We start from the raw sequence: 69936 nt of genomic DNA on the forward strand, positions 1-69936 counted from the left end.
CAGAAAAAATTTGAGAACGCCAGGTTCCAAACTTAAAATAGAGTTTGGCGTGGCGCCTCCCTTCAGGGTCACGCATCTGCTTCTCTGGCTCTTCCACATAAGCTTCGCTAAGCAACTACGGGGCATCGGGCACTAAAGTGGGTACACAGGCGGAGGAATGGCCTGGTCCTGGCGCATCCCTGACGTCACAGTCTAGCTAAGGACTTGGACATCCGTAAGATCTCACAGGCACACACTGCAATTATAAACAGATCAGAACTTATTAGGGACGGTGGCATGGAGTGCTAGAATCGGTCCCAGTAACATCCACCCTCCCTTCCCAGTCCTCCTTTCCTGGAAATGAGGAGCCTGCAGAACGGAGAATGTGGTGGCATAGATCGGCCACAGATGGGCAGTGCTGGGCAGCACTTCCGGTGCACAGTGCACAGTGCGCCGGTTCTGAGCGGCGTGGCTAATGGTTCCCGGCTTCCGCTCCCCGATACTGTCTGTCTGTTGTGCATTTCACAAGGCTAGTATCTCCCAGGCCCCGGGGTCGAGTGCTTACTGCTCTTTCTAAAAGATCTAAGTTCTTTCAATGATGTTTTCTTCTGCTGTGATGCAGCCCACGGCATAAGGCTTGGGGATCGTAGGGGAACTCACCCAAACTCGTAGTTCATGCCGCTTGCTGTTCCTGGGTGATAAACAGCACTTTATCGTTGTTCTAATTACCTTTAAATGTCAACTTGTCACAGCCTACCAATATGTGAGAAGAGAGTCTCACTGAGGGATTCCACAGTTCAGATTGGCCTGTTGGTGTGACTGTACGGGATATCTCCATTGTTCGGGATATCTCCATTGTTCGTTGATACAGGCGGGCCTGGCCCTCTGCGAGCAGCTGCGATTCTGGGAAGGAGGTTCCGGGCTGGAGTGAAAGAAGCAGCAAGCTAGGCCAGTCAGCCAACAGCCAACATTCATCTGTCATTTCCATTTTGCTCCAAGTTCCTGCTGGAATTCCTTTCCTGACTTCCCTCAATGATGGAAACTGAAATAAATCCCTAAATTGCTTTTTGTCGTGGTGTTTGTCGTAGCAACAATAAGGAAACTGGAACAATTTCAGGCATAGAGTCCAAGAGACTGTGGCTGCTGGGCATATCATAGACTCCCCAGCCTTTCATGGGTTTTTGTACACGGCATATGCAAAGGCCCTGTGGTAGGGGAGAGGTAAGCACAATGCTCTGAAAGAAGATGCTGGTAAGAATATACCAACTAGAACATGGTGTGAGATGAGACAGGTGGTGGTAAGCCATGGGACCCCTAGCGAGTAAGAGCTACCGAGGTGGCCCTCCCAGTGAGAGGGACTGTGACAATGTTACCTTCATATAGAGTTTGTGGAATTAATAAACTGAGCTTAAGAACTCATAGGACCAGAAGGCTTATGCCAGTCCAAACCCATGAGAGACCTAACAAAGGAAAAGATGCAGGTGGTTTTTCCTTCATGTTCTGTGCCCTGTTGAGGTACTTCTGGTTGGCCTACTCCATATTGTCTTCATCAGAAATGGGAGGAAGTCTTCCTCATCTCAATGGCTACCATTGCTGTCAATCATCTTTGGTTCAAAAAAGCCTGTCACAGTAAAGAAACCTGCAGTGAGCGTTGCCATCCAGAGGTTAATTCAGGACTGGGCCATTCTTGCCTGGTTATCTTATGGCACAGACTGAGATTTGGGGGGTGGGGGGCCGTTGAGAGGGCTCCCCAGAGAAGGTTGAGAGTCTCTCCTGGATAACACCTGACTAAGACAGATGGAGGTGTCTACCTCTCCCTGGGGCACTGGGCAAATGTTAAGTACTGTTAAAGCACCTTTAATAACCTTAAAATCACTTATTGTGTTAGTGATTAATCCTTATTGTAAGTACTCCTACCGTTGTTAATTCTCTTGTAAATAAGCAAAGATATTAAGGGAGAGGGCATTATGACTCCCTAATTAGCAGCTGTTGGGTTTCCCTTGATGCAAAAAAGACCAGCAGTCTACAAAGCAGTCAGTCTGGAGGAGAGAGGTAATGCTGTCTTTAGCCCCAGCTCTCAGGAAGCAAAGGCAGGAGAGTCTCTGTGAGTTTGAGGCCAGCCTGATCCACATAGTAAGTTCCAGGACAGTCAGGGCCACACAGTGAAAGTCTATGCAAACAAACAAATGAATAAACAAACAAGAGAGCTAGTCAACCCTTATGCTTTTCTGGATCCTTTCCGGGCACCTTGATAAAAGTGCAGTGATCACAGATGATTGTTTGGACTCCTGAGGGCCAGCGTCAGTCAGAGCTGTTTCAAACATTGTTAACCTTGGCAAACTTGAGAAGACCTGTCAACCATCTTCACCCCATCCAGAAGGGAGACCATCCCCTCCTGGCCTAGCTGGAGGACTAATGTTTTTAGTGAAACCACAAATCCCCATCGCATGTGAGGTGTGCTGCGATTGGCCCAACGCTCCTTCTGTGCCTACGTGTTCAGGCTCTGCGACTTGGCTGAGAGACATCCTGCCCTGCTGGCTCTGGTTGTTGCAACTTTAGGCCGAATAAAAGGCTCCTCTCGGGGTTCTTTTCTATCTGCTTTTAGTAGTGTGGGCTGAGCTGGAGGCACAAGAGAAAAAGCACAGATGGCAGCAGAACAGCGGAAATGGGGCGGCCCAGGGGCAGCGGCAGGGGCAGCAGCAGCCATGACAGCAGGCAGCAGGCAAGCTGAAGAAGAAGGAAATCAGCTACTGCTTAACAGAAGAGGGGGCAGAGCTGAACAGGCGGAACCTCAAAAGCAGCCAGTGGCCGACAGCCTAACAGAAGAAAAGACAGTTCCTGAATACTGTGAGAACAGCCAGTGCGGAAACGGGGGGATGTGAGAAACAGGGGAGACAGGGAGCTGAGGTGGAAGGCTGTCTGGAGCCAGAGAAAACACTGCAGGCCCTGCTCACTGGGAGGGTCCCAAAGAGCTCTTAAGCTTGTAAGAGTCAAGGGTCTCAGATACTGAAGACCAGGACGTGAAACCCTAACCTCTGTTGACAGCTGAGGAATCTTGCGTGATGCTGCCTGCCGCTGTCGAAGGCTGCGGACTCATGGGTTGGCACGAGGACTGTAATACCTGTAGAGCTGAGGGCCCTAGTCCTGGAGTCCTGAGGGGAGCTGTAGTCTGGAAGATTCCACCCGCCGTTTTTCTGCCTGCTGCCCTCACTGCCAGGCTGCTGACCAATGCAGAGACCTCTGGAAGCTTCTGAAGACCCACAGTAGAAGGACCCCTTGCCTACCAAGGATTTTTATTCGGGCAGAGTCAGAGGACCTCAGAGAGCTGACTGGTAGCACCATCACTACCTGGAGGGTTATAAAAACAAGAGACTTGACTAGGAAGCCCCCTCTCGCTAGTGCGCGCTGGCCCCTGAGTTCTCAGCTTTTCATTCACTGTCTACTACTTATGTGTTATATATATGGTCTGCAAAGGATGGAATTGCCCACCCTCCCAAAACACACACACACACACACACGCACACTTACACACACACTTACACATACATACACACTCACACACACACACTTACACACACATGCACACTTACACATACACACCCACATACACACACACACACTTACACACACACGTTCACTTACACACACGCTCACTTACACACACACACACATATACTCACACACACACTTACACACACACGCACACTTACACACACGCACACACTTACACATTCACACACACTCACACACACTTATACACACACATGCACACACTTATACACACACATGCACACACATGCACACTTACACTTACACACACATACACTCACACACACTTATACACACACATACACACACACTTACACATACGCACACACACTTACACATTCACACTCACATACACACTCACACACACTCACATACACACACTCACACACACTTATACACACATGCACACACATGCACACTTACACACATGCACACACACTTACACATTCACACTCACACACACACTCACACACACTCATACACACACTCACATACACACACTCACACACACTTATACACACATGCACACACACTTACACATACATACTCACACATACACACTCACACACACACATACTCACTCACACACACACACAGTGTCAATAAACAGGGACCAGCACACACAGTTTCTAAGTCCAGTGGGTTTGTTTGTTGTTGTAAGCCATTAGGTCTGTGAGAGTTTTTATTTGTTTGTTGTTGCTGTTGTTTAAGTGAACACGGTAGTGCACACCAGTAATCTCAGCACTCAAGATAAGCAGCGGGGGGATGGACGTCTGAGGCCTGCTGGAGCTATGTCATGAGGCTTGTTTTAGAAAAACAATAGAAATGTTAGCTCAGAGGGCAGAAGCCAGGCCCCACAGGGCTGAGCACTCCCCTCACCTGACTCCTTCCACCACTAAGAGCCCTGGAAGACGCTGCTGGGTTTGGAGTGGGGTGACTCATTGGGTTTGGGTTCCCAAAGCATCCCTGAGAGGAGAGGCAATATTGATCCTCCGCACTAGCATGCAAATGAGGTGAGACGAGCCCGGCTCGGAGCCTTCTCTGGAATTTCTCTCTCCTGTCCCAATTTCCCAGAGTCAATAACCAGCTATTGCTAAAAGGAGAGACTTGGGACCCCCTGACCACTCCCCAAGGCTCTCTGGTCCTTACCTAGACTCTGACCAGGTATGGAAACAGCCAAGAGACAGAAAAAACCTGAGGAGGAAGCCAAGCAGTATAATAGTGGCCTTGTTTGGGTGCCACGGCTTATGTAACCCGATTGTGGCTGCTTCAGCCTGGCTGAAGGCCTGGACAGAGAGCTGGAGGCGCAGACAGGAGCTACCAGGAAGGCCAGGAGAGTGCTGGCGAGAAGCAGGATGTAGGAAGAGAAGAGATGGCAGGAAGGGTTTGGAGATGTGACGGTCCCGCCCGGGGAGGCCTCGGTCCTCACCCCCATGACCCTTCAGCTGGCAGGTGCTGCAAGACTTGGCCCAAGGCTTTCAAAACTCCAGGGTTTCCCAATCCTCCTCTTGTGATTCTCTGCTTCCACTGGCCAGCAATTGGGTTTACACACACTCAGTTCCTGTAAAGAGGACTGTTTGGGGGGCGGGGTGGAGTGGGATGGGATGGGTATAAGAAGGAGGTGTGGAGCATAAGGAAGAGGCCCTGAATAGGAAGCCCGGGACTAGGAGAAGCCATCATGCGCACCTCTGCTGAAGCCAGGATGCACACGAGGGTGGTGCTGACAGGTCTCTGGGCTGCAGTTTTCAGGCTAAAGGGCCCAGACTACCCAAAGAGCTGCTGCACAGGGGGTTGGGGGGGGGGCAGCCTCCTACCTGCCAGAGGGACAGGGAGAGGAGGGGGAGGGGAGGAGGGAGAGGAGAGGAGGGAAGGGAGGAGGGAGGGGAGGAAGGAGGGGAGAGCAGAGCCTGAAAGGGAGGAGGGAAAGGAGGAGATACCTGGGGAGGGGACAGGAGGAAAAGCAGTCACCCCTTCTGGCCACCAGGCCTGACCCTGGATTTCCCCACAGGCTTTGTGGTCCTGATGCTGCTCCAGAGCTGTAAGTACCCGCCTCCTCTCCCTGCTGGAGGAAGTCTTAGCAGGAGCGAATACTCTTCCGGTTTCTTCTGCGCCTCGCGCACGCACGGGGCTTGGGAATGTTTGCTCAGCCAAGGTGATGGGTGGATGTATAAGCTTTAGTTTCCACTTCCGTTTATTTGAACGTTTTTCAAAATGACAAACTTTAAAAGGCTCAGATTTAGTCAAGCCTCCCACAAACTGCCCTGGAGAACAAGCGTCAGGAGCCACAGGGATGAGTGAGGCCCGCTGTTTCTGTCCACAACCAACTGACTCCACATAGAGTAGGGGGAACAGAAGTAGAATAGAGGAAGAGCTTCCTGCGGCCCTGTGGTAATGAGCCCCAGCGTGGAGACTGCCGTCATGGGCAAGAGCCATCGGGTAGGGTCACTCCCACCAAGAGACCCACAAAGCCATTCTTTAATCAAAGACCACCCCTCCCCCGTAGGGCAGGACCTACTGGGCATCTTTGGCTATGGATGACACAGCTGGACCTCTGTCCTTTTTGGAAGCCACTGCCTCCAGGAAGTCCTCCGTCCTTGGACTGAGTCACACTTCACCCCCACTCATCAGCTTGTGTCAGGCAGAGGAGGCCTGCCCGCTCTTTTCCTTGAAGATTTTTGATGTTGCTCAACACTCTGTCCCCAGGCCCTGGCCCACACCTCCACACCACACTGGTACTCCGTCCCACCTCAGATTTCTCCTTCAGGCTCTGCATACAAGCTGGTCTGTTACTACACCAGCTGGTCCCAGTACCGGGAAGGCAATGGGAGCTGCATCCCGGATGACATCGACCGTTCCCTGTGCACCCACATCATCTACAGCTTTGCCAACATCAGCAACAACAAGATCAGCACCTGGGAGTGGAATGACGTGTCACTCTATGGCTCACTGAATGCAATGAAGACCAGGTTGGGGCCCAAGCTGACGAGGAGAGGGGAGGAGGGACAGAGAGCTGGCTGGTCCGGAAGAGAGCCCTAGCCTCCTGGGGAGGAGAGCCAGAGGTCCTTGGCTTCAGTGTGTCCTGGATATCCTGGGTGGGGGGTGGGCTGGGTTGGGATGGTGATATGGTGACAGGGAACATCACTGAGGGCCCAGGGAAGGAGCCCCTCTCATCCCCACAGTAGCTCCGTGCGGCCCCTCTACCTCTCCTCCCTTGGCTTCCCCGCCACCATGGAGCCTGTGCCTGTCTAGAGCATCAGTGTCAGGGATAGACACTTCATCCATCCCTCCCTGCAAGCCAGAACTCTTCCATGGTCTGCAGACACGGGGTCCCCAGTGCCGTGGCTGCTTCACTCCACCCCTGCTCTCCCCATTATCCTGTTCCACAGAAACCCCAACCTGAAGACCCTCCTGTCTGTTGGAGGATGGAAATTTGGCGAGGAAAGGTAGGACTCAAGGCTGGGGTAGGATGGAGGAGAGAGGTGGAGGGACGGGGCATGGTGCTGAAGGTTCCTGTTACTCCACAGAGGCCTCAGTGTGGGTTGCCTTACGCATATTGACAAAGCAGGGCCAGAGAGGAAGAGGGACTTACTAAAAATTGCCAAGTGGATATTTGTTTTTTGCAATGCTTTTTACACACACACACACACACACACACACACACACACACACATCTTGATAACTTGCCAGGCTTGCTTTAAATTTACTGCATAATAGTTCAGGCTAGCCTCGAACTCTAGGCGATCCTTGTGCCTTGACCCCCGAGTTCTGGGATCATAGGCATGTACCAGGGTGCCCCTCTCTTGCAAAGCTCTTCTTACTGCAACTCAGGCATGAGAGCAGCTTCCAAGTTACTGCCAGAAAGGCTGGGAGCCTGGGAAGGCAGCACTGGAAGATGGGAAGGGTTGAGACAGCTAAAGGAGCCTTGGAGCAGTCAAAGAAGAATGGAGGCAGGGTGGGGGTGGCAGCGAGCGGGTTGGACTGGCCGTAATAACTGAGTGCTCACGGTGCTGGAGCCCTTTCCCAGGCAGTCGGATGACCACCAGGACCCTCCCCTGTTTTTCTCTTCTCCAGAGTAACAAGACTCACAGTTATCCCATTTTACAGACAGGGAAGTGTGAGTCAGGGAACTGTTCAAAATAGCAGGCCAGCCTGGGACACTAGAAATACCCGGGCCCTGAGCACACACCGCTCTAAGTTCTAGAAAGCTCTCCTAGATCTGTCAGTTCAAGTCCCCTGCTGTCAAGCCCTGGGGATCCTATTGTAGGGTCCCCCGCCCCCCGAGAAGATGGGTGTCAAGCTCACTCTGTGGTGATTTTATTCTAGATTTTCCAGGATCGTCTCCAACACTCAGAGTCGCAAGACTTTCATCCAGTCCGTGGCCCCGTTCCTGCGGACCTATGGCTTTGATGGGCTGGATCTCGCCTGGCTCTACCCTGGCCCAAAAGACAAGCAGGATTTCACCACCCTGATCAAGGTGTTTGGATATTGGGCAGAGGTGGGAGGGGAACTAACACACGGCTAGTGAAAGCACTGTGGGCGTTGGGGGTGGAGCCCTAAGAGACCAGAGCCACTGGCTGAGCAGGGCGCCCACTTAGTGAGATGTCTGTTGTCTGTCTACTGTCCAGCACTCCAACTGATGCCACCAGCTACCCAACATGAGCATGGCTCAATCTGGGGGTCTAAGCACCTCCAATTTTTAGAAGCAGAAAGACGGTATAAACAAACTGTCTACAGTACCATGGTGAATCTCTTTGGCCTTGTAATTTCACGTAAAACAAAAATGCAGACTGAGAGACATGGGTCCTCCAAGATTATCACCCACCGTATGATGGCCTCTTCAGGACAAAGAGTCATTAAGTGCTTGCTAATGGGTGTGCATTGGGTTTAAGGATGATTTGGTCCAAACCATATTGTGCACATGTATGCATGTTTGAGTGTAAGTGGGGCTGAGTATGTAACATATGTGCACAGGGGTGTGCATATATGTCTAAAATATTTGCAAAGGCTAACCTCAGTTGTCATTTCTCGGGAACGGCCCACCTTGTTTTGTTCTTTTGAAATAAGGGTTCTCATTGGCCTAGAACTTACCAAATAGACTAGGCTGGCTGGGTAGGAAGCCCCAGGGACCTGACTGCCTCCACTTCCCCTAGCCTGAGATCACAAGCACACTCCACTATGCCTGGCATTTTATTCTTTTCCTGTGGGTTCTGGGGGCCAAACTCAGGTCCTTGTACTTAATAGACTGAGCTATTTGCCCAGCTCTCAAATGATATTTTAGTACAAGCATGAGGTTGCCTAGGAGGGGACTGTGGCAGGCCACTCACTCTGCCTGGACTCCAGTGATCACAGCAGGTGGGGGAGATCAGCAAGGTACCCAGGACCTTGGTCTCCCCCACATAAACCTCTCTCATGGCTTGGCCCATTTTGCTTACCTGCCTCCCTCTCAACCAGGAACTGAAGGCAGAATTCACAAAGGAGGTCCAGCCAGGCACAGAGAGACTCCTGCTCAGCGCAGCTGTGTCCGCAGGAAAGGTGGCCATTGACAGTGGCTATAACATCGCCCAGATAGCCCAGTGAGTCCCCCGCCCTGGCAGTCCCTCAGAAGCTTTTCAGACAATACCTTCTCCCACCCTGCCCTCTTATCCCATGAAGACTTAGGAGTTCCAAAACATTGATATACAAACGTTGTCAAGTCTCTCCCCTCTCTGTGACTCAGTTTCCCATCTGTTAAGTGGGCTACAATAAGAATTCCTTTTTCACTTGGAAGTGGGTTTGGGAGGGGTAGTAGAAAGAATTATATGGTGCACCCACCACTCCAGAGTGCTCTCTATATGCTAAGCAGAGTGCTAGATCTGGGAGAAGCAACCCACAGTGAGAAAACATCGTGAGTCAGAATGCATGAGTTTGAACTGCCAACAGCTACACAGCATCTCTTCCAAGGGTGCAGGCAAGTCCATGAGCAAACCCAGGAGCAAGGAGCAAGGATGTGAAACCTTGGGGTATAATTAGTCTGGTGCTTTAACTGGTGGGTGGAAAAGAGGTGCTATTTACCCATTTGTTCTGAATCTCCAAAACTCATGTTACTGCCTTACACCTACAGCCCTTCTCCATAGGGCTACTGAGCACTCTCTCCCCATGAGTGATGCAGCCAAGGTGGCCTTTGGAACTTCTTCCATGCTAAACTGTCCATAGCGCCTTTAACTGGCTTTTGCCAAGACAAGCATGCCACAAGTGGAGGCTGAGGTGAAGCAGAGAGTTCCTTCCTCTGTGTGTGTGTGTGTGTGTGTGTGTGTGTGCGCGCGCGCACACATGTATGTTCATGGGTGTGAATGTTTGTGCATGTGTTGGATATGCATGTGTGTGCATGTATGCATGTTCTTGTGTACATGTGTGTGTGCATGCATGTGTGTTTGTGCATCTGTGCATGTGCATGCATGTGTGCATGTATAGGTGCGTGTGTATGTGTACATGTGCAAGTAGTGTGTTTGTGTTTTGAGAGCTTCAGAGATTGATCCATTTTCACTAAAGGAACTACTACAACCCAGAGCTCACACACCTGGGTGTGCTCAAGAGAAGGGAACCAGTGCTTAGGATAGCTGTCTCTGAAGCTCCTGGGTTTTCGGGCAATGCTCCGTTTCTCTGAATCCTGCGTCCCACATGCTGCTGGGCCAGGGCTGTGAAGTCAAGAACATCTCTAATTTCCCATCTCATCTCCAACTCCTTTTTCTCAGACACCTGGATTTTATCAATCTCATGACCTACGATTTCCATGGAGTCTGGCGCCAAGCCACAGGACATCACAGCCCCCTCTTCCGAGGCCAGGAGGACACTAAGTCTGACAGATTCAGCAATGTGGTGGGTTCCTGGAAGGAATGTGGGAGGAAGTCACAGAGCCCTATCACCTGTCAGGGCACACACAGCCTCTCTTCTCTTTCAATGCATGGTTTTGTGATTTTTGTTGTTGTTGTTGTTGTTGTTGTTGTTTTTGCAATATAGGTTGGGAAAGACATTTCACCGATGGGAAAACTGAGGAAAGCCTGCCAGTGTAGACCGAGTACAGAGGTCTCGGAGAATGGAGAGAGGCTGGGGGACTTAGAGGCAGGAGCCTAGCTTTAGCCAGTCATCTACTCGCTGTGCAACCTGAGCCAGCCAGCCAATTTCTGTGTCTGCCACACATTAATAATCCCTTCTTGTGCCTACAAGGAGCTTTTCAAGAACAGACCTTTAAAGCTCATTTTTAACCGGCATTATCGGTTCCCAGAGGGATGGGGATTCCCAGTTGCAGCATGTAACTGTTGCTGCATCTGTCTCAGCAGCAGTATTCATTGTACAACCCTCTGTGCCCAGCACCTGGCCCAGCTAACTGTTCCTGCTGTCTCTGCCCTACCCCAGGACTATGCTGTGGGGTACATGCTGAGGCTGGGAGCCCCTGCAAGCAAGCTAGTGATGGGCATCCCCACCTTTGGGAAGACCTTCACTCTGGCAACTTCTGAGAGTTGGGTGGGAGCTCCAATCTCAGGGCCAGGATTACCAGGCCGGTTCACCAAGGAGGAAGGGACCCTCGCCTACTATGAGGTAATGATATTGCGTCACAGGCTACCCCAAGAAAGACAGGCCTCCCTCACCACACACACTTTCTCCTTTGGGAATAAAAACACACTCATTAGCTCTGGCATCCCCTAGGAAAAGGAAAGGAGAGCTTAAGCCTTTGAAGGCCCCCAGCAGGCACCAAGCTCCTAGAACATTCCTCAGACCTTGGGTCTTCATTCCAGTCCAGGACAAGCAATCTCTCAGGTCAAGAGTCTCGGTGGACATTTTATCTAGCCTCTGCCGTTTCCAGTGGTCTGGGCCAGCCCCGGGTGTCTGCTCCCCTTCTTCAAGTCCCTGTTTAAGACTGAGGAGGCAGATCAGATCTCTAAAGCCCTCTGGGCAATAGCCGCTGAACTCAGAGACATTTGCATCTGTTTTTCATAAATTTGCATGAAGCCAGCATCCTGGAAAGGGAGGCCACAGACTGAAGGATGACTTCTACTGGCCCGACAAGCCTCCCACACTGCCCTGTTCTTTCAGATATGCGACTTCCTCAGAGGAGCTGAAGTACATAGAATCCCTGGCCAGCAGGTTCCCTTTGCTACCAGGGGCAACCAGTGGGTGGGGTATGATGACCTGGAGAGTGTCAAAAACAAGGTAGGTTTCGCGGAAGCCACACCCCGGAAAGGAGAGGTTGTTAAGTTCCAGGCAGCAGGAACTGGTTTCAGGCACAAGGGCGGAGCTTGGATGTGTGGGAACGCCTGGGGAAGGGCCCCAGAGCACAGTTTCCCAAAACCTCACCCCATCTCCTCCACCAGGTTAAGTACCTGAAGAACAAGCCCCTGGCAGGGGCCATGGTGTGGGCACTGGATTTGGATGATTTCCGGGGCTCCTGTTTGCAAAATGGACGCTTCCCGCTCACCAACGCCATCAAGGAGGCCCTGGCTGCGGCTTAGCTCCCTCCTTCTTTGCCACGTGATACCCTCACCCTCTGGCCAGGAGTCTGATCACTTTGCAATGCTAAGTCTCCCAACTGGGACTCAGTTTCCCTCCTGTGGAACTTCTGTAGGGAGCCACAGAAGGCTCAGCTATGGAGACCAGAGAAATAGGATAGGACGGTGGGGTTGTGAGAGTCACGGTGTGAGGTAGATGATACGCGTTGAGGTCAACCCTGTGAAGGAATTCAATTTCTCAGACTCTTACCCTTTCCCCAACTCGCCTGACCAAAGGACGCCATTTTGGCAAGTTATAGCATGAAATAGGCAAACGTCTTACAGGATTCAGGGACCATACTAATTATACCCTCTGCAAAGCCGGACTTGAAACCTTCCCTTAGGAACTTAATCGTCTCTCTGCCCCACTTCCCTTTCCCTAATTCCACAGCTGTTCAATAAAGCGCCAGAGCTTAACAGTGAGCTATACTTGCGGCCGTCTCTATGGGTACACGGGACCGTGGCACTCACCTATCTTTTCTGGATTTCTCTCTCTGAGACTTGCGACTCAGAACTTACAGAAGTGAGGTCTTGATGCGATGTCCTGGGCCCTAAGGAGCCTCAATGAGAGGTGGGATCCTGGGGCTGGGGGCAAGTATAGGCTTCACCTAAGCATGGCCGACAGCAAGACATTGTCCTTCAGACTTCCAAATTAAGGTCCTTATGGAAAGAGACTGTTGCAAGGCCTAGAAAGAAGACTTAAACTAACCCTGACCCTTTAGGACAGCAGTCTTCAGACTGTGGTTCGTGACTCTTTAGGGATAGCATAACAGATACCCTGCATATCATATATCTCCATTATGATTCCTAACAGTAGCAAAATTACAGTTATGGAAAATCAACAAAAGAATTTTCTGGTTGTTGTGGGGGGTCGCCACAACATGAGGTGCTGGACTAAAGGATCGCAGCATTAGGAAGGTTGAGAAGTACTTCCCTAAAGGGTGCTGAGAGATGGCCACAGGACAGGTTAGGAAGTCCAGGAGCCCAGAACATTAGGGCCAGAAAGGAAGGCAGTGCCTTCCCATGCTATCCAGGGTTAGGGTCTCCAGACCCTTGAGAGCTGGCCTCTAGCCTCATGCTCCTAAGTGTCTCCTACCTTATTATCTTAGAGGAAGTCCACCCAACTGTTAGACTGAAAATTGTCTACAGTCCAGTGCTATCCCTGTGCCCAGCTCTGCCCCTGTGCCCACCCACTTCACACTATTCTCTCAGCCCATAAAGATGCCAAGGCTTCCCTGCCCAGGCTAGCCTAGGACAGTAAGGGAGGAAGATGGAATTGTATTGGCCCCAGAAGAGCATCCATTTTCCAGTCTTCCTGTGGAGGAGACTCTCTCACCGGGGTCTTGTGAATTCTCAGGAGCCCGGAAATGACTTTATTAAGGGAGCCTGGATAAGATGTATTCTAAAGCAATTGGGATCTTATCTGTGGTTCCTTGATGTTTAGTTTATCTGACTTGGGATAACCATTAGTTGGCTTGATGTTGATGACTCTGCTTTTGAGGTGGAAAGAAGCCAATGCCAATCTGTTGCCCTGAAATCTGAACCAGCTGGAGCCAGGCACATGCAGCTGATTCCAAGGCTGCCACTCGACTAAAGGCAAGGTGCCTGGCCAGGGTCTTAGGGGTAGAGGTTACCTGGCATTTCGTGCTGGCTAGTGGGCCAAGCAGTCTCTAACTCCTGCCTACTGTCCACCCTACCACAAGGTCTTTAAAACCCCAGGGCTGTGAGCTCACCTAGGAAGTATCCCCTGTCCCTTGAGGCCCCCCCTTCTCCCAGTTTGGGACAGGTTCTCCTGGCTGACTCAGGGCGAGTTAGTCACATTCGCTTATAGCTGCAGAGTCAGAAGCCAGGGTGGAGATCGGTTCTCCCTATCCAGCACAACACTGAGTCACCTCACAGAGGACATGGACACCCAAGCAGAGTTGGACACAGGCTCCTCGGGCCCTCCAATGACACCACACAAAGACAGTGGGGGTTGAGAGGCACCTACACTGCTGTGCCCCTGTCCTCAGGAGAGATGAAAGCCAGAATACTGTTGACAGCCCTAAATAAATTACATGTCCTTATTCCTGAATTGTGAGGTACACCATGCCTCCTTAAGAAGGTGTGAGGGATATTTGTCTAATTTGAAGAGCTTCCGTGTGTTGAAGGGGAAACCTCAGTGAGACTTTGGAACCTCTGTAGTCACTGCCATCCTGTCCCTTCACCTGGCGGCTGTCATTGTGGGCTACCCTTGGCCTCTCCCTCCTTCTATCTGGCTTGCCACCTATGGATGCACATTGAGGATGAGAATTTATGCGGCTCTGGATTTGGATTTCAAGGACAAGATGATCACTGAGTTTCTGTGACTTGACCCTTGCTCTGTGAGATCAGCCGTGGCTCCTCAACACCGTCACCTGCCTTCTACATGAATGCTCCAGTTGTTTATCCACCTGCTGTTCAAAGACGGCCATTTCCCTGAGACTGGCACTGTTACAAGTGATACCTCTGCATAGAGGCTCGTCGTGGGTCCTGGGAGTCCAGCGGTGGATGGATGCTCAGAGTCACCAGTCAGGCACATTGTCGATGCCACCAACTCCCTGCCTCATTTTTTTTTCAAAGTCGTTTCTCTGATCCACAATCCCACCCACAGAGAAAATTTTGACTGCTCCTCCTCCTCCTCCCTGACACATGGTATTTTCTGGATTTCAAATTATTACCAATCGTAACATCTTGAATAAATGAATAAGGGACTAGGAATTTGTCTGAACCTGCCCCACTTCCCATACTCGGAGAATCTGAGCCCAGGCCCCTTTTTGAAGAGGCTGGGAGCTTCAGGTCTGCCTGTTGTGTTCTCAAAGGTGAGGGTTCTTAGTAGGGAAACTGGGGTCTGAGGATTAGCGTAATCAGAGGTTTTCCAGCCTTCCCACAGAAACAGAAACTAGCAGGGCTTTTTTGGTCCCTGCTCTGGCTTGAATGCCCCTTTTAAAACTCCTCTAGTTGTCACTAACTAACGGTATTAAGTTGTGAGGGGGGGCTTTAAAAAGTGTCATTAAGGTTGGTTATCTCCAGAGTGGGAACTGGGTAAAAAGCATGTATTTTGTCAATTTTTCCTGTCTGGCTTGCCCGTTCTCTGTATCTTGTATCACCACAAAGCTCTTCAGGGAATGCAGGGGGCATGATCTTCAACTTCCCAACCTCTAGAGCCTTGAGAAAGATCGATCACCTCTGCTGTTTATAATTCACAGAATCTGTGATGCGATATTACAACAGCTGAAGACTAATCACCACAGTCCCCTTTCCCAGGACTCATGCCTCTGGCCAGCCTCACCTCCAGTATCTCAATTCTCACCTCGGTGGGGTCCTTAGCCTCACATAGTACAAGTGGGAGTCCCCAGAGACTGTGGGGACCAAGAGAGCCTGCGAAGGCAGAAGGGGCAGTGCTCACAGGGAATCTCAATTTCAGGCTCTGCTCTGAGGAGACTCAGGCCCAAGGGGCTCCTGAGAAGACCAGATTCATGGAACTGACTTGATCATCCCTTCCAGATGCCAGGCCTCATTACCCAGCCCCTGCAGCCACAGTAATGTGCCTGATCATCTATCTATACCCTGCCTGATCTGGGCACTGGCACCCTGGCTGTGATGTCTAGCTGGGGTGATGGCAAGGTAGTTTGCTTCTCAAGGGGCCCTTGTGGTTCCTCCCCCAGAGCTATTCCTGGCCTGGGTGCTCCCTGCCCCCCTGTCCCCCTGCCTGACCTGACCCCACAGCTGGGAATGGTTTGCTGGGGGTGGGGCAGCCCCTGCCTTTATAAGTGTGGACCTAGCCTGGAGGCCCAGACCTACTGCTGACCCTTAAACACTCCAGCTTGACCCCACCACACACTTACCAGCTAAAACAATGACAGGAAAAGCCACCTCTGAGGCTTCTGTCTCTACTCCAGAGGAGACAGCACCTGAACCTGCCAAGGTGCCCACTACAGAGCCTTCTGGAGAGGTGGCAGCATCAGAGTCCACGGGGCAAGAGGAGGTTCCAGAGCCGCAGAAGCCTCAGGCACAGGACCCTGCAGCCCCTGCAGCTTCTGCCGTGCCCGCAACCACTAAGCCTGAACCTCCAAGCGAAGGTGATGGTGACGAGAAGTGGGGAAAAGAGGAGAAGGGAGGCAGGTATGCGGGGAGGGGCTCTTCCACTCACCTTGGCGTCCCCCTTCTCCAGATGTCCCCAGTGCCCCACTGCAGCTGACCTTGGAGGATGTGAGCCAGAGCTCCTTGACTGTGAGCTGGGAGCCCCCCGAGAGGCTGGGGAAGCTGGGGCTTCAAGGCTATGTGCTGGAGTTCTGCAGAGAGGGAGGTGAGCACAGGGCTGGTGGGGGTGGGTGGGTGGGCGTGAGGTGGGGCACCAGGGAGGGGCACAGTCCCTGCAATGGGTCAGTTCAGGACACACAAAGGGAGAAGGTCTAAGCAGTGGTCTCAGCTGCCCGGCTACCACCTCCTCCTCCATAAGACCTCTGAAGGCACAGAGATGTCCAGTGACCTCAGGAGACCTCCCATCCTCCAGGTCCAGGGAGCTTCTGAATATTAGAAGGGTGGGGGGCAATGATCTATAAGAAGGGAAGGAGGTACTAAATCTCAGAGGACCTTTTTCAGAAAGCGTTAACCCAGGAGGCAGAAAGTGGGGAAGATTCAGCGAAGGGGGCAGTAAAGTAGGAGACAGTCAAAACAGCCTCCCTCTCTGACAGCCACATTCAGCCTGGCCCCTGTCTCTGCCCCTACCTTGCTGTGTGTGACTTGGTGAATGTTCCCAGCCCTCTCCGACCTTCTGCATCCCTATCTCTGGCCGCGGCCCTAGAGCTCTAGCACCAGCTGTCTTTTGGTGTTACAAAGTCAGAGAAAGAAGTGAGAGAGACTATAGTCCGAGAGCGAGGACTTCTGTACCTCACCCTGGAGAGGAAAGCCCCGGTGAGAACGGCACCCCTGCCACACCACTAACAGCCAGACCTTCTCTGCCCTCCGCCCTCAGCCTCAGAATGGGTGCCTGTGAATCCGCGGCCCGTGATGGTGACCCAGCAGACGGTTCGAAACCTAGCCCTGGGAGACAAGTTGTTCGTGCGTGTGACTGCAGTGAGCTCCGCAGGGGCAGGCCCTCCAGCCGTGCTGGACCAGCCTGTCCACATCCAAGAGATCACTGGTAAAGCTACTCCTCGACCTTTGCTCACAGACTAGATGTAATGGGGAAACTGAGGCCATGGTCAATAGGACCAGACAGCCATCCCCTCCCCGCACCCCTGCATCCTCGAATCTCACGCTAACATGCACAAGCCGAGTGCTAACACGTCTTGCCTTGTGAAAGGTTTAGGTTCCTCATCAGCAAGAAGGAGATTAGAGACGCCACTTCCCTGAATGGTTCGGCCCCGCCCCCTACCAGCAAGGAGCTGCTTCTTCTTGTCCAGAGAGGAAGCCAAGCTCCCAATGCTAGAAGCCATCCATCCTTACTTCTTCCTAATCTTAATCTCTGAAGCTATAAAAGATCATTTTCTATCTCCACTGAGTTCCAGGCCCTCTAGAAGTTCTGGGGCACAGGGAAGACCTGCTTACCCATGTTGTACCCCTACCCTAATGGAGAGAAAAGGAGCCTGTGTAAGGGGCCCATGAAGGCGTCTTCATCCCCAGAGGGCAGGGCCTCTGTGAAGACCCAGAGGCCAGCTGCTGTCCCTGTTGCTAATATTTCTATTTGCAGGGTGCATTAACCTTAGTGCCTCCCTCCTGAAGCCGATCAAGTTTCAGACTGTTAATGACACTGAGTCATTTGGTCTGTCTTAGCTATCTGGGGACAGTGCAGGGCCCCAGAGTGAAGAGAGACATGGGCGAGCAGGTGTCTGAGACCTTCTCCATCTCCCTTCTTGTTCCTTGTTGGATGGCTAGAGGCCGGAGATAGAGCCCTACATTTCTAGTCGAGGCCTCTAGGAGGAGAAGGCGTCTCAGCCATAGAAAGGGTCAAATTTGGATTCGAGGAAATATACTGCTTTAAGATCTAAAGACACAGGAGACCAGAATCATACACTATTATAGCTTATCCAGATAAGCCACCAGACAGATTCCAAGGGGATGGGGCAGAGACTCCCACAGAGTCACCCAGTCTTTCTGTAGTCTCGGATTCTGATGCCCACACAGGACTGTTCTGCAGCCACCTAGCTGCTGGATAGATATCTTCCCTGGTGGTTTTCAAGAGCAGTATCTGGGTGAGATAGCACCCTCCCCTTCCCCCACATAGGCAGCAGGATGTCTGCGCTGACTGCAGCCTGCTTGGCAGAGTCCCAGACCCTCCCCCCAGGGTCCCAAGAAGCTCAGACTCTGCGATATCTCTGAGGCCTGGTGTTGAAGAGCGAGCCGGACTCAGCACCTACTTCTCCATTAAAATTCCCCTGGCAGGAGAGAAGGGGATTTCCTGGAGAGAAAGTGGGGAGGTGGCTATGAACAAGGGGGAACAGCCGGACCTCTCGTGGGGAGAGTGGAGGCCTTGTCCAGGAGCCTGGGCTGCTCAGCTGTCCCCTTCTCGGCCACCTGGAGCTGCCAGGCATTCCTGGCCTCCTGGAGCTGTCCCTGGAGCATTCCAAATGGTGATATTCCAGAGCCAAGTGCCTGCTCAGCTAATCCCTGGAGACACAGTGTTCCTTCTTACTCTGTCCCCCTGCATGCCACTGGCCAACTGCTGCCACCTGTTTGCTGCTTAGGAGGCTCAGGCTCAGACCCCACACCATCCCCCAGGGACAGCAATGGCAGCTGCGACGGCTTCCCTTGGAATGTCCAGTGGCATCTGATTAGGCCATAGTCAGGAATGGCCTCCTACCAGAGCAGGGGACCGACATAAGACTTACGGGAGGACTTGGCCACCGTGACACTATGTGGACTGAGAGACCCAAGATCAGAAGAAGTTTGTGTATCTGCTTTAGCTTCTGTAGAAAGAGCCAGAGCCCCCCAGCAGGCCTGGAGGTTGAGGCTTGAGTCAGTGAAGCTTCACTTCCTCAGAAAGGCCTAGGCTGCTGAATCAGTAGGAGTTGAGCACACACTGCTTGCTTCCCTCTCTAAGGCACACTGGCCGACAGGTGCAGAAGCTGCCTCCCTCCAGGGGGAGACAGAGAGCCACCCAGGCCCATCTGGAGCCTGAGAATGCCTGGGCCTCGGGGCAAATCCCAGGCTGGCAAGGTTGAGGTGCTGAGGGAGTGCCGGAGATACCAACCAGTTCACACTGTACAGTCTCTGACCTCTCTGGAGCCTCTCAGTTCTCAGCTCCCCAAGGGCCTTAAGGGATTTGGGTCCCTCCATCTCAGACTGAAGGCTTTGTTCAAACTATAGGAATGTCGTGTGTAGGTAGGAGCTGTCCTATCTAGCCAGGAACTCACACTTGCTTTCTCCTTCTCCTGCCTCAGAAGCCCCCAAGATCCGTGTTCCCCGACACCTTCGTCAGACCTACATCCGCCGGGTGGGAGAGTCAGTCAACCTGCAAATCCCCTTCCAGGTAGGCCTAGCTCACTGGTGTGAGCCTGCTGTGTCCGGGGAGACCTGGGAATGTTCAAGTTCCCACAGGAGTCGGCTGGCGACCCATAAAGATGGCCTCCTCTTCCCTGTTTTGCATATAACTCATCTGTGAGCAGATAGGCAGCCCCCAGGCCAGGTCACACACTAGGGGACACGACTGACACTGGCCAGCAAGGTTTCTCGGACACAGCTAGAATGGGGTGAGTGGGGGTGCTTATACCAATCTGTACTCACCCCAAGTCCATCTTTCAGGGGAAGCCCAAGCCACAGGTCTCTTGGACCCACAATGGCCACGCCCTGGACAGCCAGAGAGTTAACGTGCGCAGCGGGGACCAAGACTCCATCCTCTTCATTCGCTCAGCTCAGCGCTCAGACTCGGGCCGCTATGAGCTCACCGTGCATCTGGAAGGCTTGGAAGCCAAGGCCAACATTGACATCCTGGTGATTGGTACATGGGCAGAGGGGAAAGGGCCGTCTCAAAACCAATGCCTTCCGCCTCCCACCCCAGAGCTGATGGTGGGTGAGGGAGGGCTAGGGTATCGTGGCCACGGTGGAGACTTTGCAGCAGACCTGCTTCTCCTCACTGACCTTTATAATCTGGTTCTACAGAGAAACCCGGGCCCCCAAGCAGCATCAGACTACTGGATGTCTGGGGTTGCAATGCTGCCCTCGAGTGGACGCCACCCCAGGACACAGGCAACACAGAGCTCCTGGGCTACACAGTACAGAAGGCAGACAAAAAGACAGGGGTGAGGCTGGCTGGGGCCTAACGAGGGTGGGGAAAGACATGGCCCAGGCCCAAAGGCTTTGGAGGAAGAAGGCCAAGCCAACTACTGCTGACTGACTCTCTACATGGCCCCGGGCAAGCCTCTGTCCTCTCCAGTCTGTGTCGTACACTGCACTAGGCTGCTATAGAACTATCTTATCATGCTTATAAATCATCTGGGAATGTGCTAAATGTAGATTCCGATGCAGGTGGTTGGGGCTGGGTGTTGGGAAGCCACATTTCTAAATGGTGTCCAGGTAATGAGGCTGCGTGTTTGCCAGGCACACTTTGAGTGGCCCAGGAGGTCCTCCTCCCACTTCCTAGTCCCTCGGGTCCAATGCTGGATGGCTTAGCCCTCCCAAAGCTGAGACATGGACTGAGCCCCTCTGAGGAGGGTTAGGGGAAGCAGGAAAGATAAGAACCAGGTAAGGGTAACCCAGCCATGCTCCCCACAGCAATGGTTCACAGTGTTGGAGCGCTACCACCCCACCACCTGCACCATCTCAGACCTCATCATCGGCAACTCGTACTCTTTTCGGGTCTTCTCAGAAAACCTGTGTGGCCTCAGCGACTTAGCCACCACCACCAAGGAACTGGCTCACATCCACAAGGCAGGTGAGTGGGTTCGAGCCTGGCCAGAGAACCGAATCAGGATCGGTGAACCAACGTCTGTCCACTTCTTCTTCCGTGTCCCACATCGCTCTCAGCTTCTCCTCAGCCACTGCTCCCTGGAACATTTGCTGCCTCCCACCCCCACCCCACCCCCGCTCAGCAGCTCCGCGCGCGGGCGAGTGTGCGTATGTGCAAGTGCGTACACACACTGACGTGGAGCGACTGTAAATAACTGGTATGACTGGCTGATTTTAGCAAACATCAGAGCAAAGCCATGCAAATGAACAGTGCCCCTCAGGAGGCTGTGTACTTAGACAGTGGCTGCTAACATCACAGCTGTCACCGGGTCTCCCACACAGTGTCCCCAGACACTCACTCTGCAGGGCAATGTGTACATGATAGGTAGACTGGGTAATTGCTCAAAACAATCGCCCACACAAGACTGGCTGCCGTATTTATTGGCCCATTGAGAATCTGTCAGTGGAGTCAAATGTGAAACTCCAGGACCCCTATCTATCCCAGATCCTTTCCACCACACACACAGACACAGATACACACACAGACACACACACACACAGACACACACACACACACACACACACACACACACACACACGCCGACCCTGGAAGCCACACTTCATTATGATTCATTTTAATTATATTTATTGGTGTGTGAGTGTGTGTTCACATGCACGCGTGCATGTGTAAGTCTAAGGACAACATGTCAGTTTTCTCCTTCTACCATGTGGGTCCCAGGGACTGAACTCTGGGGTGGTAAGCTTGGTGGCAGGCGCCGTCACCCACTGAGCCACCTCACTCACCCTAGAAGTCACTCTCTTTAATGCTAGAGCATCTCAGAGGCAGACAATGTGATGTTCACCTCTTGCCGTGACCCTCCATGACTCAGGTTTTCCCATTCACTCCGCTCTGTTCACCTCCTGATCAGCCTCAGCCCTGCTCAGCCAGCCTTTCTGTGGCGTCTTCACATGTTGACCAGGTTGAAGGTTGACAAAGTTTAGGATTGAGGTTAGTCTTGTGAAGCCTCCTGCACCTCTATAACCTCAAATTCTCCCCTGAATCTAGATATTACTGCCAAACCTAGAGAGTTTATTGAGCGAGACTTCTCAGAAGCGCCCTCGTTCACCCAGCCCCTGGCTGACCACACCTCCACTCCTGGCTATAGCACACAGCTATTCTGCAGCGTCCGAGCATCACCTAAGGTCAGGGGCCCTGGGCTGGTGGGGAGGGTGGAGGCAGCAGGGAAGAAACTCTCTCGAGAGCTGTCCCATCCTGTGCCCTTACTTCATTACTCATCTGACCTTGCTTCCAGCCCAAGATCATCTGGATGAAAAACAAGATGGACATCCAAGGTGACCCCAAGTACCGTGCCGTCTCTGAGCAAGGGGTCTGCACCCTGGAGATCCGGAAGCCCAGCCCCTTTGATTCTGGGGTCTACACTTGCAAGGCTGTCAATGTGCTAGGGGAGGCTTCTGTGGATTGTCGGTTGGAGGTTAAAGGTGAGAGTCAGAGGTTGTCCTTAGCACCCTGCCGTGGTGGACAGAGTGAGTCCCTCTTTGGAGCCGGACTAGATGTTGCTCAGAGTGAAACTGGAGCAGGAGAGGGGTAGGGAGGGGTCAAGAACTGTTTGTGTGCCTTTCTAGTGGGAAGATGTTCTATTTGGGGACTGGACTGCAGAAGATCATTGACCTCAGACTTTTTCGTTCCCTCCTGCCTTCCCCCAAAGCTCTAACCCATAGGGTCTCTTTCAGCTTCTGCTACACATTGAAGAGCAACAGAGGCAGAGACTGGGACAAGGAGACAGGTGAGTGGCTGGATCCACTCCTTCAGCTCACCCCTACTGAGAGCGTGATGTCAAAGAGAAGACTGGGAGAGGAGAATCCACCTCCCAGGCACAAAATGTCACTGGAGACGAGGAGAGGAGGGCAGGAAGGCAGGAGGTAGATCCGGGTACATTATTGTAGCAAAAGACAGATAGCATGCATGTTCAGTTTGGTAAAGACGGCGCAGCGCCGGGCCATGCTGGTGAGATCCAACAGGGAATGGTACACTGGGTAATCACAGGACAGCATCTAGTCTTGGCTCTGAATGACTGTAAACATTGGCGTTCCTTTTCCTCATTGGAAAAGTAGGGACCCAGCCCCTGCCTCGCCCTCCTCATTTGGTGGTTCTGAGGCTCTGGGTGAACCAGGAAGTCTCCAGAGCTGCACTGGGCAGAGCTCAGCATTGGGAATTGGGCCTAAGGAAGGACCGAGAAGGGTGGAAGTGGTCTCTACCTGACTCCCCACCATCTCTTCTAGCAGCTTGGTCACATACCAGGACGAAGAAGGACATTCTCCGCCAGGTTCTGCAGACCTGAGGATCAGGCCTCTAGGCATCCCCAAGACCAAGATACCATAGGAACAGCTAATGGGGATGGACCTCCAGTACCTGCAGGCTCCATCGACCACATCCATCCAGACCCAGGAGTGGGCCTGGCAGGCCCCAGGTCATACCTTCTGGGTACAAGAGACCCCAAAGGTGCAGAGACTAGCACCCTCTGCAGAGCTGTACACTGTGTGAGAAGTATTCAAATAAAGGTGTGTGGTGTTATAGCATGGGGCTTCTGTGGCAGTGAGGGTCACATCAGATGGGAAGATACCATGTTACTATGAAGGGGAGACACTATCAAGATTAGGAAAGTGCCAAGAGGAAGGGTCTCACGATGACACAGGGCATTTTTTTAGACACGTGAGTGTTCTGGATCTTGGTTTCTGATTCACAATGTGCCACCCTAAATGCGTAACTATAGCAACAGACACACCATCTCTGGAACTTCCTTGTTCCATCTGCCTCCACAGCCCTCTCTCAGCTTCCCCTCCACCCCCACCATTACATCTTCTCCGCTGAGGTGGTTGGCCTCTGACAGTGCTGGGGTGCCAGCACCCCTCTCTCCACAGGGATTCACAATCTTTTATTAGACATAGGGGCGTCCTTGAGAGCGAGAGCCAGGGACACCTCACCTCCAACTGAGGGAAAAACCTGGGATGGAGACTTGGAGTCAACATTCACACTCCAAGGAGGAGGAACCCTGCTACCCTCCTCTGCCTGCTGCCCATATGAGGACGACACCCAGGCTCAGCAGAGTATGGGCTGGTCCTACCTGAGACCCCACCCACCCCCAAAAGCCTACACTCTATTTGTAACAAAGCTTCTGAGCTAAATCCACCTCCAGGAGCGTTTTGGATCTTTAAATGCCAGCAAGGCACTTCCTCACACCGAGGACAGCAGTCTCCTTTGGTCTGGTCTGGTCTGGTCTGGTCTGGTCTGTCACACTTCACACCAGGGGTGCCCATGGTCTCCTGGGATCCTCTTGGATGCTCTCCGCCCCCTCCTCCCACCTCGGGAAGCATGCTCCCAAGGGTTGTTCTGCCTGGGGACTCTCTTCTCCTGGGTTTTGGAAGCAGAGATGGTGTCCCTCAAGAGAGTCCAGGCCTGCTCTGAGAGTTGGTGAAGCTTTGGTGGCCCAGACAGAAAATTACATTGGAGGCTCCCAGGAAGTTCAGGGCAAGAAGGGCTCAGTGCTGCTCCCTGCTGGCTATTTGAGGCCAGCACCTTCTGCACTATTTTTAATTCCCAAGGACTTGGTGGCCCACTGGGAGTCCCAGGCTGTGAACAGAGCAGATGTGAGAGACAATCCCCGGACCTACTCTTTCTGCCTCTCCCAAGTATGACCCCGGGCTTCTCGAGGTCAAGAGAGCAGAGATCACAGCACCTGCATGGCCAAGAACACAGTCCTTGGGTGGGGGGAGGGGGCTGAGGTCTCCTTCCCTGTGGTTTACTATCTTCTCCTACAGAACAGGAGAGACAGCAAAGTTGGGACATAACCATTTCTCACTATCCATCCACATCTAAGGGACTGTCTTCCTCACCTTGAAGTTGGTCCCTTGGGCCACCAACACCTAATAGCAGGCTCCCCTCCTGTCTGACTGTAGGAGCCAGAATATCCTAACCCTGGCCTCTGAACTGCTCAGAGAACAGCCAGGAACAGGACACACAGGACTCTCCGCTCACCCCAGGCCACCCAGTTCCCTGCCAAAGCCCGCCCCACCTCCAAGCCTCCTTCAGGTCCCCAAGGTACAGGGCAGCTAGCTCCTTATAGAAGGGGCATCTCTTCAGAGCCTCCCTGGTGTCCACAGCCCGCATCCCAGCTGGGAGAGCTGAGGGGAACAGTGGGACAGGGGAAGAGGGAGGACGTGGGGAATGAACAGACAGCCACTGGGTGAGGGCTAGACAGAGCAAGGCAGAGTCTAATCATCAGCTTTCTCCTCTGGGAGGTCTTCATCAATGGGAGGCTTGGGCTGGCATCGGAAGTGGTCGTTCCAAATCTTCAGAAAGGTGACCCGAAACTTGTGGATTCGGAAGGCGTAGACGATGGGGTTCATGGCCGAGTTGCCGTGCGTGAGGAAGATGGCGATGTAGATCAGGATGCTGGGTTTCTCGCAGGTGGGGCAGAAGAGGGTGATGCAGTTCAAGATGTGCAGCGGGAGCCAGCTGAGCGCAAAGAGGAAAAGGATGAGGGCCAGTGACTTGGCGATCTTCAGCTCCTTCCCGTAGTACTTCTGGGGGTCACCAGAGGAGGCGGACACCTTTTTGTTGAGCTGCTTGCGGATCAGGTAGAAGACCTCCAGGTAGATGAGGACCATCAGGAGCAGTGGCGGCAGCACCCAGACGAAGAAGTTGAAGTAGACCATGTACTCCATGCTGATAACCTTCTCAAACTCACACTTGATCACGGGCTCCCCGACACTACCGTTGGCTCTCCAGGCCTGTTCCACTGCACTCAGGTTGTTCCAGCCAAACATGGGTGTCAGGCCTACCACAAGGGAGAGGATCCAGCAGCCAGCTATGGCCACTGCTGCCCGCCGCTGAGTCACCACTGTCTTGTACCTGCAGGGAAGAAGGACAAGGGATGAGAAGCGACCCCAGGATTGTATATGGCCCCTCCTCTGGGGCTTACCTACCACTAGGGGTGAGGCTTCTACACATCCAAGGTCTAGAGTGAGTGTGTCTTTAGTCCAGGGACCTAGTCTTTAGCATCTAAGATTAGTCCAGAGTTTGTAAAATCTAGCCTCGTTTTTCCTCCAGCAGAGAGAGAAAATCCTGATAGCAATAAATATAATGGAAGCCAGATAATGGTGGTGGCACACGCCTTTGATCCCAGCACTTGGGAAGCAGAGGCAGCCACATCTCTGTGAGTTCAAGGCCAGCCCAATCTATAGAATGAGTTCCAGGACAGCCAGAGCTACACAGAGAAACCCTGTCTCAGAAAACAAAACTGAAACCAAAACAAAACAAAAAAGAAAAAGAAGAAACAAAGAAAAGGAAAACAATAAAATAGCAGAAAGTTAGTAGCAAGAGTCTCAAGCAAATGGCTCACACACAGCTCACTCACTGTGCTCACACTGACCTGCCTGGTTTCTCACCGTTGGGCTATAACAGCCCTAGGCTGGCAATAAAGACAGCCAACTAGACAGAGGTTGAAAACACTTCTGAAGCCGTCTCAAAGCCACACAGAAGCTAACAGCAGTGTCCAGTGCTTCCTAATATGTCCCCACTCACCCAAAGGGCCAAGTGATGGAAAAGCAAGAGTCCCAAGAAGCCTCTCGACACCGGGCTCACTTCTGGTTCTGTTTCCGCTGTGAGCATCTCATCTCCTGCTTCCCGCCTTCCTATTACCCCTCAAGTCATTGCACAGGTTGGTGTCAAGGACCAGCTCAGCAATGCTCGACTAATTGGGATGATTCTCAGGGAAGCAAGCCTAGTGTTTGTCGAGCATCTGCTAGCACTTCACACTTCCTCCGGTCCACGCACTGGCACACTTGTGTGGATGCTGTTCTCAACAGACATTCATCAAGGCTTTCTGCGCAGGTGCTGAGAACAAGATAATAACTCCTGCCTCTATGTAGCTCATATTTGTCTATCTTTTTTAAAAGCTTGATTTGTTTATTTTTATTTTACACACATTGGTGCTTTGCCTGCCTGTATGCCTGTGTGAGGGTGTCAGATCCCCTGGAACAGGAGTTCCAGACAGTTGTGAGCTGCCATATAGGTGCTGGGAATTGAACCTGGGCCTTCTGGAAGAGCAGCCAGTGCTCTTAACCACTGAGCCATCTCTCCAGCCTGTTTATCGTTTTTTATTTGTAAAGGTTTATTATCAATTATTTTTATGATTTTGAATGTTTCCTCTGCATGTGTATGAACTCTGTGTGTGCCTGGTAATCATGGGGGTAGAAAGAGGGCTTCTGACCCCTGGGAATTAGAGTTATAGATGGTTGTGAGCTGAGGTGTATAGGTGATGGGAACTGAACCTAGGGCTATTAGCTGAGCCATCTCTCCACCTGCTCAAAATTTTTTTAATTTTTTAAATTACATTCAGTGGGGGGAGGTTATAAAACAATTTAGAAGAATCAGTTGTCTCCTTTTGTTGGTATCAGGACCTCCAAAACCCGTGACATCACATATAGAGGACAGTGCAACCTTCATACCTGTTGCCAAGGCAATAGCCGCCATCTTCCCAGAATCTACTTGACTCACCTCCTACTTTTACCTGTGGCTAAGTCAATATCCAAATATAACAGAAAGGCACCTCTGATATCTCTCTCTCTCTCTCTCTCTCTCTCTCTCAATAAACCTCACGTGGAACTCTTTGGCCTGGTGTGGTCTTTCTGGAGCCATGAAATAATCACAACACTATGTGGGTCCCAGGGATCTTTGTCAGGCATGTCAGCGAGGGCTTCCTTCTCCTTACCCACTACGCCATCTTGCCAGCCCTGTGTAGCTCATGTTTTGGGTGAACCAAAGACAGCACAAGAACAGGGAGACAGGTAGAGTTCTTAACCTTCTCCAGGTCTGCAGGCACAGAAGACTCCCACATTTGCAATGACTCATGAGAGACAAGGCTCCCTATTAGCCAGAGATGACAGCCTCTCTTGCCAGCCACTGAGGGTTGAGGGTTTTGATAATATCCCCGGGGGCTTCCCACTTCCCCTTAAATCACGCTACCCAGCAGCCAGCCACAGTGTCCTCGGCCGGCACTCTGGCGTTGGAGAGAGTGCCAAAGGCTGGGGCCTGCCCAGCTCTGTGCCAAAGAGCTATAGAGTGGCTGTGGCTTGCCCAATTGTTATTTTCCAGTGCAGCTCCTGAGAGGGCTGGGGTGGCCTCCAGAACCCTGGGCTGTGAAGGGAAGACTCCGACTACTTTCTTCTGTCTGGTGCTTTCTGTTTCTGGACCCATAGGGATCCACTGATATCCACCTGCTCTTTCAGGCTAGAGATGAGGGCATTGCTGGGGGAAGCAGATGGTCCTCTGAGAGGCCAGCAAGCGATGGCCTTTGGAACCTCTTACCTAGTCCCTTCATCCCAACCAAGAAAGTGAGGGAGGGCTGACTGCAGCCGACTCTAACACCTTTAAAGTCCTGCCCGCCCCCGCCCCTGTGAACACAGGATTCTTATGTTCCCAGGCTATCCGAGAAGCCACGAGCTAGCTCAGTCCCCTGTGCCTCACTACCGACACAGTGGGCACCATTCTCCTTCCTCATATCTGCAGCAGAACATCCAGGGCTCTGTATCCTTTGCAGTCAGAAGACCTGAATGTGGGCACCGGGTCTGCAGCTTGCTAACTCAATTCCTTCCTGCTTCAGAGAGTAGGGGTAACATAAGAATACGATAGCATGTGTTCAAATACTCTGAAAATACTCTCCTAATACTCCCTAGCCTGGGCTTTTACCCCACCAAGCTCCTAGGCAAGCATGGATCTGCAACATCCCAGCTCTCCCAGGAGCTAAGAAAGCACAGCCCTAGTTCTATCTAAACAGCTCACCTAGGCCTGGCTCATGCAGATCTACAAGTGCCTCCCCACCCTCTTAGCCTTCCAGACACAAGGAAGCAAGTTCTGGGTGAGAATGTGTAGGGAAAGAACAAAGACAGGCAGACCACCTTATGGGGTACAATCCTGACCCTCAGCCTGCAGCCTCTCCCAAAGCAGAGGGGCTGCAGACATAGGAAGGGCGGCGGGGTCAAGGGTTCTGCTCCCCATCACTACATCCAAATCTTTCCTTTAGATCTCTTTTAGAGTCGGTAAAGCCATTCCACAACCATGTCTCAGGGGAACTCCATAACCACACTGTGTGGGCGTGCAGCAGAATGGCAGAAATATGGATTAGAGTATCTATTTGCCCTGGTCTCTTATTTCCAAGCCCAGGCCCCCTTCAGGACCCAGACTAACTAGGTCATTTAGATGCAGATGGTGGCAGATTCAGAATATCCTCTGCGTTAACATGGGGGAAACTGGACCAGTTCATTTTAGGCACCACCTAAGAATGGATGTTGAAACTGATGACCGACCGCAAGTACTGAGAGTGGGTCTACCCCAAGACCCACACATGGACACAGAGGACAGGGGAGATGGACACTAACAGTATCCATATGGAAGAGAGGAACGCCTGAAGGGACCCCTCCTCCACCCCTTACCCTTCTTGCCTGCCCAAAGCCCCTGGGGTTAAAGCTTTCCTGGGGCTCCTCCAGCTCTGGGTCCTAGGCGACCCTACAGTACAGGGTATCAGCTACCATCTGTTTTTCTTGCTATTTTCTCCTTGGTGGGAAAAACTAGACCCAGGACCTTGGCTGAGGTGGGGCAGGCTCTCTGGGGCCAGGGGAGACACTCATCTCTCCTTCTGCCTGGGAATAGGGAGCTGATGCACGGGGTGAGGGCGTGGAAGTTGTCTACCATGCTTGGAGAAGACTCTCTTAAGTCCAGACATAAGTCCTTACCACCCCAGGTGCTGTGTTGGGGGCACTCAGTCTCAACCACACAACGTGTGGATACAAAAAAAAAAAAAAAAACCAGTAGAGAAACAGCCCCCATAAAGGTTTAGCAGAAGTGGCAACATTGTGATATTATCTAGGACCCCGTACTTGCTAGAGAAGCAGAAGGATTAGGAGCTCAAGGTTATTCTCAGTTACATAAGCAGCATGAGCAAACCTGAGCTACATGAGACCCTGTTCAAAAAGAGAATTTTAAAATAAGATTTAATGGAAGGATTTGAGCTGGGTGTGGTAACTCATACCTGTACCCTTGGAAGTAGAGGTAGAAAGATCATGAGTTCGTGGCCAGCCTGGGCTAGGCAGTAAGACTGCTTTACTACCGCCCCCAAACATAACTCATATCATGGTTTCCTCCTTCCACCATGTGGTTTCTGGGAATCAAATTCAGATCGCTGGGCTTGGCAGCAAGAGCCATCTTTCCTTACTGAGCCATCTCACGAGCACTCGGCATGGTATCTTTAAAAGCCAAGACATTGCTAGCCCCAGAGCAAGTGTTGGTGGTCATCTCATCAATGGGTATAATGTGAAAGTACTGGATATTGGGAAGAATGGGGTGTCAACACCCCTGTGATGGAGAGGGAAGACTCAGGAAAGAAGTGTAAGGCTGCTGCTGACCTCTTTGGTGAGGCAGAGAGGTTCATGCATCTACCTCTGTCTTAGGGTTGTACTGCTGTGAACAGACACCATGACCAAGGCAACTCTTAGAAGGACAACATTTACTTGGGGCTGGCTTACAGGTTCAGAGGTTCAGTCCATTATCATCAAGGCGGGAGCATTGGCAGTGCCCAGGCAGGCATGGCACTGGAGGAGCTGACAGCTCTTGTTCCAAAGGCAGCTAGGAGAAGACTGACTTCCAGGAAGCTATGAGGAAGGTGTCAAAGACCACCTCCACAATGACACACTTCCTCCAACAAGGCCACACCTCCTACCACTCCCTGGGCCAAGCATATTCAAACCACCACAAATAGGACAGAGGAGAGGAAGCCATGCTCCTTCCCTGGACATTCCTCAGAGCTGCCACATGAGAGGGAGCTAAAGGAAAGTTACCAAGAAATGACAGGTAGTTAGTTAGTTGGTGGATAATAACTGACCAGTGCTACGGGGAGCTAACCTCCCCGCTTTAATCTAAGTGCTGGACAGCTTTGCCAACAGGATTCCACCACTCTCTGCTGGACCCTAAGTAATATTAATATCCCTACGTGCAAATATTGATGAGTGTAGTGACAGACTCACAGACATCAGGACACATGCCCATGGCCTCCCAGCCTGGAAGCAATGGAGATGGGATGTTTAAGTCTGAGGTATGTCTACATCTAAACCCTGTGCTACATCAACTGGGACACTCTGGGAGCAAAAGTTGAATAGGATTTGTATCAGGAAGCCCAGGAGACCAGAAAGAGACCCGGAGAGCTGAGACTGGGCAGACAGAGCCCTTGATTAAGACAGAGACCCAGGCTGAGAGCTAAATGAACACCAGCAAGTTATCCAGGCCAAGGTCCCGGCCAGTGCCTCCCACGTAGAAGGTACTGTGAGCAGAGAGCCCAGGAAAGTCTAAGGAACAGAAAGAGAGATGCCCGGGTGAACCACAGGAGAGGAGGAGCTGGCTAGCTCAGCAGAGATCTGGCCAGGGACTGTTACCTAAGGTCGTAATAATGGTTGTAAGGTTTATTCTAAGTTCAGGGAAGCCTCTTTCTGCAAAGGAATGGCAGAACCCATTGTGGTTTTAAAAGATGACACACAGAGCTGGGTGAAAGTGTGCAGTGGCATGGACCATGGAACAGCACGGAGACTGGCACGGCTAGTTCAGCCACCCAGGCAGCTGGGCAGTACAGGGTGCCTCTGTAGACACAGTGGAGCTGGGGTGAAAAGGTGATTAAGACCTGCAGCTAAGTGTGGATGTCTGGGTAGGGGAAGAAGCAAGACGACTCTGAATTTAACCTGACCCAGGTGGCTAACGGGGCCACTGTCTTTCAAGTGTCCCTGACCCGCTCACTTTACAGGTCATCTGAGAACTAAAGTCCACCATCAGAGACACTCACTGTTTGCATAGCTAGCTGGAGCACCCTATGACTGCAGGGCCTTTGCACTTCCTGCTCATCTGTGAGGTCCCCCTCCCCATCAGTTCTGAGTTCAGATGTTACCTGCTCAGAAAGAGTCCAGATTTATTCTGAAAAAAAAAAAAATGGTCCCATCACCCTGGAGGCTCTTAGCATATTTAATTTTCTTGACCGAGATATCACCCCCTGGCTTTCTTTAGGCATTAGTGGTATATGTGTTTCTCTCTAGTACAGAAAAATGTCCTTTAGGACAGAGCTTTCACCGGCGTGCTTGCGCCACATCCCCAGCTCCTAGGACAGTGCTGAGTGAACAAATAAGTACAGGAGAAAATGGACCAGTGAACCCACGCATCATTTAATCTGGAATGACTGGCTGAGAAGTCACCACGTGGCACATCCTAGGGAGCCAGGAATGAGGTAAGAGGGGTAAGCAAACGTTTCCTATCATCAGTCAGGTGCTTGGTTAGAAAATCGATAGAAAGCTGGGTGTGGTGGTAGACACCTTTAACCCCAGAACTCGAGAGGCAGAAGCAGGCAGATCTCTGTGAATGAAGCTTAGCCTGTCTACATAGGGAGTTCCAGAATAGCTAGAGCTACATAGTGAGCGTCTTTCTAGAGAAATCAAGCAAACAAACAAATAAAAAGTGAGAGAGCCAACTGAAAAGGCGGTCCAGAGCATGACCACAGAGGACCTTGTCCCCGTTTGTTCCCTGCCACACTGAGAGTCTGGGATCTGGGACAATCAGACAATCACAGATCTCCTCCCTGGGCCCTTATAGTTACAAGGGTCTCTGCTAGGGAAGACAAGTATTAGCAGTCAGTCACCAACATGTCCTAACAGCTTAGAGTCCAGCACTGCCTTTACACGCATTGCCCAGAAGAGCATTAGGTCTCCGAGGCTGCTGTTCAGTGCACAGTGGCCCTCTTAAGACCCAGCAGGAGCCCTTCAGCGGCCAGCTCCTCACGGGTCCTTTGCCTCCTGAATGCTCTCTTTCATGGATGAAGTCACTTCCCCTTGGAGGCTGTGTGCGCAGCAGGTGGCCTCTCCCAGCCTCAGCTTCCGAGGAGGACTCTACCCGGATGCTCTTAGGAATTCATTATAGGTTGACTCTGAGAACGGGAACAATAAGGACAAGAAAAGCTCTCAATGTCGCCAGATAAAGAACCCAGCAGGAGTGGAGACAGAGACAAAGGCATTGATAGAGAGCACAGTGGGGAAAGAAGAGAACCCCGGGGGCTGTAAAGAATCCTCTTTGAAGGCTGAGAATGGCCAGTCTGGACTGTGGAAGGCAACTTGGTGTCACTGCAAGAAGACTGGAACACATTGGTCCTGAAGCCGTCCTGGGCTTGCTGTCCTGGGCTTTCCCTCCTGGCTCTGCCCTGCTTTATGGTTACAAGTCCTGAGCAAGCTGGGTCTCAGAAATACCGACGTACTAGAGAGTCGAAGAGGAAGCAGGGAGCCAGGCTCCTCACTGGTCCTAGCCTGTGGATCTACCTCCTTCCTTACAGACCCCCATTACAGTCCGGCTCCCTTCCCTCCAGCCTCCAGCCTGGGGGCTCTTCCTGTTGTTGCTAATTCCTGGGTTACTGCACCATCTGGTTGGTGTCTCAGTTGCTGCATTACCTTGTAAGCCATCCCAGGTGTCAGAAACGCTTGAGAGGGTGTCTGGTTCACCTCAGGAGTTTAGGAGGGGAGCCAGCAGAAGAACTGAGATGTTATCTCAAAGAATGGCCGCAAGAGGTGGGAGCCCAATAGCTGTGGAGAGCCAAGCAGTGTCCTCAGGCTATGACACCTGTTTCCTATCTCCTGCTCTTCACCCGGGCTCTGGGCGTTGGGACAGGGAAAGGAGGGTTGGATGGGCTAAGCTTGTGCCTTATGCAGGACCCACAGTCAGGGATGGCCTCCACGGGATGGCCAACGCCTTTCCTTCCAGAGCCTTTGCAGAGATGGAGCTGTATTTCACGACTCCTGTCCCCTCCTTCCTGCCTCCCTTCTTAAGGACAATCTCAGCCTTTTGTAACTGGAAACTTGGATTTCAAAACCGGGGAAGTAAGGCTTTCAGACATATTAAAATACTTCCTGCAGAGAAATTCTTCCTCCCAAAGGAGAACAGGAAACCAGATACAATCAAAGGCTCTCGGCACACTCCAGGGGCCAAATATTTAATAGTAACATTTCCCAGAGGAGTCTGGCTCGGGAGCCCAGGGAGAGGGCCAGATGTTGGGGGGCTTAAGAATCCTGTTTGCTTGATCCCTGTGACATCACCCATCACCCCAAACATCAGTTAACAACTGACCCCCCACCCCCAAAGAGAGGTGAGCTAGAACCCCAAGGCCAGGCTTAAGACAACTAAGAGATAGGAGGGGTCTCTAAACTTCCTGAAAGAAAAGAGCTGGATAAACTGATTAGGTCATTAGCGTAATGGGCCTTGCAAATGGCTCCTGGTCACTTGCTGAGGGCAAACAACTCCACAGCCTGGTGGAGAAGACAATTAAGTTCCCGTGTGTGATTTAGAAACTCTATTCTGAGCTGTTTCCCCTCCCTCCTTCAGATTCAGAGCCCCTTTCTGGGTGCTGAGGGTGAAGGAAGAAACAGTCACTGTGCAAAAGAAACTCTGGGTCTCAAGAGGAAGGCCCAGTCCTCAGCAGCCTGAAAAGAGCTCTTGTGTGTGCTGCAAAGCCCAACTCCAAAGTCACTGTGCAGCAACTTCTGTGCAGCGATTCCGAGGTCATACGAGTATCTGGCTCCCCAGTCTGTCATAAACCCATGCACCTTGTGAGGAAGCGAACATTTCTCTGGGTGTGTTCCATCTTCCCTACCAAGGGATTTGGGTGTGCCCAGTGGCTCTGACCCAGCAGGAGGCATGGGGGGAGGGGGTGTCTCAAATCTGGGAGAGGTATAATTTCCAAATGCAGTCTCCTAGGGCTCCCTTTCTTTTCTCTCTGGTCTGAGGCATATCAGAATGATCCCTTGAAAATAGGAGGCCCAAGCTGACGGCTCTTAAAACGTCCCCGGCAACCTTGAGATGGAGCCAACTCTTCCTCTCGCTGAAGGTCAGATGGAGTGCTGCCTTGAGAAGGGAGTAACCTCAGTAAGCTCAGGATGCAAAGATCAGTGCCGCCTGCCGGCCTGCCACGTGCTGCTCTCAGATTGGTCTCTCCGACCCTCAAGTAAAGCCAGGCTGAAGAAAAAGGCCAAGGACAACGGCCTCACCTGCAGCGGCATGGGCTGAGTCATCTAGTGGGACGGGATGCATGACCTGTGTGTCGCTTCCTGGCAGGACTGAGCTGGTGAGAGGCGCAATCCCTTTTCCAACACTATGGAGATGCCTGTAGCCAAAGTGCCTTTTGGGCGGGGAGGGCTGCGGAGTACTTTAATTTCTCAGAGGCCTCTCCCATCAGACTTAAAGGAGCAGCAGGGGAATCTCCAACCCAGCTAACACACCTGCGGAACAGGATGGGATTGGCAGTTGTAAGTGGCTCAGACTAGGAATGTAGAGATGTCCACACTCTTGATGTCTGGAACCCCAAGCTGTCCTCCTTGGAAGAGCTAATTGTAGCCAAGGTCCCAAGAACCCCATTGGTGGTCCAGGCTCTGCCACGAGTGAACAAGGCTTTAGTGATATCGTCCCTTTGGGGACAGCTGCGTGATCATCTGGAGCACAGAGGATGGAGGAGATGTGCTACAAGGACTGGTAGATCGTGGTCCTGCAGAGAGGAAGATGGAGGACGAAATGGAAAGGAAAGAGAATGGCCGTGGCTGAGGGAAGAAACAGAGGAATGAATGCATGGAATCCCAGCTGGTAGCCTTGAGAAGTGACAATTCTCCGGACTAAGGAAGATGAAGCCGTGGAGCCTGTTCAGTTATCAGCCAGCAGCTCTGCGTGACTGTTATCATGCCCAGCGTGTTGAAGAATCCCACTCCCCCCGCCCCACCCCACCACTCCGATCTGTGGGAAGCGAGGCTTCTGAAGAGATACAGAGCAGGGTACAGGCACACGGGTGAACAAAAAGATACTGTTCGGCGTTGGAAGGACAAGCTCAGGGCTTCCGGTTCTGCTTTACAGCCAGTTCTCGAATCCATTCTCCCAATGCTGGGAAGCAGTGCGTTCCTGCTCCATCTGAGAGGCGATGCGGGTGGGAGGGGCTTGCATTAGGCAACCCGGAACTGTGCCCCAGGACAGTTCTCTTAGGCAGTGCTCAGTGCGCAGGCTGAAGATGAGGAGACCAATGCAGGGGAGTCAGGCCCCGTTCTCTGCCTCCCTTCAGACAAGTATTTAGCCTGCCTGCAACCAAGGCCCATCTCCACCATAAGGACTATGACTTGCCTCTGCTGGAGATAGCGCCAAAGATTCTAGATCAGCACCAATGAGCCTGGAATCCTGAGAGCTGAGGCCCTCGGACCTCTCGTGGCCAGGAGTTAGGGATGATACTTTGCTCGAAGGAGGCAGCTCCTCCCTAAAGCTCCCGGCATCTAGCTGTGAGCTCTGGGAAAAATCTGCCATGTGGCCGACTAGAGGACTAGGACAGAGCGGGTGCTCCACCTTGGAAGACATCCCAAAGAAAGAATCCACCCACACCCTCAGATCTCCAGAGTTACACTCAGTCCCTCCTGCTGCTTCAGAAGACATGGCTTTTGGGGCCTGGAAGAAAAGTTATAATCTTCATCAGTTTCTAGATTCCCCATACCTTGGCCCCTACTCTAGAGCTTAAAGCCCAGAGGACCAGTAGTTGGAATCCCAGCACCTACACATATCCTCTACTGTCTCTACCAGGTGTTTTCCTGATGCTTTCTTTGTGGACACATTGTCCCATTGGCCAGGTCTTTAGAAACCAGCCTTTCCTAGCCAGTAGCCATCAGCAAGATCTGCTGCCCAAAGCTCCGCCCCTTGCTTGTGCTCCAGGTGAAGAGAGGTCCAGGTACACAGACACCATAGAAGGAGCCAGGCCAAAGCCTCCTTCCCAAGCAGTACACACAGTGTGCGGCAGGCAGATCCTTGGGACCAGCAGAAGCTAATTCTCTACCCTTCCCCATGGGGCAATAAGAAATACCAAGTGCCCAACGACGAAGACAAAGCCAGTTCAGCACCCACTCCCTAGAGCACCCATGTAACCCACACATAGTAGGCACTCAAAAATACTCAGAAAAGGAAAGGAATGATTAAAAAAAAAAAAGAGCTCAGTTAAAATAAATCAGGCGGTATTGTTAACCTGGGCGAAAAGTCCACAACTCAGGCGGTCCATGGCCCCTCTGGAGGACCCTGCTATTGTTGTTTTGCTAAATTGGAGACACGTTGTCAAACTACCTTCTAAATATTTACATCTCTGTCCATAGGTTAGTGTCACTGTCAGCCCTGACCAGAGAAGCTGCTCTCTGCAGTAAGCAGCAGTTAACTCGGAGACTCACAACCAGTCGAAGTGCTAAGTATAAATTTCTCTGTTGAATGCTTCGCTCTAAACGGGCCATGGAAACCCCCCAGTCTGGGGGAACATTGTGGAAGAGGGGGCAGGAATCAGGCTGTGAATCCTGGCTTCTTGGCATGACAGACACAGCTGCTGCCCTCAGGAACTCCCTGCAGCTATGGTTGGCTGCCCAAGGTCAAGCCAACCAGGCAGGTCAGCGAGCCAGCAGGCAGCTCTATCTGAACTCAGTGAGCTACAAAATCAAGAGCAGAAGAAGATGTGAAGACGAGGGCGCACTTGTTGGTCAGTGGGGAGGGGGGAGTTGGAAAGGATATGATCGAGATACATATTATACCTGTGTGAAATTATCAATAAATAAAAGATGTTCTTTTTTAAAAATGTTTTTTAAAAGGCAGAAAGAGGAGAAAAGGAGACAAAAACAATAGCTTAAAAAACAGCTACAGCCGGGCGGTGGTGGAGCATGCCTGTAATCCCAGCACTCTGGGAGTCAGAGGCAGGTGGATTTCTGAGTTCGAGGCCAGCCTGGTCTACAGAGTGAGTTCTAGGACAGCCAGGGCTACACAGAGAAACCCTGTCTTGAAAAAACCAAATCTAAAAAATAAACCAAAAAAAAAAAAAAAAAAAAACCAAACAACAACAACAACAACAAAAACCAGCTACAAATAAGACATCTATTGAGCCAACAAAATCAATAGTTACTTTAAGTGTGACTAAAATGGAAGGGACAATAAGAAGCCAGCCTGAAACTGCTCCCCCTTTCTCAAGACCAACACCCTTCTTGGCAGGCAGAGGAGCCCCATGCCTAGCTCTCATTCAGAGGAGGGTCCCTCTCTAGATCTCTCCAGATTTCCATTTGAAGGTCCAGCCTCACTCACTCCACTAAATCAGCTGGTTCTATGAAGGTCTAGCCAGGGCTCCATCTCCTGCAAGGCCAGACCTTCTTCTCTTCACTACCAGGCCTGAGTAGAAAAGGAAGCAGCCTTTTGTCCTGCCCTTCAGGGTGCCCTATCATTCACACCCAGGGGACAGAGCTCCACATGGCTGCTGGCAGGGACCCAGCGCGGGAGCCTGGCCAGGCAGCTTCTCTGGGGGTTGATCAATAAATCCGCTTTCGGATGTTTCTCCCACTTCGGTGCAGACTCATGAATCACAGGAGTGTGCATGACCCTGGGTGAGGGAATCTTGATTATGAGGCGTTGGGGGAGGGGCTTATTAGATCAAAGCCTTTCTTTTCCATCCACCATTCAGGAAAACGTCCCAGGTGCCCTTGCTCAGAGCTGGAAAAAAAACACTAAGCCATCAGTAAGAAGCCCTGGGGAGCTCAGCAGGCAAGAGTCCGGCAGGGCAGCCCTGCAGCCTGGGGGTGAGGAGGGTTGGTACACAGGCTGCGGCAGCAGGTGTGCGTGCGTGCGTGCGTGAGTGTGTGTGTGTGTGTGTGTGTGTGTGTGTGTGGTGGGGGTCTTCACCTCCCAGCAGAGTCTGTTCCAAAGGCCCCAGATCCCAAGTCCCACAGAAGATTGGCTGCCCCCCAACCTCACCTGCCAGACGTCTGTGGTCAGTACCCTCTGTCTCTAACAGGCCACAGCAACAGGATTCTGCCATGGCTTTTCACAGGAACAGAGGGCCTGGTTATAGTTACATCTGCTGTGTCAGCATCTCAATGGATGACATCACTTCTCAGAACCATAGTCCCTTCATCTGCAAGGCAGAGCTGCTACCTGCCTCCCAGTGGGCTGTACACATGTACACGATCCCTCTCTCCCTCCCTCCCTCCCTCCCTCCCTCTCTCTCTCTCTCTCTCTCTCTCTCTCTCTCTCTCTCTTCCCCTCTCCCTCCCCCTCCTCTCTCTCCCTCTCCCTCTCCTCTCTCTCTCTCTCTCTCTCTCTCTCTCTCTCTCTCTCTCTCTCTCTCTCTCTCTCTCTCTCTCTCTCCTTTCTGAAGCTGTACCAGGAAGTGGGGACCCATCTCTGTAGAAGAGCCAGGTACCCAAGGTCATGCGCCTACTGGTTGGAACTGGAACTGCAGCTCACCGGGCACTTCTGAAGCTTATATTTGTTTTGTTTTTTAACTTCATTTTGGGATGATTCTAAATTTTATTTATTTTTTATCAACAAATAATAATTGCTTATGTTTATGGGGTGCACAAGTGCTTCAGTATGTGACTCCCTTCTGTAGCAAGAGAATTCCCACCTTCAAACTGCTCGAGTGCATTCTGTTTTGTGTTTCGCACGCTGACATTCCCAGGAGGCTACGGGGAAGATGAGGGCAGGACTTCACTCTTTCATTCTCTAGTGTCCAGATCATCTGAGCCTTCCAAGACGGACAATGGATGTGAGTCACCTGGGGCCCTTTTAAAAATCAGATTATGAATCAGCAAGCCCGGGGTGGGGCTGGGTCCTGCCTTTCCAACAAGCTCCCCGGAAATGCCGAGACTACTGGTCCCTGACCTGGCTTAGCTTCGCAAGGCCCGATGGCACTCAGCCCAATTTCTGACGCAGAAGTAGCTCTGGTCTGGGAAGGAGGTGAGGGAGGAAGCCCAGAAAAAGAAAGGCACTGCTGTGGAGCGCGAAGGAAGTAGGGGCTCAGCAGGGCCTGCAGAATGTGGGGAGTCAGGTGTGCTGGCGCTCGCCCTCACTCCCGACGCTGGGAAGGATCCGGAAGAGTTCAAGGTCATCTCTCCTCTGCTACACATGTGTCTGAAGCTAGCTGGCCCACCTGAGGCTGTGTCTAAAACAAATACAAAACAAAACAAACACCACGGGCCTGTTTCTCCCAATAGAAAAATCTGGCTGCACCTGTGAAGGAAAGGACTGGGAGCCTGGGCAGCAGAAGAGAGGAGCAAGAAGTACCTCAGTACCACAGAGCATGGGTGCCAGACGTCAGCTTGCAAGACGGGCAGGGCAGTTCTGTTATTATCTTTTTTCCCCCACTAGAGACTAAATCTGGGGCTTTACGTGCTAGGCAAGGACCTATCACTGAGCTAGACCATTAACTTCGGTGGGGGGGAGGCGGGGACAGAATCTCTCTAAGTTGCCCAAGCTGGCTTTGAACTTAACTCGGTAGCCCAGGCAGTCTTTGAGTTTGCCGCCCACCTGCTTGGATCTCCTACGTGTCTAGGGTGACAGGAGCACGGCCATCTTACAGGCATCACTGAGGTTTAGGAAGATTGAAAGGCCCAGGGCTAAGACTTAGCTGCTTCTTGCCTGAGCTGAGGGTCAGCCTTGCCTCTCCCCAGGGACTGATGGAAAGAGGGCACCCCTGGGTCCTCCCAGCACACAAGCTTAGGACCCAAGCAGATCCTGCTAAGCTGCCGCTCCAACTCACTTCTGCCCTACCCCACCCCACCCCACCCCCAGAGATCTCATGGGACTGCTTCAGCTGCAGAGTGCTAGCAACACCTCCTGATTTAGCATCCCTGCACTTGTGACTGAAGTAGCCGCGCGAATAAGCCCATTCAGGCTCTGAGGCTGGAGAGAGAGAGAGCACCCAGAGCTAAGGCGACCAGGCAGCTGGTTAGGCCATGCCTGTGCACACCCATGCCCACCAGCGGTCTCCAGTTCAGAAATGTCAGCCTTTTCTGCGAGGCTGGTTCTTCTTACTATCTGCCAGATTCTGTATTCTAACTCCTTCTCAGCCTAGAAGCCCTCAAGGATGGGGCTATGGTTCCCAGAGTGTGCAGAACGCTGAGGATAGTGGCCTATCACAGATACAACCAAATCTCAAAAGATGGATAACAATTTTCAAGTTGCCTTATATCCCCGGTGCCCCCATTTTCTATATTTGCAAAGGAATGACAATGTTGGCTTGGAAGGAGAGAGTGGAATCAAACATGCTAGCAAACAAGTCACAGAGCTGAACCCCGAGATCAAGGAGATAATCGACACATAGCTGCCCCTCCCCCACTGGACTCTAAGTCTTCCTTCCTGTGCCAGGCAGACCCAGAGCTCCTCACTGGCTCGAAGAAGCAATCTACTTGATGGAAACAGTTGCCTAAAGGGAGGTAGATGCCTGCTGGTGTTTCAGGGGAGTGAGTGCCCCTGGCACTGTTCTCAGAACATTGGCCGAACACTTGCTCTTGCTGTGCCTCCTGTTCCTGCCACAGTCACTTCCCCAAGATCAGCTCTGTATCTCAGGGGTTGGCATGCTTACGAAGGAACTCCTCCAGCCACACTGTCCACTCCAACCACAAGACACACACACACACACACACACACACTCCATCCATATGGCCTCCTCTCTGCCACCAAACAGCAGGAAGTAGGATCATTTCAGATATACTCTGAGTGTTCCCTCTATCAGATCCTGTACCCCCAGGGCACTGGTCCTTGCAGCAGCAGCTCTGAAGAATCAGGCAGGATTCAGGTTCAGCAAGTCCCATTTCGTGCAAAAGATGCAGGTCTAAGGGAGCAAGGTTGATGTGAGCAGATGGCAGCCTATGCCCAGAGCTCATGCCTCCGGGTATCCCTACTCTCTCCCAGGTCCACAGGGCATCTGGGTCCTCGATTGTCACTGGAGTTTCCCTTGAACTTTGCATCTTTTCCTTGTCTTATGACTGTGGATAGGGGTCAGACCCCAGCCACACTAACGCAGTCTGCTCCCTGAGTGTGTGGACTCACACTCACACCCTGCACAGAGATCCTTCAGGTGTAAGGCTCAGTACCAACCTTGCTCATGCAACCTCTGTGGGCTTTAGTCCGTGGAGTTTTGTGGGATTGCCCAGCCTGTCTGCTGCCTGAGAAGGAGCCAGAGCCTGGAGCTGTCCCAGCAGGTCGCAGACAGCAAGGCACAGCTCCCTAAGGGAAGGGACTTTTGTCCAGCAGCAGCTCCTCAGCCAAGCACTTCCCGGACATCCCGCCCCTCAAGTCCAGCTTCTTTTGTCCTGCAGACCACTGCTCCGCTCACATGTCCCCAGCCCAGGAGCCAGGCATCTGCCTTTTCTAGTCGCTCAATACTAGACCATCAAGCCAAGCAGGCCATGAGTCAGCCAGGGGAATAGAAATGGCACCCCTCCCCCCAACGCACCAGACCCAGCTCACCACTGAACAACAGAACCGTTCTCCCTACCGGTTCCTAGGCTCTTTGCCATAGGGGTTGGGATAATGCCCATTCTGTAAACATGGGCACTGGTGCCCAAAGAAGGGGTAGGGGTGATTTACCCAAGATCGCCCACCAGTGAGTGCTGAAGTCAAGGCTCAATGCAAGGCTTCTCAGTTATCCATCCAGTCACTGAGTAGCTGCTGTGTGCCTCAGCTTCTGTGTGAGAAGATAGGGATGTGTGATACTATTTGGATAAAATGCTCTACACAAGCTCTTAAATGAAACAATCATGAAAAGTGTTCGACCCAAGACCCTGAGGTCCTAAGTCTCAAGAATCGCACTGTGGCCATACGTTCAGAGAGTCAGTACATTCAAAGAACAGGCAGGCACTAAACTGTGCACCGCGCATATAGATGAACAGGCTTTCCCACCCCACACCCCATCCCCCACGCCCGCCTCCACCCACCCCCTACCTCCCCCATCACACCTCACCAATGGCCCCTAGGCCAGTGCATCTCAGAAGGCCTGTGTTAAGGGACAGCAAAGGGAGCTTGGGAACATGGAGCCAGGAGAAGGGGACCTTCCTGGAGAGGTGCCTTCTGAGCAGAGGGGTGGGACGGAACCAGAGAGAGAGCACAGTGCGAATTAGATGCTGGCCGCCATGCTTGATGACCTGAGTTCAATCCTGGAGCCCACATGGTGGAAGAACCAAATCTCCCTAATTCTCTGACTTTCACAGGTAGGCCATGGCATGCCCCACTTTACCCCCCACAAATGTAAAGATCAAGGCTTCATAAATGAGGAGGTGTGAGGTGTTCATACACAGATATGTATAACTTACAGGTGTTCATATACACATACACATGTTACAGGTGGCCAGGTAGATGTGAGGTGTTTGCACAGTTACAGGTTTTGTTCAAGTCAAATCCCCTGCCTGTAGACATCTGCTCCACAGCCTGGGTAAGAAGTGACCGGCTGTTGTGAACTGTTCTGCAGTAAACATGGATATGAAAATATCCCCTCAATTGACTGGACTCTTTTGGGTAAATGACAAGGAGTGGTATCGCTGGGTCATTCTCTAGTTCTATTTTTAGTTTTTAAAGGGCCCCCCACGCTGATTTCCATAGTGGTTGGACTAGTTTATATTCTGGGAACCGTGGAAGGGCTTCTGTTTGTTGCTATTTGTTTTTCTGCCGTCAGTGCCATGCAGGCTGTAGGGTTTTGTTTTTTTTTTCTTTTTTTTTTTCCTTTGGTTTTTTTTTTCCTTTGGTTTTTTTCGAGACAGGGTCTCTCTGTGTAGCCCTGACTGTCCTGGAACTCACTCTATAGACCAGGCTGGCCTCGAACTCAGAAATCCGCCTGCCTCTGCCTCCCAAGTGCGGGGATTACAGGCATGAGCCACCACCGCCTGGCCAGGCTGTAGTTTTAACATCTAATGTTTTTGTGTTGGCCAGGAATCTTCCAGAGTTTCTCTCATGTTGTTCACAACCGCTAAGTTATGGAACCAACTCGGGAGTTAACAGCAGGATAGACAGAGGAGAGACGACACACATGTGCACACACGTGATTCTTTTTTTCAGTCATAAATAGTGAAGTTACACCATTTTCAGGAAAATGGGCACAACTGGAGATTATAAAATTACAGTATGTAAATTAAGTCAGCCTCAGAAAAACAAACCACTTGTTTTCTCTCCTTAGTGATTCTTAGATTTTTTTTTCTTAAAGATTTATTTATTTATTATATGTGAGTACACTGTAGCTGTCTTCAGACACTCCAGAAAAGGGCATCAGATCTTGTTATGGATGGTTGTGAGCCACCATGTGGTTGCTGGGATTTGAACTCAGGACCTTCTGAAGAGCAGTTGGTGCTCTTAACCACTGAGCCATTTCTCCAGCCCGGTTCTTAGCTTTTATAGGTATAAAATCACCCATGTTTAGATGACATAAAAGTAGCAACAAAATGTGTAGGAGCCTTCAAGGCACTAAGGAGGGGAGGAGAGGAAGGGATAGGACAGCAATGGGGAAGGGAAGAAGATGCTCTAACTTCTATTACAGACTTGCATGAAATCGGCCTTATACAACTCAGCTTGATAAGTTCTAAAACCTTATACCAATGTAAGAATAGTAAGCAATGCAAAATGAAGGGATGGAGAGAGGGTTCAGCAGTTGAGGCCCTCTGGCAAAGGACCCAGGTTCCATTCTCAGTCTGTGTGTGTGTGTGTGTGTGTGTGTGTGTGTGTGTGTGTGTTTGTGTGTGTGAGTGCACACGCGTGTGTAGGGGGGTGGGTGCATGCATGTGTACAATAAATCTTTAAGCAGAAAAAAATTACCAGTTGAGGGGCAAAGAAAGCCTGGGGCACAGGTGAGAGCCTGGCTGGGAACGGCCTAGCCTGTGCTGGTGTGACCCAGGCTCCTCAGGTCTCCTGGCAGTGTGCCAGCTGGTACTCATCAGCATCCTCACTAGACCCCTGGTCTGTGCCCTGAGGACTGATGATGTCAGAGAACACTGAGAACAATGTCCCCACAACAGGGAGAAGTGTGAAGTAGGGAGGCTCCAGTGGAATCCCTTGTCTGGGCTCTCACTGGCCCCGGAGAACATGAACCTGAGGTGCAGAGAAGCTGAAGACCTGGATGCTCAGAGCATTGTTCTCTGGTTTGCAGACAACAGCTGGTGAAGACAATGCAGATGCGTCAGGACTTCACACCCCTCAGCCCTACACCATGGTCACTCCTTGGGGCCGACACAGTTGCTCTGTGAGCATGATGTCCACCACGGAGCTCTCTATCACAGCCCACCATGTGGGCAGCTCCTTGTGTCCTCTACTGAAGACGGGGCACTACTGCCAGTGCCTGCTGAACAGGGTGAGTCCCTAAACAGGGCGAGTACTTGCCGGCCCTGACACAATTCGCAGAGATGCCAACCCCCAGGGACACTTTTGCTCCACTCCCTGGGAAGCTAGCTCCCCACAAGAGGACAAAGCTCCAGGGAGTATGGTGCAGAAAGGATTGTTCACATTCTAGAAGCAGAAGGTGTCACCACACTTGGCTTCATAAACAGGGGGACTGAGCTGAGAGCCCAGGGCCAGGGGCTTCCTGCTCCTGTTTTCAAAGGGAGCCTGGAGACTTCACTTCTCCGGCCCTGAACTCTTAGGAGCAGTTTCCTTATATAAATCTACCCTGTTCAGGTGAGCATGGACTGTGTGTCCAACTTCCTCCTGCCTCGGCTGCTCAATCCCCAATAAACTACTGGTCTCCTACAGATAAGCTTTCTCTCACTCCCACAGACACAAGAATTAAATCACCTACTAAGTGCCAGCCAGATATGTTCTAGGCACTGGCAATCATGAACAGGACAGTGGGAGGACCCACACCCTGCCCCTGACACCAGAGCCCAAGGTGGGTCACAGTAGCAACATAAAGTGCTGGAGAGAAGGCTCAGTGGTTAAGAGCACAGGCTGCTCTTCCAGAGGTCCTGAGTTCAATTGCCAGCACCCACAAGGTGGCTCACAACCATCTATATAATATGATCTGACAGTCTCTTCAGGCACACAGGGATACACGCAGATAAAGGAAGAGCTGGGAGACTGTTTCAGAGAAGAAGAAATAGGAAACAGAAACATTAACCACTTTCACACAGGTCTACCTGCCCAAGGAGACCTCACTCCATCCTTGGTGCCCCTAATGTACCCCTGTAAAGCAGGAGGAGGACGATGCCTCTGAAAGGGTCGTTGCAAACGTGTTTGTCAGCAGCTGGGAACTGGAGAGAGGAGGCTCAAAATGCTCAAGGCCGTTCTTAGTTACATAGTGAGTTTCAGATCAGTCTGGGACACATGAGACCCACAATCATAAAAGAGGGGTGAGGGGTGAGGGGAATGGGGAGAAGGAGGGAAGGAGTGGAGAGCTGTCTTGGACTTTCCTTCTCCTGTACCCAAGTCCTGAAAGAATGGCTGGTGATCTGTGGCCCCTGCCTGCCTAGGGAGGAGGGTGCATCAGAGCCCTGGGCTCTGTGGGAGTAGAAAGGAGAAAGGGGGCTTCGCAGCTCCTACCTTACTGTGGCCCCTACCCCTGCTCCCCGAGAACAGAAGGCTGAGATGGGAAACCAGCTGTCTTTGAGAGCAGGCAGGCCCCACACCAATCCTGCCAGTTACTCTGCAAAGCCCACTGAGCTCCAAGGGGCTGAAGAGGTTGTTTCCCTGTGGAAGGGCTGCTGCTGGGACCCAGAGGCCCCTATGCCGGTCTTAGGACAACATCGTGCTGCCTCCTCTGCCACTGGGGAAGTGTTTTCTGCTTGTTGACTGGCCATGTTCGGCTGCACTAGCTGCCCCTTGGCCACTCAGTGCCCCACAGCAGCTTTGAGAGGACTGCGGCCCTTAGGGTGACAACCATTGCGCAAACGGTCCATATGTCCTTAAACACATGCCAGCAACGCGGGAGAGAAATGGGTCTCTGGCGACACCCTGCCCAGGACAGTATCCTCCAAGATGGGGACACTTTTGGGGCAGAAAGTAGAACCCCAGAAGCCACTGAGCCCATTCTGAGTGGAGCCTGCCAAAGGTCAGGGCTCCCTATTCTGTAATATCTTGGATACTTTGGGAAGGCCAAAGCCATGTGTCCCTATTGTCCTTCCTCAGGTCTCAGCCTGAGGAAGCCAATGGCCTCCTGATAGGGAGGTAGGAAGAAGGCAGATGAAGACACTGCAGGTGCCCAGGAAGTTGTTGGGCATGTAGAGACGCTATTGCTAAGGCAGGATGAGGGATGTGAAGGGAGAGCCCTTGAGTTTCTTCCTCATCCTTAGCACTGCCATCTTCCAAAGGTTTGGCACCAATACTCACCAAGAAAGGGTGGGTTTGATCACTTTAAATGTCTTCCAGTTGGTCCGAACCCTACCGTGCCTGTGGCCTTCCAATTCTGTCCTTCTTCATGCCCCCCTTTAAAAAATGCAACTTGAATTAGGTCATTCCCCGCTTAAACACTCAGAGGCTTCGTCAAGCACGTAGAATAAAATCCAAGCCCTTGACCATGAACCGGCCTCCAACCATGATAAGATCCCTATCTTACCACGGATCTGGTACTTCTGAGCTGCTGAAGGACAGACCCTGCGTCCTCCATGCCTGTGCCTGTGTAGATGATCATGGCTGGCATTAAACTCATAACCCCAAAGCTGAGAACACTTCAAACTCATCCCCGAGAGCTTCAGGGAGTACTTCCTGCTGCCCCTGAGAGGACAGACTTCTGGATTCTAGTCATCAGCTGTTTCCTAGAAAATTGAGGGTTTCAAATTTGCTACTCTCCCTAACACACACACACACACACACACACACACACACACACAGTTGTCATCCTCATTCTGAATGGATTTCTTGCTTCACATTTCATGAGGAGACTCCTACCAGTGTCTGTCTCTGGTCTGCCGGAGGCCCTCGAATGGCCCCTGCAGCCTGCCCACAGCTCATCTTTTCAACACTGCCCTGGCTCCAACCCTTCTTGTTACACTAGGACATCTCCCCCTCCCCCTCCACCTCCACCTCCCTCACCATTGCAGTCAGCACGCCGACATGCTGGCCTCCCCCAATCTCCAGAAACAACACAAAGCAAAGTGCCCTGTTCCCACTTTCGGATAGTTGCTGCACCCATGACTGCTTCCTTGCAACGAAACACCTGAGATAGCAATGTTACCCAGCAGCCCTCTCTCTGCTCCCTTTCTCTGTGGAGCCTTCTGCAATCCAGCTGTTTATCATCCCCCTCCACTGACATCGCTCTTGTCCCTGTCACCCATGCTGAGCCACCCAGGTCCAGTGTCCTCTCACATCTGCAGCATTTTGGAATAACTGACTGCCTGCTTCTCTTTGATGTACTTTCAATATCTGGCTTCCAGGACTCCTACCCCCCACCCCACCTTGAGATCTGTGTTTTCGTCTTCCTTGTGGGCTCTCCTTGGGTCTCCTTATCAATATTCTTCTTCAACCCAATTGCCCAATGCATGCCCAGACACGCCACCTTCAATTTTCTTAAAACTGAATTCCTATTTCGTCAAAGACCTGACTCGCCTGAAGCTCTGCCCACGTTGGATGATGCCAACTCCATTCTCCAGATGAAAGCTGGTTGTTTGACTCCTCCTCACATTAAATCTGTAGCTAACTCCACAGACAGGAGGCTTAAATCATATAGCGCATCAAAAGGTAAAGTGTGCAGTACAAACAACCAGGGTGAGTACGGTTGGGGTGGCCGGGCTGGGGCTGGGGAGAAAGGGTTACAAGGTCGACAATGGCTTCCTTGAGAAGGTCTCTGAGCAAAGCTCTAGAGGTGGGTGAGGCTGCCGCACAGACGTGGGGAAGGCACACAAGCAAGGGAGACACACAGAACAAAGGCCTGGGGGTAGGAATGTACTTGTGTTTAGACACCACAGGGAGGCCAGTGTATGGAGATGTGGTGATATGAGGGACTGGGAGGGAGATAAGGAGTCATCGAATCCGTATGCAAATCCACTGGCTCTCCATAAAGTAGAATTCTATCGGGAGCAAGGGAGGAACTTACAAGGTTTCCCCAAACAGTGAAGAAGCTCGGCCATCACGCTTGACTTCAGAAGCAAGGCACAGAAGAGGATGCACTGCTGCTTTCTGTTTATAGAAGCGTAAGAGCAAGCACTACAAGGTGGAGGAGTGCTTGTGTTGAGGTGGGTACTGACAGGGAGAGGTAGAGACCCTTCTAGGGTGCAGAGAATCTTCTCAATTTCTATCTGAGTGGTGACTAAGAACATACATGAAACAAAAGTTAGCGGCAACATATGCAGTCACGTATGCAACATATGCAGTCACGTATGCAACATATGCAGTCACGTATGCAACATATGCAGTCACGTATGCAACGTATGCAGTCACATATGCAACATATGCAGTCACGTATGCAACGTATGCAGTCACGTATGCAACGTATGCAGTCACATATGCAACATATGCAGTCACGTATGCAACGTATGCAGTCACATATGCAACATATGCAGTCACGTATGCAACGTATGCAGTCACCAGACGAGATTCCTACCTTAATGCATGTAAGAATGCACACTCAGAGTCCACTGCTTGGCCTCATCTCCTCCGCTCCTGCCCAGAATCAAGTCTCTTTCGTCCCTCACACCCGAGCCACTGTGATAGCACCCTGACCAGTCTCTAGTGTGCACCCTGGCCCTGAAGCCATGTTCTTCAGCACAGGAGCCTTGGGGACCACATGATGTCCCTTCTCTGCTCCTAGTCATAAAGTGACTGCAATCTCCTTCAGAATAAAATCTTCCAGGGGGGCGGGCAAGCCCTGTGTCAGCCTGCACTCCTTATCTTCCTGCCTGTGGCTCTTATCACCCCATCTCAGTACACAGGCCTCCCTGTGGTGTCTAAACTCCTCAAGCACATTCCCACCCCGTGGGCCTTTGTTCTCGCGGCTTCAGGTCTTCCTGATGTCTGTGTGGCACGTAGTCTCCTCATCTCTAGAGCTCATCCTGTAGAAACAGCTGTGCTCATCCTGGTTGTTTCTACAGCACTTTTTACCTTTTGACACACTACATGATTTTTTTTTAAAGATTTATTTATTATATATGAGTACTTTGTAGATGTCTTCAGACACTTTTTCTTCTCTCTCTGGCCCTGCTTGCTCCAGCCCAAAGATTTCTTTATTTTTTATTATATGTAAGTACACTGTAGCTGTCTTCAGACACCCAGAAGAGGGCGTCAGATCTCATTATGGATGGTTGTGAGCCACCATGTGGTTGCTGGGATTTGAACTCAGGACTTCTGGAAGAGCAGTCAGTGCTCTTAACCGTTGAGCCATCTCTCCAGCCCCCACAGTACATGATTTAAGCCTCGTGTTTGTGCTCTGTCCTCCAGCCTAGAAGAAAGCAGGCCCTGCGAGGACCTGTCTTGTTAATGACTGTGTCCCAGGTATCCAAAGCATCACCTGGTACGCGTGCAGCGCCGATGAGTGTCTGTTGAATGAATGACTAAGGAGATGACTGAGTGACTAGATCAGTAGGTCTCAGCCTATGGGTCTTGACCCCTTTGGGGGTTGAATGACCCTATCAAAGGGGCACCTAAAGCCATCAGATATTTACATTAGATTCATAACAGAAGCAAAATTACAGTTATGAAGTAGCAACAAAAATAATTTTATGGTTGGGGGGTCATCACAACATGAGGAACTGTATTAAAAGGTGACAGTATTAGGAAGGTTGAGGAACCACTGTGACTTGAGGACCATATTAAAGGGTTGCAGCATGAGGAAGGTTGAGAAGCCCCTGGACTAGGCCTATCTGCATTAGGGTCCTGGAGAGAGACAAGTGAGAATGATCAGCCACCCGTCTTTCTCAAAAGTCAGACAAGTTCTGAGAGCAGGCGACATGAAGACAGTTCCAAAGCGTATCTTCCTATATGATCTGGCGGAAGAGAGCGACTGTGGAGAAGGCACCAGCTGCCAGCTCAAGCGCTGACCCTGGACCCTCGACCCTCGACCCTCGACCCTCGCTGGGCTTCAGTCTCCTGCCATCCCTACTCCCAACACAGGAGGCTGGGAACCTCTCCAGGACAAGCTTGCTCTATCGAAGGCCATAATTGTAACAGTGGCTGAGAGTTCCCAGGCAGAGCAGACCCGGATAAACATCTCTCTGTGCCTGCAGCACAGCAGGGTGCCCGGCACTGCACCACAACCCCACACCTCTGTGACCCTGCCAGGTAAGCGAAGTTACCCCAATCTGTTCTTCAGGGTCATGGGGTTCTTATCTCGCTGTCTCATCTTATCCACCTTCAAGCCAGTGTTTCCAAGGGGAGACAGGTGAAAAGGCCACACCCCCACACCCTGCACCTCCTCTTCCTCTCCCTTGCCCCACCACCTTTGCTCTATAACAACTGGCAACCTCTTCTGGGTTCTAGTAAAGGAGTGATTCTGCGCCCAAGGAGCTGTGAGTGACGGCCTCTTTCCCCTCTGCTCTGTCCCTTGAGTCTATGCCCTCTTGTCCAACCCAGCCAACCAAGAAATTGCTGCCCCCTCCCCCCAAGCCCTTCATTCTGGAGTCTGTGCTCCTCAGTAAAAGAAAAAAAGAAACAAAATGACCAGTGCTCAGGAAATCAAGAACGGATACTAAGGACTAGCTCCTGAACCTGTAAGGTCCTGCCCCACTAGCTCGCAAGAGTGAATGGGATAAGAAAGACCAGAGGCCTCCTGGGAAGTCACGGAGTGGGTGAAATGCGAAAGGGGAGGAAGGATGAAGGAGTTGGGAAATATTTAGCCTCATATGAAAATACTTGCAGACAGAGGCAAGCTATGACTTGGAGGTTCAACCCAGGCCTCTGGACCTTGGCTCTGACCCTTGAAGCCATGTGAATCAGTAAAGTGTGTTATGTTTTGTTTGTTTATTTGATATTTTTATTTCTTTATATTTATTATTCATTCATTATCACCCCCGTGCACGTGTGTGTGTGTGTGTGTGTGTGTGTGTGTTGGGGTACTCTGGGTACCTGTGTGAATGTCAGAGTATAAGCCAGCTTTCAGGAGGTATGTATACCCCAGGGATTGGATTTAGATTGTCAGGCTTGGCAGCAAGTACTCTTACCAGCTGAACCATTTCTCCAGTCCCTGGAGTGGTATAATAATAATAATAATAATAATAATAATAATATAATTCTCAAAGTAGCCACCTATTTAAGAATATTTTTTTAAATGTGCTACACAAATGTTAATTTGTGACAAATGTGACTAATGTTAATTTGTAACAAGTTACAGACATGGAAGATACCCGAGAATATAAGCAGAGTGTCCTGGACCTCTTGGTGCTTATCCAGACCCCAGAGAGAAGTTTTAAAGAGAAAACTCCCTGGTCCTGAAGTAATATGGAAGGAGGCACACATCCGTTCTGAGCACCTAACAGACAAAGTGAACCGGCTGTCAGGAGCGGGAGGCGGGTTCCCCAAGGCAGGCTATTTTCGATGAAACTTAGAAGATGAATTATAACACAATCTTATACTGCCATAAAAGCCCTCAGAAAATAATTTTAGTTGACATGTGGAAATATTTGTAATGTAATGTTAAGTGAAAAAAATGGGACTTAAAACCATATATAGATATCTACATGCCATATGCAAAAATAATGTAGCTAAATATATACACATGTGTGTGGAAATTTTTTCTGGAACACCAAAATGTTAACAGTCGTCCTCTGTAGGTGGAAGAAGTTCTGGGGAATTCGTCTGTCTTTATTCTTCTCTGCATTCCTTGCGATCAGCATGGTGTTTTGCTGCTCTCAAATAATAGGGTGCAGCCCCTAAGGTTCCCTTCCAGGGCCCCTGGATGGACAGGCATCTCCATGAGGCACCTTAGTACAAGCAGCCCTGCAGGCACACACATGCTTTTTGGAAGCCATCCCAATGTAGGGAAAGGGGGTGCTTTCACCCTTCCAATGAACCCGGACACCCCTGCAAGGAAAGCCACGTACGTGCCTTGGTTCCGCTGCATGTAGCAAAAGCCCCTGCAAGCTGCCCCAGCACAATCACAAAGCCACCTCCCTCACACCACACAGACTGCCAATCTCCCACTGACCCAATGCACTGGAGCTGCATTTTCTTTTCCATTGCAAGAAGGGTCTGATTTGGGAAGAGCGCGGAGTTCTCAGCCCAGGGCCCTCGAATGAGCCCAGGCCTCCCCATCCCTTGGTTTGCTCTCCATGGCTTCCGTTGCTTGCTTTTTGGCCTCCTGCACTCTAGCCTATGACTAATGCATCCTTAGACAGAGCAGCTGGAGACACCCTGCTTCTTCTGGAAGCAGATGGAGACCCAAAGGAACTGTTCTGGGACACTGAGGTCACAGATGGCTGCTGGGGTGTTGGTAGGACATGAACCATTTTAATTACCAAATAAATAAATAAACGGGGCCCAGACCAGATCAGGGACTGCTAAATCAGTGGCCGAAAGCAAACACATCTCAGTCTAGCAGATTTCTCTTCCTCTCCAAGCTCAGCCTCGCAAACCTAGCCTCCCAGACAAGCCTCCGGTGGAGGCAGCAGCAGGCCCTCCAGGGACTCAACTGCCCACTGAAGTGGACTGAAGAGGAGGGGGAGGTGCTGAGTGTGAGCCAAGGCCGTGCACAAACACTCACTGGCAAGAGTAAGAGGGACAAAGCACCTGGTGACAGCTTCGAGGAAATCAGGAACTACGTCCTACAAGACAGCTGCTTCGGTCCAAGCATGTGCAGGCTTACAGGTTAGAAGCCTCTGTTAGTGGGGCTGGATTCTGATCCTGACAAGTGGTTTGCCTAGGAGAATTACTGAATCTTTCAGGCCTTTGACCTCAGTTGATCTGAAGAACAGTAGAATGAGGCCCTCGGTAACCTCCCCTACTGAGAGGCTACAAGTGATCAACCGGATAAAATAGACACAAAAAGTGAAACACGGCTACCCCGTGATTATTCACTAGGAGTGGAAAAACCCAACACAAAACCTGCCTGGGGTTCCCAAGACAGCATTGGCAGGAACCAGGAGGAGGAGGAACCAGGCGGCGAGAGCCAAAAGGAACCTCTGTGACCTTGAATCCAACCATGTTGAAGGCAGAGAGAAATGTTCAGGAAGGTGGAAGAACTTCCGAGGCTGTACAGTGATCTGGTAACACAGCAAGGTTCAAACTCAGGTCTAACCCACAAGCCCCTGTCACCATTCACCGCAAGCCATCTAGCCAAGGACAGCCTTCTCACAGAACCGGAGTGATCACAGAATCACTCTGGAGCAGACAGAGTACCAAGACAGCCCTGGGTGGAGGAGGTAGGGAGATCAATGGCGAAGAGTCCCTGGAGCTAGGAGGGAGGGGAATCACTTCTCAATTACCCAGCTTGGGTGGGTGGTGTGCAACATGTAAAGGACCACACATTATTGACAATCAACAATTCAACTTCAAAATAATGTAACTGGGTCATAGTGTATGGGGTAAATCTCTTTACTCTCGGCTTTCTGCTAAAGGGGAGGAAATAAAACCTGCGGTTGACTGACCAACCTAATCCTCGCTCTGCAAAGTTGTATGTGACTCCTATATCCAGATGCCCAGACGCACCTCACCACCTCAGTGGCATTATTCTCCGGGCCCAGAGCCACGGTAACCTTTGCCTAGCACATCAGGGCATGAAGCCATATGCCTGAGGGCCCCAAAACCTGGCATCCCACAGACTCCAGCTGCCCAAGGGACACAGAGCATTCTGTACCTCCTGCAGACTTTACCTTGAGAGAAAGCTCTTTTTCACCAAGGTGGGGGAAGCGCTCCCAGGGACAATGCTGAACACATGGGGACAGCTGTGGGCAGAGCCCTGAAGGTAAATGGGGGACAGATCTAATCTGAGACAAGATAGAGGCACTCCCAAAAAGCCTGTGACTCACCCATGTGACCTGGAAACCCTGAGTACCAAGGACTGTGTGTTGCTGCTGGGCATTCTGGGTAAAATTCACAGAGACAGACAAGATGTGGTCACTGACCGGGTTATTGCCTCTGAGGAACTGGCAGTCCACCAAGGGAGGGAATTCATGTACATATATAACTTAACGGTTCTTTACACCTTTGTGGGGTGTGTCATGTGTGTGCCCATTTAAGAGCACACGTGTTTGGCTTGGGGAAGCAGCGTGCCTGTCCAGCCTCAATTCAAGCTATTTATTAATAGTGCAGCTAAACCTCTCAGTTACAGCCTGTATACAATAAATGTCAGGAATAATGCTAACTGCTATATATTTTTCCAGGAACACCAAGCAGCCATATTGCTATGTCTGTCCCCCTTTATAGAAGAAGACATTAAAGTGCCAAGGGGTTAAATAGGTGACTCTCCTAAGGTGACACAGCTAGGCATTCATAAGAGCATTCACTCCCAGGCCTGCATTAAATTCAACTTGTGTCTCACCCACAACTCTCAGAGCCTTGACCTCACCACCACCCCCTTTGACAGCAACATCAGCTGCTTCTGGGAGGAACGAGCCTGCAATTCCCACGAGCACGCCACCTCGATGTCCCAGGCCCACAGGGTAAGGAAGGCACATTGTGAAGTCCGTGACCTCTGTGGCATCAGGACAGGGCCTTTAACATGCCTTGGCACCCGCTCGGCAGGCAGGCTTTCCTGAGCAGCCTTCCTCTGTCTGCCCATCTGTGTGTATTCCTAATGTGGCCGCACCGTTGTAATGGTCGAGCACTGAGGCCCAGCCCATCTAATGGACTGAGACTAGCTTGACTGGTACAGTCCAGCAGTCCGGGTCTAATGGCAGCGAGTTGTGTTTTCTTTCCCCTGAAACAGCAGCAGCCTGCGCCCCACCTTCCTTGGGGAACCTTAGTGACCATGAGAGTGGTAGGTTGGGGGTGATAGAGAGAGGATGACAATGGGGTTCCAGGCACAGGACTCAGAGGGAGGACATGGTTGGATCACCCTCTCCACACCTGGCACTGGCAGATCCGTGAGCCCGCATCCTCTCCTCCAGTTCTTACCCCGCCTCCCTCGCTGGACACAGGGAGCGAGCGTGTGACATGAAGAGAGGCTGGGAAAAGTTAAACGTGCTTAAATGTGACCAAAGGGAGGACGCCGGGTGCCCAGGCCTGCCTGGGCGCACTGCCAAGCGAGACCAGAGGCCCCATGTCCCAGATAGGGGATCCCGGAAGCTGCACAGGCAGGTGCTGAAGATGGCTAAAGCTCACCCTTAGAAACCCTCCTGGGGACAAGAATTCAAAGAGGGGGAAGCACACTCAAAAGAGTGTCCCAGCAGAGCCAGGTCCTGGCAGTGTGCCCAGGCACTTGCTGGCTTTCGGTGACCCAGGCACTGCCTGGTGCCAAGATTATGGCTCTGTAGGCCTGGACAGGGATCCGCAAGGGAGGTGGACCCCCCACGATGACAACGAGGGCTGCCACCATTAAGCTTCCCACCCACCCTGAGCTGCCTGGAAACAGCAAAAGCACTTCTGCAGGCAACAGTCAGAACAGGAAGGGCAGCCGCCAGCCTTCTCCCTGCCTGCAAAAAAGAGATTCCCCTCAGGGGGAGCTGGGCACAGGCAACTAAGCCCTCTGGGCTCAGCAGGACAGCCTGGAGGGTGGAGCTGGCTGGTACAGAAACGTTTGCCGAACAAGTGAGCTAAACGGTGCCTGCCTGAAGCCAGCTTGATCTGGTCCGAGAAGCAGCAGCACCCCGGGTCCTGGTGGGCCACCCTCAACACGTCCTCATCTCCCTCCTGAAGCTTTTCTCTCCTTGTTTCCCAGACTCGTGGAACCCCGATCATTCCCAAGCCTATACTGACTGTCCCTTGTCTTACTGGACCTTCCAAATGTTCCAACCCCACTCCAGGCTTGACCTCAACTGCTCTCTCAGACTCTGGTTGCAGCAGATTCAGCACTGAGGTCATGGGCACTGTCAGGATGGTAATTCTCTGGCCACCCAGCTCCCCCCGTTTCTCTTCTGCAGAGCATCCCCACACAGAGCCCAGGCAGGCGGTATGGGCTGGGATCCAAACACCCAGACAGTACCTGGCTGACCAAGAGGCTTATGCACGTTGGTTCATTTCCTCTAGCTCACCCCCAAGCCACCCGACACAGGGTTTCACAGAGTACCTCGGGCTGCTGTGAACTCACCGGAGAGGGATCTTGACGCGCAGGTATCGGTCCACAGCAATAGCAAGCAGGGCCAGGATGGAGCTCTGGGTGAGGATGAGGACAGGGCAGGCCACCATGAGGCAGGTGTGGAAGTAGGTCTGTGGCCCAATGTTGATAAGGATAGCCAGTGGGATGACCAGGGCGCCAACGGCCACGTCAGCTACCGCCAGGGACACGATGAAGCAGAAGGTGGCATCGCGAAGTGCCTGGTTCACCTTCACAGCCCAAATCACCAGTACATTTCCGGGCACAGAGACCAAAGCAATGAGCACCTCGATGCCAATGTACGCAGCCTGGAAGGCCGAGATGGAGGGCGGCATGGTGGGCAGGAGCTGGGCACATCAGCAGACAGGCGCCCTGGGGCACGAGGCCAGCACCTGTGGTCAGGAAGCCTGCGGTGGGGATGCCAGCCTGGGAAGTTGGGGAGCATAGGCAGCCCTGCGAAGATGTGCCCCAGTAAACAGATGCAGTGCCTGCCCAGGCTGGCCAGGCACTCAGGCTCACTATCTGCTTAACCTCTGTCCCCTCCCCTTGTCCTTAGAGGTTCCATTCAGCAACTTAAAATAGCAGCACTCACTCCACCACTGGCTTTTGTATCAGGTGTGAGGTGGCTCCCAGTACACTTACTCCACAAGGATCCCCTGTGCATCCACAGTGCCCACAGGTGGCCACCGACCCAGAGGCAAGGAGCTCACCATCCTGCCTGCCAACCAGTAAGGGGTCCCAAAGGCGTTGCCCTAAGTTCCCTGGGCGGCTTTCCGGAGCCGCGCCGGGCAGGGCTGGGCTCTGGGCACCGCGCGCGCATCGGCTCATCGTTCTCCAGGCTCCCGCCGCTGCGCTCCCAGCCCGGCCTTTCAAGCAATCACATGGTGTGGCAGAGGCTCAGCCCCGGACGCGTTTAAAGAGGTAGTGCCCCTGTTTCGTACCTGGGACTGGATGGCAGGCGTGATTCTGAGGGACTAAGCCCAGGACCTGACAGGTCCACGGGCTCCCATTCCCTGCGTGCGCGCACGCCTACCCTGTGCCCACCCACCTGGGACGCCGCCGGTGCCCGTTTCTTAACAGTAGCCTGGTCCTGCGCCAGCTCTGCCCAGAATCCTTGCCCATCGACTGCCCCAAGGGGGGCATCCCAGTCATCTCATCCACCCCTTTCCTGCACACTCGTGGTGCACGAACTGAGCCACAGACTTACCCAAGGTCACACCAAAGCTGGCAGAGCTCCTGGCCACCTGAACTATCTAGCCAAGTATCCCCAGACCTCGAAACCTTGGGCAGTCGCTCCCTCAGAGGATGCCAGGGGAACCCAGGGCTAGCCAGTTAGGTCCAGGGGGTGGTAGCCAGACGAGACTCCACTCTGGCGCGGGCGCCTTCGTCGCCCCCGGCGCGGGAGCTGAGTGACAATCGGGCTCCGCACACCGCGAGGGGGAGGGGGCGGGGGCGGCGGCGGCACCCGCGGGCCCCTCCCTTGTCGCCCTCCGTCTCCTCCCCTACCCCCTCCTCTAAACAAAGGAAGTGATTCAGTGTGAGAAAAGCTGGGAAAACGTGAGCATCTCGAATGGTGTGATGTATGGATCCGGCCTCGGGACAGGGACAGTACCGAGGTGCCGCCTCCTCCGAGGTTCCCTCCCTCCCTCCCTTCTCAATGCGGCAGGCGCGCCGCCCAAGCCCTAATCACCTGCGGGACTCCCTGATCTGATCTCCCACCACCACCACCACCCGTTGGCATCTGGGCCCCTCCCCTAATCTTAAAACCTACTCTCTTCAGGAAAGCTGTCCCCGCACTGTCAGGAGCGCACAGGCTTCCCGCACACTCTTTACTTTGCAGGCAGTCTCCTGAGTCATAGCCCTTCCTCATCCATCTTTCAGAGTGCTTTTCAGTCTCTTCGCAATTTCCATTTTGCAGATGAGGATGCTGAGGCTCAGAGAAATGGCCCAGCTTCTCAAGACCACCACTGTCAGTGTTACACTACTATGTTGCTCCTCCTCCTCCTGGTCCTCCTCCTCCTCCTCCTCCTGGTCCTCCTCCTTCTGGTCCTCCTCCTCCTGGTCCTCCTCCTCGTCCTCTCTGCCCCAGCACCTAAGACCACACAGTATCTACTCCAATCCCTTGTGTTCCAGAAAAAGATTCAGACTGGGCAATGAAAGGAATTTGCCAAAGACTAACACATTGAAGCACCCGCACAGCGCCCCCCTCCCCCAGTGCCCCGGCCCTCCCTTCATCACTTGCTTCCAGTTTCTGTAGGTACTGGCTGTTGGTACTGGCTCACTCACAGCCCCAAGTCTTCCCTCTCAGTGCCACAGAGAGAGATCCTACCGAGAAATCCTGCTTATAGCAGCTGGGTAAGTCAGGCTAGGGGAACCCCATAACCTGCTGCCCACTTGCTGGATCTCAGGTGAGTGAGCTCTGCCCTCAGGAGGGAGAGCTACTTGCACTGGGATTTGCTGCAGGAGCACAGTGAGGAGCAGTATCTGCCAGAACCTGGGTGGCTGGGAGGGGGGCCGCTATTAGGTTTTCTTCAGATGAAGCCCAGTGTGGGGAAAGACAGCACCTTCCACTTGCACCCTCAGACAACAGGGGATCTGAGTCTGATGACAAAAGATCAGTTCTTCCACGACAGGTGCCCTCCCTGCCTACCTTCCACCCCCTCCCTACTCCTAAGAGCAAGCTGCCATCCTGCCCCTGCCCACACCATGCCAACATGAGGCCGAGGTCTGTGTAGCATTTCGGCCTCTTGGCTCGGTCTTTTCTTGGCTCAGGGTCTTGAAGGCATAAAGCCTTTCTCTTAATTTTATTTTATTTTTTAAAACAAAGACTTGCTATGTAGCTCAGGCTAACCTCAAATTCAGTCATTTTAGCTGTCTCATTCCAATACCAGAATAATAGATACAATCCAGCACCATGCTAGGCAAAGTGAGCTTTTCGTTGGTTGGTTGGTTGGTTGGTTGGTTGGCTGGTTGGTTGGTTGGTTGGTTAGTTGGTTGTTGGTTGGTTAGTTGGTTGTTGGTTGGTTGGTTGTGGGTTGGTTTGGTGCTGAGGAATGGAAGTCAGGACCTCTTGCCTGCTAACCAAGCATCCTGCAGCTGCGTTATATCTGCAATCCTCTTTTAAGTTTTGATTTGCTTCTTGTCAGCCATATGGCGAGCCCAGCTTGGGGCCAGCCAGTGGCTTCAGGGAAAGGAAGACATTCTGGAAAGACAGAGGCTGAACAAGAAGGGCCAAAAGACTGGGACGGATGCTGTGCCAAATGTGCCGCTGTTTCTCTCACACACCCCAGATCCCTGATTCGATGATCCTCCTCCCATGGCCACTTGACACCCCCCACGAGTTTCCCCGCCTCCAGCAGAGCTGGGTCTCCTCATCTGTACTGCAGTTCCATCAGGAATAACACCTATGGGAACTGCAGACCCCGGCTGAAGGAGAGTTTGATACAGAGTGTTTATAAAAGGGTGAGAGAGAGGCCAACCAGGTGGGGGTGGGGCAAATGAGCTCACTGCAGAACCCAGCAACCTGAGATCAATCCTCAGGATCCACCATACGGAAGAGGAGAACCGTCTGTCAAGGGCTGTCTCCTGACCTCCATATGCGCACTGTGTCACTCCCACGCACATAGGCACATGCACTAAATAAATAAAATGTAATATACTCTTTAAAAAAAAAAAAGGCAGGCAGTGCCGGTCCAATGGGGAGAAGGGGAGGGAAGGAGAGTCCAAAGTTCAAAATGCTGAAATCTGTCCTGTGCTGATAGTGGAGCTATGTTGGGACCAAATCCCACAGGTACCAGGCTTGAGTGCCCTTAAAGGTACCCAAGTGAAAAGCTTCTTACTAAGCATGTGACCCTGGGCCAAGATGACGTCCCAGGAAGCGGAAAAAGCCCCAAGGTCTGGTCTTTGCCCAATTTCCTCTCAGCCTTTTGCCTTCCAAGACCCCTGTCTCTGGTTTCTCTGCTGGCACCCTTAGCTCTCCACAGTGGGTTTGAGGAGTGTGGAAGAGAGGGGGAGGTAAAAACACACAGGAGAAGCCCTGTTCAGCAGCCCCGAGCCTCCTCCTTTCCAGAGTCCTCCGCATTGCCCCTGAATCCCCCAGGAGCCTGCCCACCCTTTTGAGCACCACTTCATAGAGAATGGCTGGGTGTTAAGGTCTGGGTCCACTCCTAGAGAACAGAAGAGGTCTTAAGATTCTCCTCTGAAGCTAGGCATGACAGTACATGCCTGTTTTCCCAGCTTAAGAAGGCTTAGGCAGGAGGTTCAGAAGTTCAAGACCAGCTTGCGTTATACCTTGAGTTTCTGGCCAGACTGGGCTACATAATGAGACCCTGCCTCAAACAAACTAAAAACCTTTTCTGAGCCTGGGGGTTTAATTCAATCGTAGAATGCTGGCTTAGAATGTAGGAAGCCCTCCATTCCAATCCTTGCACCAGAAAGAGAGAGAGAGAGGGTGGGGGGAAGGAAGGAAGGAAGGAAGGAAGGAAGGAAGGAGGAAGGAAGATTCCTCTGTTTTCTTCCAGCAGGCAGATAATTCTGGCTCCCATGTCATGGTTTTCAGTGTTATTCTGGGCACTGCATGTACAAGGAGACCTGGATAAGAACCGGAAGTCAGGACAAAAAGACTGCAGGTTAGCAGGGGAATGTTCCGCCCCCTCCAGCTCTGTCCACCCCAGTGTGTCTTCCTGGAAGCTCTGTCCTTTTCCTACCCCACGCTGCTCTGCCTGTAAAGACCAGAAATGTCGGTCTCTTCCTCCTTCTCTTCCCTTTCCAGCTCCTTCTCCCAGGTCTGAAGTTCTGTAAAGGAGACACCAGGAGCCTTATGGGAGCCTGTGTCTGTGTGGGATGGGAACACGGGCACAGGATACGTGGGCCATTTAGTTCTGCTCACTCTGGATAGCACCAACTGTTTCTAAATCCTGGAGAAAGGAGCTGAGGTTTCTTTTTAACCACATTGCCATCTTCCATTCACCTCATTTCTACCTGGCGACAGTTAAGACGCCCCCTTCTGGGTACCAGAGGGTAAGCCGAGATAAGAAGGCAGGGAGGTCCAGAAAAAGTTCACAGTCTCAGACAGAGGCACAAATGGTTCCTGTATACGGTCCTCTCTGGGAGGACGAGGGAATGCGGCTGACCTCTGACCTCTGTCTTTCTCACATCCAGCTGAGTAAAGCGGTAGAACAGCCAAGGCTATGGAGGGAAGGCAGGCCACACCCTCTCATGTGGGGGATCTAGAAACACTAAAGACACCCAAGGACCTGGCAGAAGAGCCTCTGTGTGAGGGAGGGGGATTGGGGTTCATTGAGGATCTTGGAGAGCCATGTCTGCTCTAAGCAGAAATCTCTGCTTTACATCCGGGTTGGTTGGTTGGTTGGTTGGTTGGTTGGTTGGTTGGTTGGTTGGTTGCTTAGTTGGTTGCTTGGTTGGTTGGTTGTATGACTGTTTGAACATAAATTGTATTGGCCATGTGAAAAAAAAATGGATATCTGAGCTTTAACCTAATGCTTCCATGGATAAACCAGAGACATGAAACCCAGAAAGGGAGTAAACTTACCCAACCTTCCCTTTTGGGGCACAACTGAGGCCTGGGCAGGAGCTAGGAGGTAAAGAGAGCTCTGTACCCCATCTCCCAAGCTCTGGGCTCTATCTGCCAAGGTCCCAGGGGTCAGAGAGAGTCCTTGGCTTCCAACTCTCTCCATCTCACAGGGAAGGGAGACAGGATGCAAACACACCCTGTGGGAGCCAGGGACCCACGTTGATAGCACAGTAAAGGCACTGCACAAATGAACAGCCGTTTGGCACTCGTGAAGATTTCCCCACAGACAGCATCCCTGGGATGCTCACTACATACCTGGGAGGCAGCAGCGCTAGAGCTTTAGGCCCTCAGCACAGACAGTGCAAGATTGAGCAGGGCTGAGGTGGAGCCATGTGCTTGCCTCAGAGTGGACGCTGGGCCACTGAGGTGTTCTGGGCTCAGGAGGAGCTGAGCTCTCCCTGAAGGAGAACTTCTCAGCAGACCACCCTCTCCTTCGTTGACTCGACTGTATTTTTCGAAGCCCAGTGTGAAAATGGTGTGTGTGTGTAGTACTGCACTTGCTCAGAGTCTGCAAGATCTCAAAAGTCATATGTTCTAGGTGCCACAGGCTGAGCAGAGAGAGCTTGCTGAGGAGGCTCTGGCCGCAAAGGGAGCAGAGTGGGAGCCGGAGGTGGGTCAGGGTGCTCTGTGTTTGCCGAGAAGGACAGCTGGCCTGGGAAGGACCTTTGTGGGTAGACCCCCTAAGCAAGGGAAGGTACAAAGTATTTGCTCTATCTTGGGCAAGATAAGGGACTTGGTGGGGCCCCAACCTTGAGTCTTGACAGCACAGTGACAGTAAGCAAGCCCCCAGAATGGGTCACTGATAGTACCAGAGGTCTCAGCTCCATCTTTAGCATGGTGAGTGCAGCATTTGCATGTTTTTTAAGCCTGACCCTCTTATTCGGGAGGAGAGACAGAAGCTCCATCTCTCTCATTATATGAGACTGCATCTCAGGATGTAAAACAATCCCATAGTCTTCTTTGTTGGTATTTGAAAGCTCTTGAGGATTTTGAACAGGGGACTGAGGATCTGCGAGATGCTACTTTATTTCTTGTGGTGCTGGGTACTGAACTGGGGCATGGGAATGTTAGGCAAACACTGGGTTACTGCGCTTCAGCCTAAACCAAGACAAGGGAACTTTGAAAGACAACTGCAGAGGGCCTGGAGGAGAGAAGGTGGAGGCTGCAGGTCTGTCAGCAGCCGTAATGCCTTTGCTCAGATGGAGGTTAAAGATGGTGAGTAGCTGAACGGAGAAGGAAGCAGAAGGAACAGAGAAGAGCAGATGTTCCATGGGAGGCGTCCTGGGCTCAGTGGCCGGCCACGTGCAGCAACCCAGGGGAAGCGAAGAGGTAAAGAAAGTCCAAGGGAGACACTGGTGGCTGATGACAGAGACGCTGGCAGTGGAGACAGGGGGTTAATCAAGCATGATGTGGCCCTGACAGGCTTTCTGTGGGCCTCTGGAAAGACCCAGAGCATGAATGTGAATCTGTTCATCTCTGTTCCGGTAAGAATAGAGACCTGTCAGAACAGGATTTCCCCTAGGGGAAAGAAGCAAGATTACCAGAGGAAGGGTACAAGGGAGCAGGTCTGTATACCCCACCCACCCACAGGAGGAAATCAGGAGGGAAAGCTGACAGAAGGGAAGAGACGCTGCAGGAAGAGGCATGCCGAGTGGCCTCAGGAAGGGAAGCAGTCATATTCTGTGGCAGGAAGGGGCTGGAGACCTGGAAGAATCCTGGTAGGAAGGGGTGGGTGGATGAGGGTCTCTCCGGGGTTAAAGCTGCCGCAGGTAGTTAATGGTGGAAGTCGTGGGTGCAAACTCGTCTTTGAAGGAGCTTGGCAGGGAAAAGAACAAAAGATGGATGGTTAGCTGCAGGAGAAGGAGGTCAAAAAGAGGTTGGTTTTAGCTGGGGGAAGATCTGAGCATGCTCGCAGCTTCCGTGAAGAAGGCAGTGGTAAGAAGAGATGAATCAGAGGAAGAGACGCAGAGCATAGGCCAGGCTCTCCACACCACCTCAGCTAGCCCGTGGGACCTAAGCAGATATTGACTGGAAGCTCACTTGGCACTGTGCCTGGTGTTCTACCTGCTCACAGACCTGGAAAGCCCTGGCTTTTCCCCACCCCTTAGGTCCCTGGTCCTTTGTTGAGTGTTTCCAGGATGTGTCCAAGCCTTTGCCTGAAGCTGAAGCTCACCTCTATTGATTCATAGCCGATAGTTTGCCAACAACATTTCACATCAATAAAAACTTAACCTTGCTCTGCACCAGTTCCTCCTCCTCCTCCTCATCCTCCTCCTCCTCCTCCTCCAGTGGCTATAGCCCAGCTCATAACCCAGTCCTTCTCACCAGGCACCGGTTGTGGATTTCTTGGCTTCCCTGACTCTCTCTGTACCCAGAGAGGTCTTTCTGGAAGACCCACTTACCACCCTCCACCAATAAAAAGTCCCACCACAGTTGGGCAAATGCCACCCCAGAGAGCCCACTTTATCCCAAACAGCACAGCTTCCTGGACTCAGCACCACCTGCAAGAAGTCAGGAAAAGTTGTCATCTGCTTCCCCTCCCCTTCACTGGGCAGAAGGGGAAATCAAGGCAGGGAGGGATTGTGTGACTTCTGTTAGAGGCTAGTCAGGCTGGCTTCCCAGTTCTCAGTGCCTCCCTCCTTCTCCACCTGTCCATCGCTGTCCTCTGAGAAGAAGAGGCGCTCCAGCATCCTGTGTGCTCCACCCTGGAGAGCAGGCCCTCAGAATGTGGAAGGAAGAAGACAAGCTAAGGTTTTCACAGCAGTGCTACTCAAAATAGCTTCAGAGCAGAAACAAGCCAAATGTTCACCAACTAGAGTTACCAGAATACATTCAGGACATCCAGTTAAAAAAAAAATGTTAACAGCTTTATTGGGAAACGGTTTATGTAGTATAAAGTTCACTCATTTAAAGTGTACAGGCCGAGGTTCTGAGACTGTATTTACGGATTGTGCAACCATCAGCACTGTTTCTGTCTAGAACATTTTCATCATCTCCCTCCAAAAACCCTTGTGCCTGTTAGCAACTGCTCCCCCTCCCCAGACAACACAAATCTTTGGGGGGGAGGGGGGGTTGAGACAGATTCTCACTGCATAACCCGGGCTAGCCTCACGCTTGTGGTTCCCTTGCTCCAACTCTCATGAATTGCTAAGATTAAAGGGCTGGACACCATGTTCAGTGACAAACTGTTCCTTCTATAGATTTGCCTGTTGTGGATACTCATCAATGGTCTTCTTTTTTTTAAAAGACGTATTTATTTATTATATGTAAGTACATGGTAGCTGTCTTCAGACACTACAGAAGAGGGCGTCAGATCTTGTTACGGATGGTTGTGAGCCACCATGTGGTTGCTGGGGTTTGAACTCAGGACCTTTGGAAGAGCCATCTCTCCAGCCCACCAATGGTCCTTTGTGACAGCTTCCTTCAGATACCTTAATGTTTCAAGGTTCATCTGAGTTGTACCATGTGTCAGTTCTCAACTTCTCCTCTGTCCTCCTCTTCCTCCTCTCCTTCCTTCTCCTCCTTCAATTATTTGGAGGTCAGAGGGATAACCTCCGGGAGTCCATTCTCTCCTTCAACCATGGTTCTGAGGATATAACTCAGGGTCATCAGGCTTGCACATGAAACTCTTTTACCTACCAGGCCATCTCACTAGCTCAGGGCTTAGTTTCAATGGCTGAAGAAGATTTCATTTCATGGACAGTTCACATTTTGTTTACCCGATCTTCAATACTTATACACGCACGCATGCACGTGCCCATATACACAACACACACACACAAAGCACACACACACACACACACACACCACAGTTCAGGAGACCAAAAAGCAATAGTAGCAATGAGCACAGTCACCTTACAGTGGTGCCTTAGTGTGGTGCCATGTGTACCAGTCTGAGGCATGAGGTTTGGGCCAACACTGAAGCCAGAAAAGCTTTTGTCCTGTCAAGAAGAGCACCAACTGGGGTGGAGCACGTTTTGCTTGGCTGGGGCCCCGGGGCTGGGAGCCTGTCAGAAGGCCTACAGCACACACATTTCCATAGGTGGTGTTCCTCTCCAGCAGGTATGGAAGTCAGGCGTGCAGACACTGAGCCTCCTTCCTCACTCTATGGAGTCCAAACCGGTCACACAGGCTCATTCCCTCTGCCTAGCCTGGCCCCTATTCCCTGATCTTAAGCACAACTCTAAATGCCGTTCAAATCCACCTCACCTCAGCCCTGAACCCGGAAGGATGATTCACACCCTGAGCAGGACCACTTGCCTAAGACCAGGGAAGAGAGAGACGGCCTGCGGCCGGCCGACCCTCAGTCTATGGACCCACAGACCAGAAATTAACTCCTATTCCTAAAAGCCACTCCCTCGACCTGGTCGCTCGTGCTGGGGACACAGCGGTATTTGAATGGCTAGACGTCTTTTCCTCCCACTGAGCTGTCCCGCTCACCCCAAAGTTGGACGACCTCATCTCACAGGACCGGCGCCCAGAGCGCAGTAGTTCGTGGGAGACGGTCCAGAATGAGGTTCTACAAGACAACGGGACCACGTTATCTTTGGGGTCTCTTTGCCCCTCTTGGCATCGCGGGTGACATGACAATGATTCTTCTCCCCCTTTGCAGCCTACAGAGGCTGAGGGAGGGCAGAGAGACAACGGAGCAATGTTCGGAGCCCTTGTCTGGAGCTCGGGGTCCCCCTGCTGGAGGCTCTGGAGCCTGGGCGGGGCTTTGAGCCGAAGGGCGGACACCTTCAGGTGACAACTATGAGGACCGACGCTATGAGGCGGGGCTGCTGGAACTCAGCGGGATGGCCCAGGGGACCAGCCCTAGGAATGGCCAACAAATATGCCGCCCGATGGCTACCTTGGTCTCCTGGTGCCCAGTCCAAAACCTTTGTTACCAGCCCCGTCGCTTCTGATTGTATTTCCAGGCAAAAATCTCCTGAAAATGCCCATAGAGCAAGTGCTGGGATCCCCGGCCTGGGGAGATCTCCAAAGGCAGGGCTCCCAGCACCCTCTGCTTCCCGCCAGCCTGCCTCAGCAATCTTTCAGCGCAGACGGCCCACCTCCAGTACTTCTGGGAACAGCACGCATCTGGGCACAGAACCCTAGGTCACCCAATTCTCAAAGGCTGTAAGCTTGGCCTCTAGGGCCTAGTAAATTTGGCTCAAATGTCCCTACTGGGGATGTGACTAAGAAGCCTCAGTTTTGCCATCAATAAAATGCAAACTGTAGAATTTTCGGAGTGAGCAGCTGCTGGGATTTGGTGGTATTGTGAAGTTGGTGGCACTTGAGCATTTGACACACATCCCTGAGTACCGATGCTTGCACAGCCCTTTGGCCCTTCCCGCCCTAACATGTAACTAATCGAGAAACAAAGTGACAGCAGCTAGGTGTTATCCAGGGAGGAGTACAGCACGGCCCTGCCACGTGTTTGAGATTTTCCCGATCTAGCCACCTCCTCACCCAGTCTGCAGCGGGAGGAGTGGCAGCTGCTTCCCTCGGCTGCCCAGCCTCTGACCCAGCCAAAGGCCTGGCACAGCTGCTGGGGTGGCCCAAATGCTACACAAAGGACAGCTGGGCCTGACGGAGGACAAAGATGGGCACCCTGCCTGCAGCCCCTAGACCTTTCCTAGCAGCCTGGGACCTCTGACCTCACTCTTGCCACAGCTGTGGGGGGGGGGGGAGGCTGTCCTCTTGCACCCTCCCCCTGTCCTCTGCTCTCTGGGCCTCCACCCCCACCCTTTCCCCCTGTTCGCTCTGTCGCCCACATGCTGCCCAGCTGTCCCTGCCCCTGTGCTGGGCACTCCGCCCACCTGCAGCCTCATGAATCGCCAGAGTTCACACTCTGACCCCTCAGCCTCCACCTGTTCCCCTCGGTCTGGGCAGCAGGGCTGTGTGGCCCCATCTGTTGTCCTCCGTCTAGGACTCAGAGCAGAGACTCCATTGCAAAGCTCCCAGCTCCCACCTGCCTAGGGTGGGTAGGAAGGCTCCGCTGAGAGACGGGATCCAATCCGGGGACTTCATTCTTCCCTGCCCAGGCCCCCAGCGCTGTTCCAAACAACCTAGAACCTTCTCACCTGAAGAAAGCAAACAGCCCACTCTCTCCAGAAGGACCTTTGCATCTTTAAACACATTCTAATCTCATGTCTGCAACAAGGCCCTTTATCAATCAGTGTACAATGGCAAAGAGAAAAACAAGGCAGTGGGAAATTGCATGTATATGTGTGTGTGCGTGTATGCGAGCGACTAAGTCCTCTCCCAACCAAGAATGTGTTAAAACAAATTCTGTATTTTTCTTCCTTTCATGTTTTCTTTCGAGACAGGTACTCATGTTGCTCAGGCTGGCCTTGGACCCTCATTATCTTCCCTCAGCCTCCCAAGTGCTGGGATTACAGGTGTGTACCACCAGGCCTGGGCTGAATATACATTTCTTTCAGCTACATTTCTTTCTTTTTTTAAAATTAAACTAATAAAATTTATTTTAAAAGTTTATTTATGTATGTAAGTACACTGTAGCTGTCTTCAGACACACCAGAAGAGGGCATCAGATCTCATTACGGATAGTTGTGAGCCACCATGTGGGTGCTGGGTTTTGAACTCAGGACCTTCGGAAGAGCAGTCAGTGCTCTTAACTGCTGAGCCATCTCACCAGCCCCCATAAAATTTATTTTAAAATATACAATTCTATATTAACATCTTTTAAGTCATCAAAATAATTTATAATAGTTAAATGCCTCTTAAATATACTGCTATCTCCTGAAACTAAAAGTACTATGCACTCAACAGTTTTTAAAATCTATTTGGAACATTAAACAGGATAGAAGTAGAAAAAAAAAATCTCTTATGAAGTCCTCTACAAAAGGAAACTATGACAAGTTCCTGATAGACAGAAACCATTCCATCTCCAAGGGAGAATACGCAGTGTAACTGTGGCTTCATAGTACCAACTGGGTAGTGTTCCTTCTGTTTCTATTTTGTGGAATAGTTTGAAGAGTATTGGTATTAGGTCTTCTTTGAAGGTCTGATAAAATTCTGCACTAAACCCAACTGATCCTGGGCTTTTTTTAGAGACTTTTAATGACTGCTGCTATTTCTTTAGGGGTTATAGGACTGTTTAGATGGTTTATCTGATCCTTATTTAACATAGGTATTTGGTATCTGTCTAGAAAATTGTCCATTTAATCCAGTTTTCCAGTTTTGTTAAATATAGGCTTTTATAGTAGGATCTGATGATTTTTTTAATCTGAGCAGAAGTGGTGATCTTACCTGTGCTCACAGGAGTGCTGACACTCCTGGGAGACCAGCTCTTTCCCAGCAGTATTTGGGTATGGAGCGCTGTGGCACAGGATCAGTTCCCTGTGCGGGCAGAAACCCTGAATATACTTTCCTTAGT

The 69936-nt window shown here is 51.8% G+C and overlaps 3 protein-coding genes across 3 annotated transcripts; 2 read left to right on the forward strand and 1 right to left on the reverse strand.

Annotated features, from left to right (window-relative positions):
* Window positions 1–5142: 5142 nt before the first annotated feature.
* Window positions 5143–12473, forward strand: Chi3l1 (chitinase 3 like 1). The gene is made up of 10 exons (XM_052199819.1): window positions 5143–5255; window positions 5537–5566; window positions 6293–6494; window positions 6915–6971; window positions 7852–8002; window positions 8980–9101; window positions 10260–10383; window positions 10921–11103; window positions 11599–11715; window positions 11877–12473. The coding sequence occupies exons 1-10, from the start codon at window positions 5207–5209 to the stop codon at window positions 12012–12014; spliced, it is 1173 nt and encodes a 390-aa protein (XP_052055779.1). The 5' UTR covers window positions 5143–5206; the 3' UTR covers window positions 12015–12473.
* A 3413-nt stretch (window positions 12474–15886) lies between these two features.
* Window positions 15887–23550, forward strand: Mybph (myosin binding protein H). The gene is made up of 11 exons (XM_052200805.1): window positions 15887–16150; window positions 16243–16377; window positions 17047–17214; window positions 19454–19542; window positions 19815–20010; window positions 20172–20311; window positions 20784–20943; window positions 22024–22160; window positions 22271–22457; window positions 22710–22762; window positions 23262–23550. The coding sequence occupies exons 1-10, from the start codon at window positions 15928–15930 to the stop codon at window positions 22724–22726; spliced, it is 1452 nt and encodes a 483-aa protein (XP_052056765.1). The 5' UTR covers window positions 15887–15927; the 3' UTR covers window positions 22727–22762; window positions 23262–23550.
* Adora1 (adenosine A1 receptor) lies at window positions 23513–57834 on the reverse strand. The gene is made up of 2 exons (XM_052200806.1): window positions 56954–57834; window positions 23513–25887 (listed from the first exon to the last, which is right to left on the reverse strand). Exons 1-2 carry the CDS (start codon window positions 57292–57294, stop codon window positions 25248–25250), a joined length of 981 nt encoding a protein of 326 aa, XP_052056766.1. The 5' UTR covers window positions 57295–57834; the 3' UTR covers window positions 23513–25247.
* Window positions 57835–69936: the final 12102 nt, after the last annotated feature.

This window comes from Apodemus sylvaticus, chromosome 12 (assembly GCF_947179515.1).
Source record: "Apodemus sylvaticus chromosome 12, mApoSyl1.1, whole genome shotgun sequence".
Taxonomy (NCBI): Eukaryota; Metazoa; Chordata; class Mammalia; order Rodentia; family Muridae; genus Apodemus; species Apodemus sylvaticus.

Bases quoted from the DNA above. Each gene is read 5' to 3' on its own strand.
- Chi3l1 (XM_052199819.1), top strand. From the start codon at position 5,207: ATGCGCACCTCTGCTGAAGCCAGGATGCACACGAGGGTGGTGCTGACA. The intron at 5,567-6,292 runs GTAAGTACCCGC...TTTCTCCTTCAG, and splicing joins CCTGATGCTGCTCCAGAGCT to GCTCTGCATACAAGCTGGTC. The intron at 6,972-7,851 runs GTAGGACTCAAG...ATTTTATTCTAG, and splicing joins TGGAAATTTGGCGAGGAAAG to ATTTTCCAGGATCGTCTCCA.
- Mybph (XM_052200805.1), top strand. From the start codon at position 15,928: ATGACAGGAAAAGCCACCTCTGAGGCTTCTGTCTCTACTCCAGAGGAG. The intron at 16,378-17,046 runs GTGAGCACAGGG...CTCCGCCCTCAG, and splicing joins GGAGTTCTGCAGAGAGGGAG to CCTCAGAATGGGTGCCTGTG. The intron at 20,944-22,023 runs GTGAGTGGGTTC...CCCTGAATCTAG, and splicing joins GGCTCACATCCACAAGGCAG to ATATTACTGCCAAACCTAGA.
- Adora1 (XM_052200806.1), bottom strand. From the start codon at position 57,294: ATGCCGCCCTCCATCTCGGCCTTCCAGGCTGCGTACATTGGCATCGAG. The intron at 25,888-56,953 runs GTGAGTTCACAG...TCTTCCCTGCAG, and splicing joins CGCGTCAAGATCCCTCTCCG to GTACAAGACAGTGGTGACTC.